Source organism: Urocampus carinirostris, chromosome 8, assembly GCF_059441175.1.
Source record: "Urocampus carinirostris isolate Australia breed hairy pipefish chromosome 8, RoL_Ucar_1.0, whole genome shotgun sequence".
Lineage (NCBI taxonomy): Eukaryota > Metazoa > Chordata > Actinopteri > Syngnathiformes > Syngnathidae > Urocampus > Urocampus carinirostris.
Window position 1 is genome coordinate 15678775 of NC_142356.1, and position 59495 is coordinate 15738269.

At 38.2% G+C, this 59495-nt stretch overlaps 2 protein-coding genes and 2 long non-coding RNA genes across 8 annotated transcripts; 2 read left to right on the forward strand and 2 right to left on the reverse strand.

Annotated features, from left to right (window-relative positions):
* Positions 1 to 520: 520 nt before the first annotated feature.
* Positions 521 to 4674, reverse strand: LOC148360812 (ATP-dependent RNA helicase DDX39A). Its single transcript, XM_088341709.1, has 10 exons — positions 4534 to 4674; positions 3340 to 3547; positions 2859 to 2986; positions 2400 to 2676; positions 2202 to 2320; positions 1646 to 1777; positions 1447 to 1556; positions 1162 to 1306; positions 916 to 1063; positions 521 to 714 (listed from the first exon to the last, which is right to left on the reverse strand). The coding sequence occupies exons 2-10, from the start codon at positions 3545 to 3547 to the stop codon at positions 698 to 700; spliced, it is 1284 nt and encodes a 427-aa protein (XP_088197835.1). The 5' UTR covers positions 4534 to 4674; the 3' UTR covers positions 521 to 697.
* A 3127-nt stretch (positions 4675 to 7801) lies between these two features.
* On the forward strand, positions 7802 to 50199 carry evi5l (ecotropic viral integration site 5 like). 5 transcript variants are annotated; one of them, XM_088341710.1, is made up of 20 exons: positions 7802 to 8111; positions 24170 to 24529; positions 25713 to 25902; positions 29245 to 29469; positions 30283 to 30357; positions 31482 to 31607; positions 31702 to 31845; positions 31925 to 32014; positions 34291 to 34388; positions 34487 to 34547; positions 34810 to 34863; positions 36992 to 37024; positions 38683 to 38823; positions 41476 to 41592; positions 42753 to 42893; positions 42971 to 43147; positions 44342 to 44488; positions 44627 to 44722; positions 46972 to 47067; positions 49214 to 50199. In XM_088341710.1, the coding sequence occupies exons 2-20, from the start codon at positions 24291 to 24293 to the stop codon at positions 49514 to 49516; spliced, it is 2553 nt and encodes an 850-aa protein (XP_088197836.1). In that variant the 5' UTR covers positions 7802 to 8111; positions 24170 to 24290; the 3' UTR covers positions 49517 to 50199. The 5 variants fall into 5 exon arrangements, with proteins under 5 accessions (XP_088197836.1, XP_088197838.1, XP_088197839.1 ...); XM_088341712.1 differs by having other exon boundaries at positions 42974 to 43147; XM_088341713.1 differs by lacking the exon at positions 36992 to 37024.
* Positions 19066 to 26151, reverse strand: LOC148360814 (uncharacterized). Its single transcript, XR_015851102.1, has 3 exons — positions 25700 to 26151; positions 23742 to 24507; positions 19066 to 19732 (listed from the first exon to the last, which is right to left on the reverse strand). It is a non-coding gene; the product is annotated as an uncharacterized LOC148360814 (long non-coding RNA).
* Positions 50200 to 50421: 222 nt separating the features above from the next.
* Positions 50422 to 58957, forward strand: LOC148360815 (uncharacterized). Its single transcript, XR_015851101.1, has 2 exons — positions 50422 to 51124; positions 58437 to 58957. It is a non-coding gene; the product is annotated as an uncharacterized LOC148360815 (long non-coding RNA).
* Positions 58958 to 59495: the final 538 nt, after the last annotated feature.

Here is a 59495-nt window from a genome sequence, read left to right on the forward strand (position 1 = left end):
GGAAAAATGAGACACTGCAGCACATTCCGCATATTAATTTCACTTTTAACACTATATCCTGTACTACATTGATAACCGTTTTGCACTGATATAACATTTAAAATCACATCAACATGACCGCATGATTAGTGTCGCTTGGTGTGTTTGTAATAAAGGTTTTCAAGTCTGATTTGTCTTTAATCCTGACGGAGTCTTACATCTGAATAAACTGATATTTAGCATTATACTGTATTTTACATCTTTAAATGGATGACATAGACCTATGGGATCAGAATCAAAGTGATATAACACCGCCCCCTGTTGGACGAAATGAATTAACACAGGGAAGGCCATCTAAAACTCATGACAGCCTCCTCCCAACTGTCATTATTTAAGGAGGTAAACAATAAACATTAACAGGTAAATTATAGGTTATCAAAAAAGGTCTTAAATATTTGCCATACAAAACTTTCAGACTCCTTTAGTTTTTTTATTGTACAAACAGCAACATGTAATGCAAACATAAATCATTGAAACAAAATAAGGTATAAAAAGTTTATTTCCTCATCCAAGCATCAGAGCTTAAAAAGAAAACACTAAAACAACAACATGATAAAATTAAAAAAAAAAATAAACTTGCCAACATGTATGGCAGTGAGACAACGCTTCTTGTTTTCAATGACAAAAAAGGGGTCACGCATCACTGGAAACTTCGGATTCATCTGGACTGCTCAACTGCAAAAAAAGGGGGAAACCAAGTGTTTACCAACATGGCAATCTTTATTTTGCCAACGAAAAATGACACTTTAAACATTGAGCAGTTGGCCCGTTCGATTTCATGTCCCACAATGGGTAAAAATGAGGCATTCACTTGTACAATGAGATTCAACCCTATGGTCACTAAAATAGATGATGCATTCAAGCAAAATAACTTACTGTAAGTGGAGATATCAATCTCCTCTGGCAACTCAGCCACGTTGACCTCAAAGCGGTCCTGCACCTCGTTCAGGGTCTTGGCGTCAGTCTCGTCAGACACAAAACTGATGGCCAGTCCTTTAGTGCCAAACCGGCCGGCACGAGCAACCTAAAAAAAAAAAATCAAATGAACAATGTCAACAGAAACGTGAGCAGGATTTATGTCGGAGAGCCAATCCTTTGCGGGAAAACTACAACAAAACTGACCCTATGCAGATATGAGTCGGAATCCTCGGGCATATCGTAGTTGAAGACAATGTTGACCCGCTCGATATCCATGCCTCGGCCAAATAGGTTGGTGGCTACCAGGATCCTCCGCTGGAAATCTTTAAACTGCTGGTACCGAGATAGCCTGAAACAGAAGAAGAAAGTGCTTTAGTATTCTGTTTAAGGAAAGCTTGGTTGAGAAACATATCCCTAAAAACAAGTATTTCCCATCATTTGTTATCAAGTAAAAGTAGAGGGATTGGAATTAAAAGGACAGGTTCCCACCTCTGCTCTTGCCCCATGCCGCCGTGGATGGCAATGGCCGGGAAGTTTTGCTCCACCAGAAGCTGGGACAGCGCCACACAGCGATGCACCGACTTCACAAATATCACCACCTGATGGAAACCAGAGCATATCAATGTATCAAGAAACATTATAAAAGTCTATAGCTACCCCATTACATTATATTTTAAAATCTACATACCTGGTTGAACTCCAGCACGTCGAGCAGGTCAAACAGCTTTCGGTTCTTTTCGCTGTCTTTCAACTTGCAGTAGTACTGCTGCAGGCCGTGAAGGGTCAGCTTGGTCTCGTCATCCACAAACACCTCCATGGGCTGCACCGTAAAATAACGTTAGTCTCGCTTACCATACAGATGTTTCGTATGATCTTGACATGTTTGTTGTCTTGTGTGGCTTAAAAGCTATGGAACTACAATCACCAAAGCCTTGCCACTCAAGCACATTGCTTTAGCCCTCTTATATTGTCACATATGGCACTGAAAGCCACATGTGGGCAAAGCTAGAGGGACATCACAGAAGAGCGGACAATACGACTCTTGTGTGAGGTCTGATGTATTCTTATGAAGATAGCACAGGGGGGGATATCTACTGGCCTAGATGGTTGCATTGATGCAAACTGTTGGGATTTATAAGGGTGAAATAAACAACCATGGCAGTTTAGAATGTTAAAAGTGTTACTCAAATATAATGAGTCATTCTTTAAATTCCGTTCTTTAATTGTCTCACACAACAACTTACATCTTGCATGAACTTGCGGCACACCGGGCGGATCTCCTTGCTTAGTGTGGCGCTAAACATCATGACTTGCTTCTCGTGGGGCGTCAGCCGGAAAATCTCTTGGATATCATGTCTCATGTCTGTCAACACACATATTTAATAGATTTGCAGCGTGGTTTGAAATATTTATACTATGAACGCTTCAGCCCTACTACTCACCCAGCTGTTCGAGCATCTTGTCGCACTCATCGAGCACAAAGTGCTTAATGTTTTTCACGCTGAGGTTCTTGTTTCGGATGAGGGCCAGGGTGCGCCCAGGTGTTCCCACCACGATGTGTGGGCAGCTCTGCCGCAAGACGTCTTCATCCTTCTTGATGGCCATGCCACCAAAGAATACTGAGACTTTGACGCTGGACATGTACTTGGAGAAACGCTCGTACTCTTTGCTGATCTGGAAGGCCAGCTCACGAGTGTGGCACATGACCAGGACAGACACCTAGAGTGCACATGGATACATTAGTGATAATATAAATGTCATTTCACTTCTTCAAGTGTTGCTTTATTTATTCCTACTCAACTGAAATAATGCTAAAAAAAATATATTCTGACACAAATTTGATATATGATCTAGCTTTAAATCTCTTTTCCAAATAAAAACGATAAATGTGTTGAACTCACTTGTCCATCCACAGGTTCAATCTGCTGCAAGGTGGCAAGAACAAAAACGGCCGTTTTTCCCATACCAGACTTGGCTTGACACAGAATGTCCATGCCAAGGATGGCTTGAGGAATACACTCGTGCTGGACTGCAAAGACAACCGAAGGTTATTGTGGTATATAGGTATCAGTTTTCCACACAATACGACAATCCGTGCAGAAATCAAAAAAGTATTGACAGTCTTATTTTCAAATACAACAGATAGTGCAGCACAACATGACTTGCTCACTTACTGCCACATATGTGTTTCCAATTTTATACAGATATATGAACATGGAACTTAATCACAATAACTTCTCTACCATTGGGAGAGAAATGGATGTTATGGAAGCCCAAACAGTAATGTTAAATTCAAATTCACAGGAAATGCAATTTTAACGGAATCCCATTTCAGTCGACAACAAAGCTTCCCTTGTGTGTATATGTACTGAAAGCCCTTACCTTCTGATGGATGCTCAAAACCACAGTCAATGATGGCACGGAGGAGCTCAGGCTTGAGAAGGAAATCACGGAACCCAGAACTGTGGATGGATACGTACGACCCTTTCACGGCCTTCTTGTTTGCCGGGGTCGAACTCTCCAAGGCTCCTTGGGGCTCCTCTTCTTCTTCGTAGTCCAAAAGTTCATTGTCAACATCAGTTTCGGCCATCTGTGAGATAATGTAAAATACTAGATGTGACGATTGTTTATGTTATAAGCTCTGCCCACTATACAAGGTCTGGTCAAGGTTTTTAAAAAAAGAAAACACGAGAAAAACAACCCTATTAAAATAGTTCCAAAATCCAAATCTGCTGGAGTGGACACTAATGGATACAATGGAATACCCCGCATACGAGGAAAAAAAACGTGTTCAGCAATAACAAATTGCAAATTTTTTGGAGAGTGTATTTTATGTAGCACTATTTAAATACTCTATACAACACCCTACAGTGGGTATTAGCACGTCACATTGGGTATTTGTATATTATATTCCTTTTGCTTTATTATTGTATTGTTCTCAGCGAAGGGATGCTGGGAATGTGACTTTCCCTGCAGGGATGAATAAAGTATCCATCTATCTATCAAATACAGATTGTGGTGGCGTCTGAAAATACAAAATGTACAGCTCTCTGCACATCTCTGGGGGACGCATTTTTCAAAAATGAATTTGCGTGTACAGTTAATCAATTCATATTTAAGTGTGCATAGACCCCTAGGGTTCCAATTGCGGTGAATAACATGAGCAAATGTTTAATATTTGAGTTAGGCCTTGCCGTTCCGGTACAGCGTGCTCAATGGAGCCGCTTTACCCTTTGACGCAGTACGTTAGCAAGCTAGGAGCTAAACGCGAATAACATTTTAGAATCCTCAACCATTATTTATGTAACAAATGAACGCTTGTATAACTTTGGTGTATTTTAAATAAGAGAAACCCTAACTATTCACTGCAACGTAGTACCGAAAGACCATGGAAAACAACCCAGCGTTTGCGCGGTTAGCTTAGCCTGCTAGCTCGCGTGTTACAGTCAACCGGGGCCTACTTTTGAATGACACGGTATTTGAATGAAAAAGAACGTCACAGAAACTAAATTCGGTGGGTTTTTATTTCCGCGTGATGACTAGTTTGTGTGGAGGTATTAACCGCCTGCTACCTACCTTTCAAAAGCTTTATTCTTTGTTTGTCTCACCGACGTCGATGAAATGACTCTGCACGCTAGCAAGTGTTCACTGCACAGTGAGCGGCACACATCCGCGGTGCGTTCAAGTACCGACCGGATATTGCAAACTGGCCTCAGCTCGCTTGTGTGGAAAAAAAGAGCCAAGGAAAAAATTTAATATCAAAGCACATTTTATTTGATATGTCAATTGTATAGTTGTCTTTTTAGATAAGCATTCTAATCACCATTAGTTCGTCGAATACTCAACCGCATAAATATTTGGGGTAAATATTGTAATGTCCAAAAATACCTGAAGTTATCATTCAGCTGTCGTTCGATTGGAGCAACTGCGCGTTGTTGCCACAAGATGGTGAAACAACACATAATATAGAAAATAAAAAGAATGAAAGTACATAATTATTTTTTAAATAGTTAGGCAAACCTTGGTTTCAACGCTCACAACAAAAAATAAACCACGAGTTAAGAGTTCTGGTTCAGCAGTGTTTTACACTATCTTAAATGTACCTGTTGAGAATAACTTTGATTTTGAATGTCGCACAGGATTTGTGGTTCTCATATCGTTAGAAAATGATATAAGGAAATTGTGAATATGTTTAATTGCTGTCAAAAGTGTCGATAAAAATTGTTCAAACCTCATCTTGTTAGAATATGATATAATGAAATTGTGAATGTGTTTAATTGCTGTTAAAAGCGTCGATAAAAATTGTTCAAACCCCTCTCGTGTGTATTGTACCAAACTTAAACAGTAATATTTCACTAATTCAATATTTTACCTTGCAGTGGAGCAGAGCCTACAATATTTTAATGCACTGTGTCACCACCAGGTCTTGCTTGCTTACACTAAAGTTAAACAGGGACTATTTATAACCTTGTTATTGCATACCTGGGGGCTCTGTAGCAGGTGCACTTTCACTATTCATGTTTGGATCTATCTGTAGACCCAAAAAGGCTGAATTCTAAACGATACAAATGCGCTGAAAATTCCAGAAATATCTCTTGATCTCCAAATGAAGTCATGTTATTAATGTATGGATTTAATGTCAAGTTTTCTCTCATCCGTCTGTCTGTCTATCCGTCTCTCAGTGCACACACGGGGTCAAATCAAAATATTTTTAAGAAATATGACTATTTGTGAGAATTCCATTTACACATTCACATGGAGTTACTTCTGCACAATTGACAATATCTCCGTATTGTTTGTTATTGCAACATCCGTTGCAGCCTGGTCATCCTGGAAGGGGGATTACCTCATGTTGTAGTCCCTTCTCAAGGTTTCTTCATTTTCCTCATGTTGAGGCTTTTTCCTTGCCCTCATGTACGTTTTAGATCAGGGGATGGTGTAATAATAGTCTGTGGTTTGCAATAATCTGTGGTATGTGCAGCCCTTTGAGACTCCTTGTGATTAAGGGCTATACAAATAAACATGACTTGACTTGACAGTTCTCCATCCATCCATTTTCTTCCGATGTCGGGTCGCAGGGAAGCCCAGACCTCCCTATCCACAGTGTAAGGGAAATTATGGTCTAAATGTGCCTTTTATACCATATTCTATCCAATATATACTTTCACGTTTATACTTCTATAGTGCTCAATAAGTGTGTGGTTTTACGATTCCGCAAATGCCTTCAGGGTCAGGAGAGTGGGTTTCCCAGGCCAAAGGACTTTTGTTCCTACAGTCTGGGCTCCCTATCTGTTATCAAACAGGTCCACGGAACTCCTTTTGGCAAAACCGTACAACCCAAGGACGGGAGCATAACTTGCCCAAAGCCGATTGAACTCTGTCTCCACAACTTTGAGGTCACTGGTAATTTTCCCAAGACTCCTATCTATGTACCGGTAAAAACAATAAACTGCTGTGATGTATCATTTGTTATGCTCTCACGCCATCTAGCGACCAACATTATACACTGAATTTGAATATGTGATTCCTGCCTGTACCAAGCAGAATGCGCTTATGTGCCCGTGTTTTGTTCTGTCCGCCAATAAGAAATCTAAGAAACAGTATAAGAGGGAGGCTCACGTTTCAGTCTGTGGGATTATATCATTGCAATCCAAGAATGCAATTTTGCCTTGTTTCAATGTGCTTGCTTTTCTTTAATAATCATGTTTAATTGTAACTGAAAAGTCTTTTTTATTTTATCTGGACATCGTTTTGAACCAGAAACCCAGCCACTTCATCCAGTTCATCCGACGGGTTCTCGAGGCGTTCCCAGGCCAGCCTAGAGATGGAGTCTCTCCAACGTGTCCTTGGTCGTCCCTGAGGCCTCCTGCCTTTGAGAGATGCCTGGAAAACCTCCCGAGGGAGGCTTCCAGGAGGCCACCTTAACAGGCTCCTCTCAATGCGGAGGAGCAGCGGTTCTAGTCAAGTAAAATCATGTTTATTCGTATAGCTCTTTATCACAAGGAGTCTCAAAGGACTGCACGGACCACAGATTCTCAATTTCTTTGAATTGAAACATTGTCTATGGGGCAAGCTTGACATGGAAGGTAGAGACTGTCCTTTTTACTTTTAATGTTTGGTAAAAAACAACAACAACAAAAATACACCTTAAAACTATATATCCAAATGGAAAAGATATGTGTGAGCTGAAAATTACAGAAATATACTGTAAACTCCAATTTAAGTCATGTATTTATGACTAAGTTATGTTTTTACTTGCGAGTTAGGTAGAGTGAGTGTATTTTAACAGTTGAGACAGACAGGCAGACAAATAGATATACAAATAGATAGATAGATATATAGATAGAGTAGGTGCTTATCTAATTATCTATCTCTCTATACATCTAGCTATCGGTTATATGTCGAAGTGTCTTTGGGCAAGACACTGAATCCCTAATGCCCCAATAAGCAGGTAGGCGCCTTGCATGGCTGACTCCCTATTGGTGTGTGAGTGTGTGTGAATGGGTAAGTGTGAAGCACATTGTAAAGCGCTTTGGGAGGTCTTAATTGAATTGAAAGGCGCTTTATAAATGCAGACCATTTCCCATTTACCATTTATCTATCTATCGAAATTCCCCTAGGTGCTTGCATGCAACCTCTGTCCAACACCTGCAAGCCCCGCCTTTCATCAGAATAAATATCGACGGTGGTTGGCTGTTGTCACCCTGCTTCCACGCAACAGCCCGTATCTTCACAAGGCAATTGGCTGACGAGTTGTCAATCATTTCCAGTCCCCTACGCCAATTGGCTCGCTTCCTCTTAGCGAAGGCTGCCGAAGGCCAGCCATCCCGAATGATTTCCTCGTCGTGATTAATGCCGTCGTTTGCCTCGGCGGCTTTGCCGTGTTGCTGCCATGCTTATTTCCACCGGTTCCGAACTAGAAACATTTTAGACTCCAAGCCGTTTATTGTTCCTTTAATTCAGCTTGGTCATTCGGCTGACGAGGTCCTGGAGCGTCGGAGGGGGGTGGCACTGCGTTGGACGCTACCCGAGAGTGTGTTGTCTTCGACGGTCTATTAAGATTTTAATTAGCCGATAACACGCCGATATTAAGACGCTCCAGTCGTGGGGGGGACACAGACATGCTCTTGCCTCAAAATGGAAAAACGCGCTTGGTAAGCAAATCTCTTTTGTATTTGTGTTCATTTTAGCTTAGTGAAAATGTCGCCAGACCGCCTTGGTGGTTCGTGTCAAAATTAACCACAACACAGGCCCAAAGAGAACAAATATCGACGGATGTCGATATGTATTAATATACAAACGCCCCTCTCTTCAGTTTTATCATGAGGAATGCTTCTTGTCCGTGCTACATTCCCTCGCATGTCCTATCCTACAAGACGCCGACATTAACGCCCATCACCATATCTAATGCTTGTACCATTATTGCCTTATTCGCCGGGAAATCCATCATGTCGCATGGCCGTTTTGATGTGTTGTGTCCTGCTCTCGTTTTACGCCGTTACACAATCACGTTGTTGTCGTGGGAAGCCGGGGGATGTAGGCACTCCCTCCCCGGAGGAGATGTTTCATTTAAGACCGCAGCTGTTAATTCCGATTCGGCCCTGGATTGCAAACAACGCGCTGGTCTGATCTTGTATTCTAGTTGCAAAGCAGGGCTGTTGATATTGAAGATGGGCTGTCATGTTGGTGACCAGAAGTATTACGGGAAGCGGAAGCATAAATATAGGTCATTTTTTATCAGTGTATGTTGAGTTACTGAAAAATACTTCTGAATTACAGTTCCTGGTATATTCATTTGAAAAGTAACTCAGTTACCTGTTAGAATACTGATACGAAAAAGTATCGCGTTACACCCAACGTAAACATCAAGTTCCAAATGACCGCATATTCTCATTTAGAATAAAAAAACCCTTAAACTGCTTGAAACCATCCATCCATTATCTGCACCACTTATCCTCAGTAGGGTCTCGGGTGCTTTAAACTATCCATCCATCCATCCATCCATTATCTGCACCACTTATCCTCAGTAGGGTCGCGGGGGTGCTGGAGCCCATCCCAGCTATCCTCAGGCAGTGGGCAGGGGACACCCTGAACTGGTTCCCAGCCAGTCACAGGGCACATAGAGACGGACAACTCACTCGCTCATTCACACCTAGGGGCAATTTGGACCGGCCAATTGACCTGACATGCATGTTTTTGGAATGTGGGAGGGAACCGGAGTGCCCGTAGGAAACTCACGCAAGCATGGGGAGAACATGCAAACTCCACACAGTAGGTTCGATTTTATGACCTCAGAACTGTGCCGCACATGTGCTAACCACTGCACCGCCGTGCTGCCCTTTGCTTTAAACTAGTCACATAATAAAATAGATAAAACATTGTTTACACCAACCTGTGGAAGTAGTGAACCCTTCATATTTCTTTCCTTGTGTTATCTTGAGAACTTGTAAACGAACACTTAACTTAGACACTCCATATCCATTTTGTCTCTGGGCTTCAAACCACTTGATTTTTGTCCAAGAGGTTTTCTTTTATTTCTCCAGGCATGGTGGTTTGCAAACAATCATTCACATTCATTCATTTTCTACACCGCTTATCCTCTGTAGGGTCGCGGGGGATTGCAAACATTATCTTACAAATTAAAAGAACAAAGTTCAGCACACTTTTAATGTAAATTCAGTGATCATACTTGCGTTTTCCCTGTATAAACCACACCCCTTCTGCCCCTAGCCTTCCCTACCGGTGACAAGTCAAGTCATGTTTATTTGTATAGCCCTTAATCACAAGGAGTCTCAAAGGGCTGCACAGACCACAGCTTATTGCAAACTACGGACTACTATTACACCATCCCCTGATCTAAACTTACATGAGGGCAAGGAAAAACTCAAAAAACAAATATGTGCATATAAGCAAACTCCCTGATTTGAGTATTTTATTTTATAGATACAAATTCAGCTTGGATGCGAGTATATACCATGAGGAGACTATCTCCGTGAAACAAAATTTAGCGTTCTTGTAGTCTGTGCTTGAGACTGTGTCAATTTCATTTTATATATAAATACTACACACCCACCTTTTCAAATTTGATTAGATTGAGGGTTCTAAATGACAATGTCAGAGATGCAGTAGTGTTGAGCAGTCAGAGGATTTGGCAGTACATGATCCAAATTTAATAAGCAGCGGAAAAATGCAATAACTCATCATCGAGTAATGACAAGAGCGTTAAATTTGATTTAAAAACGCGTTTCAGTATTCGTTACCGAGAAAAGTAAATGCGTTTCAACACTGTTTTCTATTGACTAGCTCTTAGGTGGCTTTTGAACATTATACTCTATGGAATAAGTTAATCATACATATTTCTTTTTTAATCAAATGTTTAGGACCTTATAAATTATGGTCACGGATAATAAGGGATGTTTTCTCAGCAGAATAGATTTATTTACAAACAAAAAGGGGAAAAACTATATTTTCATGTTTGGCATTGAATGTGTTAACAATTTGTTTATTCTAACAGTTTGGCCAATGCAGCTTTACATCTTAACCAACTCACCAAAAAACATCACAAACGTCAACAAACTCAAAGTGGAAGTTATGAATAAAAATATGCTCATCTCAACTATCGTACTGCTTTGAAATAAATAAAAAAAGAAATAAAAAACAAGAGTTTTATCGGTGGACAGGCAAAAACATCAGATCAATTTACTGTGCTGGGCAGACTTAATCTGAGAAATTACTGCACAATATTGTCTTTAACATAAAACCAGACTGGACGTCAGTTATTTCACATCTTTACTGCCCCTTAGCGACAAGAAGGAGCATTTGGTCTTTAATTATGAATAAAATCATACCTTTTGTTAGAAATGAGCTAGGGACTTCCTTTCTTTTTACATATTCAGAAATTTACAGCAGGCCGGATTATATCATCTATAAACCATGGTTGACATGCCTGGATTAAAAACAGGCTGGACAGCGTTCCCACAGGGAAGTAAAACTTTGGAAAATGTTCATCCATCACATGACTATTATAACCCAAAATCTCCGTTCCAAGCTTTTTGTGATTGTTTGCTTTTGGCTGTAATCTTAGTGGAACCACCCGACTGTTGATGAAATGAATACAATGTGATTATTTAAAGTCAAATTTATAGATGAAATCCTTGCAATGTGCATAAGGCATCACACAAATCAGTCCTGCAGGAAACAAGTTCCTGGGATCTTCAATTTTTTTTTATGTACGTTGTCTTTCTCAGCTGATCCCTTGGGCGCAGACCTAAAGACAATACCCCACTCGTGATTCACCCCATTCAGTATTTGCCTTTTATCTGACCTCATATTATTAGTTTGTGAGAGTTACGAATATATTGGGATAAGCCATAGAATTTTTTACGTTCATGTTAAAGAGACAATTAGTGTGTGTTAACCTCTTTAAAACCCATCTATTTATCCTTGATTTACAATTTGTGGGTGATTAACTTTGTTTCATTCCAACGTATTTCTAAGTACATGTTAGATTTTTCTGAATAGACTTATTTTAACATCTGAGCAAGAAAACACACGAATTAACGGTGGGCATAGCAAAGATGATCTCATCAAAAATTTTCATGTACAATTGTGATGTACGTCTTTCAGTCTGCCCCATTTTTCAAGGTTCCCGTGGATCCTTGTAAAGTCTTTAAAGGCATTCAATTTATTATTCAAAAAATAAAGCCTTAATTGGCATTAAAGTGTCTTAAATCCAATTTTCGAAAGTCTTAAAAATATAAACACCCATATTTATTAATATTAATCAATTGTCCTTATCAAGGAAGTAAAAAGTTTTTGTGTTTTTTTGATGCGACACTGAAAATTGGGCATGAATATAGCCGTGTTGTGTTTTTCAAAAACGGTTTAAGCTGGACCAAAAGGTCATTTTTCATGTATCATGATAAAAATGCTCCATGAATGTAGCAGAAGAGATTTTTGGAATTAGCAGTTATATGCCAGTTTTGATTGAGGATCCATGATCCAAGTACTGTAAACATCTATTTGAACTCTTGTTTTAGTTTTGTTTCACTTGTAGGGTTTTTTTTTGCCGACATGGTCTTAAATTTTATTTCAAAATGAATGTTTAAAATTTTTTTATAAAGTCTTGAATTTTACTTCTTTTAAGCTGTAGGAACACTGTATTTATATTTATCTTCCCAGGGCCTAGGCCAGGGGGGCACCAACGTTTTTAAGCGAGAGCTACTTTTTGGTCACTGATACTATAAAAGTGCTAAGACCTACCTGTTTGATATGTATTTCGAAAAAAAGCATGCTATTACTGTTATTTTTGCTATTACCAAGCTGCGATTATTAGAATTAGGGTTAAAATAGGCTCTGTCAACCACTAAAACCTCACCAGTTCGTCATCAAATTTCCTCGAAAATCACAATGACCCGATGACTGGTTTGCTCTTTTCAGAACCAGTCCGCGGGCTACTCCGTTCCTTTCCCGGGGCCATCACCCTAAACGAACGCACAAAACTGTGAAAACATTTTTTAGGAATAACTTTTAGTTTTTTTCTTTTGTTGTTGCTATTTGAAACTTTGAAAATACATACTACTGCACAAAACTGTGAAAATATATATACCTTGTGAATTATATTGTTTTTTTTTCATTGTTGGTGCTAAATATTATTGCACTCATTTTAATTGCACTATTGCTATGATGCACTTTTTTCATTGCATTATTTTTATAACTTAGGCCAGCCTAAAAGGCTGATAGTATTTTATATTTTTTCTGTTCACAGTATTATTTACATGTTTTACCATGAAGGGCCATGTCTAATATCAATGCAACGTTGATATCAACGACAATAAAGACAAATCAATTATTAGGGGACACCATGTTGGTGAGACCTGGCCTAGGCGCTTAAGACATATTGTCTACTGTATATTCGGGTTAGATGCACAAAGTTGATGTAATTGGCAGTATTTGTCAACAAATTTAAAGCGTAAAGAGCATAATTGTCTAATTACTATGCAATATTTGTAAGGGATCAAAACTTCAAGGTATGGAAAATCAAAAACTAAGGACAGTTCCAAGCAAAATCTTATGTTCCTGTGCATACGAGTATGTTTTCTGGAGCATAGCATACGGGCTATTTGTGCAGCTCGACTACTTCCTGAATTTAATACCACCCCCTTTGTTTCTAGCCTTTTATGAGTAGACAATCTGATTAATCTAGGTGTGTCAATCCCTTGTAGTCATGGTTGCTGAGGTCAGTTCCACCTTGAAAATCGTTTTGTCTCATGAAAGGCTGGAAACAAAAGCGGTGGTACTAAATTCAGGAAGTAGTAGACTTCTGCAAAGAGTCCATTGAAACGATCTGATGTTGATGAGACCTTTGCTAAAGAAATAAATACAACGCTACAATTGAACTACAGTAGACCCCCGGGATACCTCATTATTCCGTTCTGAGGTAGGAGGGATTGCGAGATGAAATTGCTGTGTAGTTGGAGATAGAAATCTACAGTAATTAGCTAATGCCTTCCAATATTAGACATTAAAATTACCAAATAGCGAAAGCAGAATAAAATGAAACTGATTTTAAACAATCAATTTGGGATTGTCATGTCCTTAAAATATTTCTTTAATTGTCTCCTATTAAATAACAGTCCCTAACACCAGATGGTTTTGGCCGCGCAACTTACTTTTTGTATTTTTATATAATCACAGGCTTCGTTTCCATAACAATCAGGTTTGGATTATCCTCCAATAACATATCGACGCTGGTTTACTTGATGCTGTGAAGTAAACCAATGGTTGACCATCATTTTATATGACGTCGATTTATAGTAGTAAGGCATCTTACGGACGTAACTCGTCATACACACAAAATTATCTCATCTCATCTCATCAGCCGTCCCGCTTATCCTCATTAGGGTCGCGGGGGGGCTGGAGCCCATCCCAGCCATCTCCGGGCAGTGGGCAGGGTACACCCTGAACTGGTTGCCAGCCAATCGCAGGGCACACAGGGACAGACAACTCATTCGCTCATTCACACCTAGGGACAATTTGGACCGGCCAATTCACCTGAAATGCATGTTTTTGGAACGTGGGAGGAAACCGGAGTGCCCGGAGGAAACCCACGCTAGCACGGGGAGAACATACAAACTCCGCACAGGAAGTCTGGAGCTGGATTTGAACCCACTACAGGTTCCCATGACATGAACTGTGCCGCACAAGCGCTAACCACTGCGCCACCGTAATGTATTTTTTCTTGGATACACAAAATAATTTGTAGGGGCCGAAAAACTGCTTTTTTCACGCGGTAATGTGAAAATGCCATAAAGCGGGACGCCTTATCCGGGGGGTTGTATTTTAATTGCACAATTACAGTACATGTAAAGGGCAATTTTGGTTGTCATCGGAAAACTAGTCAAGTCCTGGTTTTTGAACTTTTGAAACCAGGAAGCGAGACTTTGATCTAAATGATGCTGCTGCACTTTCTCTTCATTGCTGACAGAGAACAGCTTGCTGAACGGCCCCCTAAAGCAGCAACTCTTTCTGTCCGTATGATTCTTCTTGCACTCCACCTTATTGTTCCTGTAGGCTGCACTTCTGTAACTGGATCTGACGAGGCCCATTGACTACATAGTGACTCAATTGTGCTGTGCTGTCTGCTGCTTTTTGGAGTTGTACCAATTTGTTGTAGCGTGCAGCGGTTTTAGCCAAAGGCAGCTATGGACGACCGAAGCTTTTTATACTTCATATAGGTTCTATGCTTATTCTATCCATTTGCCTTAGAAATTAAAATCGTTTTGCTATGTACAACCGTGTTATTTTGAAAGTAATTGTTGATCCTAAAGAGGACAAACACAATTAAAAATGGACAAATATTCTTCTGTTTAACTAATACAATGGATGTCTCTGCTGCTTTCAATAGTTGTATTTGCTATGTTTACAACCTGACAGCTTAATACTTTGAAGATAAGCAGAGACATTTTAAGGATATTATTCTGCTACTTAAGCACAGTGTACATTAGGGCTTCACTCATTCTATTGTCATATATCTTGAAGTTGCCAATAATCATTCTTGCATCAGTTGTGATTGTGTTATAAATGGATGTGTCAATGTGCTCTGTCCAAGTTTGTTAGTGCAATAAATAACCCTGCCTACATTAGCACTTTATCAGTCCAAACAACAACTGCTTCGTAATTGATGGTTTATTTTCAGACGATTTCCGCTCGCAGTAGCCCTTGAGGGAGTCGATTATCTGGAGGGTGATGCTTTTAACTAAATTCAACACAGGACAACATTGTCTTGATATGCACATTTGTTTATGGTACCAAAATAGAGAAAACCAACTTGTTTGGGTCTGAATAAAGCAGCCTTGCAGTGGTGGGTTGACTCGTTGCGTTTAAATAATTTACCTTTTTGTGACTGTCAAGTTACTAGTGCACAGTCGGCTATTCCATGGGTTAATCAGTAGCCCTTTATTCACAGTGTGAAATCATTAGACATGCTCTTTTTCACAGGAGTTGTCAGATTTAGTATTTAAAAAGTAAGATACATAATGGAAAATTTACCTCCCAATTCATATAAGTTATCCAGGATAAAAACAAAATATCTTACCAATAACCGATAAAATCCTGCCTCTAGAGAACGATACTGATAACTTTTCTGTTAAACAACATGCTAATACATTAAAACATAAACAAAATCGATTTTTTTTTTTAAATGTTTCATTTTTTTGGAGTTTTTTTTTTATCTTTAGAATTCAAATTACATGCAACTCAGGTAAAAATATATATCTTTATAAAGTAGCGCCAGAGAGGCTGAAGCTCAACTCAATCATTCAATCAATACTTATATTGTCAATGTATTATTTAATTTATGCCAGTGATGTGAAGAGTGCAATAAATAAAAAGAATTGCCCTACATATATTTGGAATATATTTACAGATGTTTAGTACCCTAAAAGTACACGTTCACATTAAGTCACAATCAGCTGTCAAGCTTAATCAAGTCGCGCAATCAGAGCTGTCATTCTCAATTAAATTGTTATTCAAGCACAAACACGCATGCTGGAGTGCGACCAAAAATCATTCTATAAACAAAACCACTCACTGTACTGACTAAGGTTCAGAATCCAATGCAATAACAGCATCAAGTTACATATCCTAAGAAAGGGGTCACCAACTTTTTTGAAGCTGAAAGCTTTTTTTTTTTGTTACTGATTAGCGTGGAGGACTACCAGTATTCCTCATTTAAGGGCACTGAGTGATTTACATATATAAGTAATAGGCTAATTTTAATGATAAACATTTAGTTAAAGACGCTGATCAATCATGTCAATGCTTTCTCATGCTAGTTGGAAATCAAATGTCCTAGAAAATCGTGTCCTCTTCTGCAAATGCGGACCATTTGTGGCATGGACACAGAAGAGGAAGTTGCATACAAGCAGTGTTCGGTATAATGCCGTTATAAATAATGCCGTTACGTAACGGTGTTATTTTTGTAAAATTTCATTAACTGGTTAATTATATTTTTCCGCCGTTACAACGACGTTACTGTTACTGACAGTCAAAAGCTGTGCGTTACTTTGTTTAGCAGAAATCAGCATGTTGTCCCATGTTAAGGCTATGTCGGAGTGTGTAGTTTTCTTGTGCAGTAGGAAGATAAGAATGACACCCTCCTTTAGCCTTTTGGCATATTTATTTAACAACACCCCGCGAACTTGACCACGGCTCTCCTTTGACGAACACAGCACCCATCCACAATAACACATAAAAATGTGTGAGTGATGACGTCACTCAATGGAGAAGGTCCTACCGTAATATTAAGGTAGTAAGGGCGCTATTAAATTCACAAGACCTAACATCTATTTTGGGGAAACTAGTGTTGGATTATTTTTTAGTGGTTCCTGCACCATTAAACACTAATTGTTCCAAAACTGCTGATATCTCCTCGCTGAAAGAAGTCTTGCTAGCTATCATAAACACAAACAGACACACAGAGGGATAGAGAGAAGGGGAGGATAGACATGGAGGGAGAAAGTGGTGGGAGTTAGAGAGGTAGAGAGAATGATTGGATTGTCACTTTATAATATTTTACTGTTGACTTTTGTTGTGTACAAAATATTTGGAGTGCAGTTGCCCATTTGTACTTGACCAGTTGTCTCAAGTTTTAGGAGTTTGATTTATTTATTTTACACTGCAGTGTAAAACGCACACAATATTGTTGAACTGTTTACTTGTGTTGTGTGGAAATACTTGAGCAGTTGTCTAACTGGAGATTGTGATTCATTCTATAGAGTGAACCTCTATTTATATTTGTTTACAATTGACTTTTGTTGTTAACAAAATACTTGAAGTACAGTAGGCTATGTCTTCTTGACCAGTTGTCTCAGGTTGCAAGAGATAAATTTACCTTGTTAAACTGACTTTATATTGTTTGCTGTTAATTGTTATTTTGTTACATTATTTATTTGTTAAATCAGTTGCTGGTGAGGTGCAATAACCATGAAAAGGTTCTAGGTTCTAACACAACTCTGTCAGTTCTCCTCTATTTAACTGACTCAAATACTATTCACAACATTACAATTTTTTTGACGTACAACATTTTGAAGTTACTCAGTTACTGTTTAGTAAAATTAGCGAGTCACTATCACGTGTTACTTTTTTAAAGTAAGGTGCCCAACACTGCATACAAGTTACATTTAGTTGGAAATGTAAACAATCTCACACTCTGATTAGATCTGACCAAAAATGGAATTAAGAATTAAGCTGTGCAGTGTGTTTGGAGACACTTGGTCCAATGTTGAACCTGTACAGCTGGCACCAAATTCCGTAGTCCAAGCACGTGTACTGTGTGGAAATGAAACAACGTGTAATCATCGGTTGGAACAGCCACATATTAACAAAGAGGTCAGCCTAGATGAGAGCTCCCTTGAACCTCAAAGGTGGCCGAGGGGGCCACTGGGTCATCATTAAGGTGGAAATCATTTTGCTCAAATGAGAATCAAACTTCAATTGTAACACTTGTTATTTAGCTCCATCTGTAGCTTTCTATTGATTCATTCAACACTGTGATTAGTGCTTCTTCAAGATTTGAAACGAAATAAAAATCTTCATAAAAAGCCAAAGTTGGGACATCCAGGGACTAGGGCTTTCATTTGTTGCAATAATCATGCTGTATAATCAGATTACATATGAAAACCTTTCTTAGTTACTCAAAGATTGATTTCAAATTAACAGTGAGGATTTAGTTTTTGGAGGATAAGGTCATAGAAAAACTGTCAACGAAGATAAAAAGTCCCAGTGCCCCAGGCTGCTTTCCAGATGGCATCTATAGCAGCTTTGTCTTTGCCAGGGGCAAGGATTTAGTAAATCAGACACATTCTGCACTGAAACGGACATGCACAGCACTGGCACAAAGGCAATACAACAAACCACACCTAATACTATACAGACCATTAAACATGGATAGTGAGTCACTATTAATTAACATGTTGAGACGACAGCAATGTAAATCTAAGAAAGGCTTGGTGTTGTTTTACATGAGTCATCATAATACCGTCATACACGGTCATGCTCAGGACAACAGTGCGGCCTCGCTTTGTCAGAGGCCTTCACAGCCTCCTAATGGTGAATTACAGCAGTAGCACATAAATCCTGCTGTAATCATGCATGATGTACACATTTTTTGCTCTGGCCCTGACACTGAACAGTCTTTGTTGTCGCTGTGATGTCCCTGAAAGGTCACTCCGCTTCTCCGACAAAGCAGGCTGTATACTGTACACAGTGTCTTCTTGACTCCTGCTTGATTGTGGCCAATTCCTGAATCATAACATGATTCATTTTCCAAACTATTTTGTCTTCCTTACTCAAACTGTTTTGTCTACAGCAGTCTACTTTGTCTACTTTTTTGTTACTAATTATCACAAAGGTCTACCGACATGATATGCATTTCTATAACAACAATTTATGCTATTATAGGGTTATACTATTGAAGAAGGACAGTGCTTTCTTCCTCCATTTGTTCATTTAACATCTGTGGTGCAGTATAGGACAGATTTAACAGGCTGGAGTGAAAAAGTTCAGTTGAAGTTTTATTACAAAAAAACCCCCATCAGAAACAGAATATTCCAGAGTTCAGAACAAGGTGGTAATGGTTTTACAAGTGTACTTTCAAAGTGGCTGACAATCATTTATATATGAGAGGGGTGAATAACAGCGAGCTATGACAAAAATGGAACATAAGTCATTGGGAAATTTGGAAAATCACAGATTCACACCTGTCCTTTTTTCCAGACTGAAACTTGTATTTAGTTTGATAAGATGCAAGGCTTCCCCTCCAACAGTAAATCAGAACACCACTTATGACGCCAAAACCTAAAACGATGCAGAGACTGTATGACATCTTTATGAATTAATACATTGAGGCGTCAAGTGAATGAATAAAAAGTAAATGAGTTAATAACTATGTTCAAATATGTGCATTATCACAAGGTGCAATAATTACCCCAAAATGATTACCATGATTAAAATATTGACGTGATGATTAAAAAACAGTGCAATGAAAACTGCAAAACCCATACAATTTTGACTGTATAGGCTCAGTTAACAATGAAAACACCTGCCTTTCTAACGGCACTGTGTAAATTTTAAGATAAGGGCAGCATGGCGGAGTAGTGGTTAGCGCGTGTGCAGCACAGTTCTGAGGTCATGGGTTCAAATCCAGCTACCAGTGTAGAGTTTGCATGTTCTCCCAGTGCTTGCGTGGGTTTCCTCCGGGCACTCCGGTTTCCTCCTACATTCCAAAAACATGCATTATCAGGTTGATCGGCCGGTCAAAATTGTCCCTAGGTGTGAATGAGCAAGCGAATTGTCTGTCCCTGTGTGCCCTGCGACTGGCTAGCAACCAGTTCAGGGTGTCCCCTGCCCACTACCCGAAGATAGCTGGGATGGGCTCCAGCACCCCTGCGACCCTACTGAGGATAAGCTGTGCAGATAATGGATGGAGTTTAAAATAATTTTGTAGGAATATTATGTATCGATCATGCCAGTTAGAAACCAAATTTTTTAGAAAATCACAAATTTTAGAACCAGTTTGCAGCCCACTCAAGTGTTATTACTGGGATATCACATTGGCAACCCCTGGTTTACTGAGTAGAAAGCTGAAGTTTTGAAGCTGGTCAGATGGAAATGGATATTCTATGTTCATGTGATTTATAGAAGATGTTTTTTTTTTTTTTTTTTGCTAAATATTCAGTGTCAAGTTTCTTGCTCCAAAACTTATTGGTCTCATTGGTTTGTTAATGGCTCATTTGATTGGGCTGGCCACCACGGATGAATGTATCCCTTGTCTCATCCGAAGCCCTGATTTCTATGTTTACACGGCTTGCCCCCCGTCCTTGCTGTTCTTCTGCCTTGCTTGTTTGATTGGATATTTTTGGGATGTATGCTGGGCTGTGTCCTAATTTTGTCAATCTGTATTGACCCCAAGGCTTTTTTTTTTTTTTAGGGATTTCTAAAAAATTGTGATGCTGCTTTGTCTTGTCATTGTAATATTCTAAAAATTACTGGTCATTATACTGCTTTGCTTTATAAGAAAGTAAGTAGTCCATTTTGTCCTGCATTTTAGGTTTTTACAAGCATTGTCTTTTGAACCCATCCACAACCAGACCAATTACAGTGCCGTGAAAAAGTATTTGCCTCCTTCCTGATTTCTGTGTTTTTGAATATTTATCACTCACAAAAGGTTTCACATCATTAAACTAATTATAATATCACCAAGAGACAAACCAAGGAAATATAAAATGCAATTTTGAAATGTAGATCCCATTTATTAAGGCACAAAAAATCAAAACCTCCAACTCTATGTAAAAAAGTAATTGCCCCCGGAATTTAATAGCAAGTTAGGCCACCTATGGCAGCGATAACAGAAATGATTACGATCATTGGTAATGAGTCTTTCACAATGTTGTGGGGGAATTTTGGCTGACTCTTTTTTGCAAAATTGTTTAAAAACTGCCATTTCAGAGGGTTTTTTCGCGTGAACTGCCCATTTAAGGTCACACTATAGCCTCTTAATTGGATCAAAATCCAGACTTTGACCTGGCAACACAAAACCTTCATTTTGGTTTTCTTGATCAATTCAGACAATTCAGACCGTGTTTTGGACCGCTGTCCTGCTGCATGATCAAAGAGCACTTAAGTTTGAGGTCACGAACCGATGGACGGACATTCTCCTTCAGGATCTTCTGGTAAACACCAGAATTCATAATTCAGTCAACCACAGCAAGTTAATTTGGCCCTGAGGCAGCAAAGCGGTTCTAGACAATCACACTGCCACACTATGCTTTACTGGTGGCATTGTGTTCGTTTTGTCTATTGGTGAACCATATTTACGCCGGCTGTGCATCTTTAAAAACTCTCCCATGGATGCCATTTTTGCCCAATGTCTTTCTTATAGTAGAGTCATGAACACTGACCTTAACTCTTGCCAGCGAAGCCTGAAATCCCTTGGATGTTTTTCAAGGTTCTTTTGTAACCTCCTGGAAGAGCCATCATCACACTCTTGGAGTAATCTTAGTTAGTCTGCCACTCCTGTAAGTGTTTGCCTCTGTTCCTTGTTTTCTCCATTTTTGGATAATGGCTCTGACAGTGGTTCACAAAAGCCCTACAGCCTTGGATATGGCTTTTTGACCTTTTCCTGGACTGATTAATTTCCATCACTTTTTTTCTCATTTCCTCTGGAACTTCTTTGAATCCTGGCATGTCAATTTTGTTCTTGAAATTTTGTATCCTACTTCACTTTGTCTAACAAATTAAATGTACGTGATTTCTTGATTCAAAAGAGGTGGTGGCAATCAAACCTTTGTGAGTGATAAATATGCAGAAACACAGAATTCAGGAAGGGGCAATACTTTTTTACGCCACTGTATACTGGAACTTTGATGCATTTGCAGTTTTCAAAATATAATCTGAGGCACAATATCCTCGAGAAAATGTAAAGATTGATTTTGTTTCAAATGCCACTAACACTTAACAATGAAATTTCAATCATAAACATGATTTAGTCTGGATGCCATGTATAAATGAACTTTACCAACGGCTGTGTTTGTGTCATCGTCACACAAGCAGGCCCGAATGATTGCTTTTGTTTGATATGTGTAAAACGATCACGTGATCATTTTTATAGCCATAACATGGGTGTGGGGAAAACAGAATCAAATGACTTGATTGAGGAAGGTTCGGTAAATTGCTAAATTCGGATAAGAAAGCTGATTGATGCACCTAAAGTACAAATTCCTTAAATAGCCTCAACGATTGGATAACTGGTGAACAGTGGAGCGTGTAAACTCTCCTGATGTTTTACCATTCAATAAACAACCCTTGGAAACAATGACGTAATCACTTTAAAGTCAAACAGTACTTCAGTCCATCACATTGAAGTGGTTTGTTTTGGTTCGAAATACTTTTCTGTTAGTTCCTTCACTTCACTCAAATAATCTCAACTCAAAATAAGTGGCAGTTTTTATTTATTTTTTCTTGTTTAGGTTTTTGCAAACAATATTTTCCAGGCAGTTTGTTTTGACTGCAGTGTGATGACTCCTGAAAGTCCCGTGTATGTACTTAGTCACTAAAACATCAGTACTACTTCATCAATGTCTTTTGGAGCCATTTCTATTAACAATTCTAACACAGTCTGTTGAAAATGTTCAAAAATTCATTCTCGGCACATGTTTCATATTTTTGTTGTTTTTTCGTAAAGGTTAACTCATGTTGCCCTAATTGACAATATAGCATTTTTGCAAGTTTCTATATTTGGTACGTGTGTTCATTCATCCATCCATCCATTATCTGCACCGCTTATCATCAGTAGGGTCGCGGGGTGCTGGAGCACATCCCAACCATCTTCAGGCAGTGGGCAGGGGACACCCTGAACTGGTTGCCAGCCAGTTGCAGGGCACACAGAGACGGAATTCACCTGACATGCATGTTTTTGGGATGTGGAAGGAAACCGGAGTGCCCGGAGGAAACCCACTCAAGCACAGGGAGAAAGCATACTCCACACGGGGACGGTTGCGATAGCTGGACTTGAACCCTGAACCTCCACACCGTGGAGCTTCTCATTTTTTCACAGACTTTTTGATATCTATGGGCACACATTGCAAAAAGATCGCAGACAATTATGTCAGCTCCCTGAGGCTTATGGTATGTAAACTTATTGCTAATTTCTCTTCAATTTTTTTATGTACTTTTATTTAATAGTGTATATTTACTTATCCAAATCAATATGGGTTTTTATTGGAATTAAATACGTTTTTACCGCTAGGAGGCACTTAATATTAATCACTGTCTCTTCAAAATGAGAAAAAATATGTGCCAGTGGAACAAAAAATGTCCTGTGTCCTATTATTTGTCTTTTTTTTCGTAAAACAAGAAAATGATAAATATATTCAGCAAAAATATTTGCAACATTTTATTTTCATTTATTTGTTATTATATTTGATGAGGTGCATTCCTAATCAGCTTCATCAAACTATATAAGTCAGGAAATATATTCCTGATATATAAATATATACCTCATTAACAGATTAGAACATTTTATTTATATATATATATATATATATATATATATATATATATATATATATATATATATTAAATGTATATGCACACTGGTATAAAGTAGAGGTAATATCTTAAGTCTGAGCCAGACCTGACCAGAATTTTGGGCCTGGAATGTCAATCATTAGGTTCGGGCCAGGCTGCTCTTTTGCTCCCTTCTCTTGTATTTTTTTATTACTCACCCGTCATTTTTCTTCTAAGTCTCACCACCTCTTTCTTTGTTCTGAAGCACCTTAAGGACGTACTGCTGCTGTGGTTTATCGCCTCATATTCAACCTGTCAAAATGACAGACAGCCCTTACATTTTCCTGTGATTGAAAATCGTCTATTAATGTATTCATTGCAGACGCAGTTACAGTTTTGTAGAACTATCATTTTGCTACAGAAGACACGCTTTTTTTTATTATGAATTGCCTCTCATCCTCCTCTGAGTCCTCACAAATTTAATATCGAATCTGGGGTTTACTTTAGGGCAAATCCAGTTGATTGGTCGGGCTTGGGCTCAGTCGGGCTTTAACACCGGCGGGCCTGGATAGGTCCTGCTATTTTTTTTACACGCGATCCAAATACTCTGAAAAATCAATAAAATATATTTATTCCCCGACACCAGGTTTGAAGACCTCTGATCCTTTCGGTGACCCGGCCAGTCAGCTGATGTCTTGAGGAAGGAGGCCCCAAAAAGAAACAAGGAGAGTTTCCATTTGCACTCCTACGCACTTTGCAATAACATCATGTCTACAGCCAGTGGAAGCCCTGAGCGAGACTGCTCTGACCTGACACCGACACATCTAGACTGCCCTTCTTCTCCCGGTTTGGATCCAGATCCCCTTTCCACCGGCAGTCCAGTCCTCAGCCCGGATTCCTCTTCCCATGATGCCGTGCTGTCGGCGCCCGCTGTTTCCCCGGCGGACTCAGAGAATCTCAGCCCGGATGAACTGGAGCTGCTGGCTAAATTGGAGGAACAAAACAGGTGAAAAGAAATATTGTGGTTAAATATTTACAAAACAAAAATGAATTCAGCAGAAAAGATTACAAAACGGAGGTGTCATCTGTCGATTTTCACGGAAAAATAGCATCACGAGAAGCCGATTGCTTGCCAAGGATGAGCAAAACCAATTAAAATCAGCTGTTGGATTTTCCTGAGTTTTCTCATTAAAGTTCCTGCATTATTCATGGATAAATGCAAATGAAATTCAGGCAAGGTTACCAAATTTGAACTACAGCTTTAATATCTGCAGGGGTTTTTTTGGGGTCCCGATTTTACCTCTAATATAACTTATGGTAATGCAAAGCTTATGTTTTCCACACCCTTAAAACATTAAAATGACCAAATTGTATGTAGTAAGTACTACCATGATACATGTCAATGATCAAATAACATCATAAATAAATATACATGAGAAGAGTTAATTAAATGTTATATACCTTTGATGTAATGTGACTTGAGCTAGTGCAGTGAAGTTAGCGGGTGGATGCAGAGGGGTATTAAAAGTAAAAAACGATTTTAAAACTTCCACCTGCAAAGATTGTCATGTCAATAGATAACTTAAGACTTTATTTGCTTTATTATGCTTAATAAAGTATCTATCTATCTAATTCTCTCAATCATCATTGGTTATGACAATGTAGAGTACATTATTTTTATCTCTTGGTAAACTCCAGTTTTGTTTCTATGGTTTTCAAGATTTTGCTTCCCCCTTTAGCATTATAGCAAGTCTTGGGACCCGTCACCTATAATTGCAGTACAAAAATTACAGTATTGTATTGCTTACTTTTATCATGTTCATGGGATTTTAAACTAAATTAATTGAATTACATTGTGGGAAGGTGTTCAACAGGCATTTAGCATTGCATATTGGCTTTGTCATGAATAAGTAGCAGACTGACATTTAATGTGTTGTCAACCCATTGTAGACAGGCATTTTTGAAATGTAACTAGCAAAGTCCTATTCTCAAATGCAGCAAAGTTTTAACTATGTACATTTTTGGGTTTGCAAAATAATGGTTAAGATGGAAAACCATTTTATTCCAGACTTTCAAGTGAAAACGTCATAAAATCGGGTCGCTGTCTCCTGGGTGTCTACTGTACATATAAATGCTTGTGATTGGTCCATACTATGCTTCATTATGCTGTACTTACCTTTTCCTGCAAGGTTATTGGAGGCTGACTCCAAATCCATGCGCTCCATGACGGGCTCGCGGCGCAACAGCGGATCTTCGCTGGTGTCAAGCTCATCCGCGTCCTCCAATCTGTCTCACCTAGAGGAAGACACCTGGATCCTTTGGGGACGCATTGTCAACGAGTGGGAGGAGTGGAGGCGCAAGAAGGACAAGCTCCTCAAGGTGACATGTTAATACCTGCTGACCGTTTCTGTTTACATTCAGACACGTATTTTACGTCTCCTTTAAAAAAAGCAATTTAAGTTGCAACTGAAGCATGAAGCCAAATGAAATGGTGACCTTTCTGTGAGAGGCTGTTTTAGAAGTAAATAAGACTTGCTCACTCATATAACATCATACTTTCACACATGCATAACTACACTCTCCTACAGACACAGTCATACCCATGCACACACACTACTATAGTCTCTCATTCTTACTACTATACTCACGCTACTAAACCGTCTCACAATACTACTATTCTTGTATACACACACTACTATACTCTCACACACATCACTATTTTCTCATACACAAACTACTGTACCTTTACACATATTACTATACTCTCATAAACACAATACTATACTCTCTCACACGTATTACTATACTCTCATAAACACACTCTACTGTACTCCCATGCATACTACACTTTCTCACATTGCTTTACTCTCATACACACACACACCCATACTCTACCACATATTACTATACTCTTACAAATACTACTATACTCCTAAACACACACTACTATACTCTCGCACACATACTACTATACTCTCACACATAGTACTGTACTCTTTGGGTACATACCACTATAGTGTACCCTGACAAATTCTGCTATACTCTCATACAGACACTATTCTGCTGTCACACACATAGTACTATACTTTCTCACATATACTATTATATTCTCACAAACACTACTACACTATCATACAAACAGTATAGTCTCCTACACACACACTACTATACTCTCACACATACTATTATACCCACATACAGGCACTACTCTCCAATCTCACACATTAGTATAAACTCATACATGGACCGTTAAAATGTGCAGTATTAAACAGGAAGTTAGTTCGGTCTTATACGAAAATTTAGTGATTGGCCTACAGACAGTCAGTTTGAATCGCCATGGTTACCAAAAGTACCCAAAGTCAAACAACACTGAGAGGTGAGGTGATTATTACACTAGATGTGGAAAAAACTGCACTAATAGCAATTTTAACAATGTGTAAGAAAGAATAATAGTGTGTGGGAGAAAGTATAACAGTGTGTGTGTGAGAGTCTATACTAGTGTTTGTGTTGGGTGGGTGGGGTGTTATAGTAAAATATGTGTGAGAGAATATGCCATTGTGTGTGAGAATAAGAAAGCTTAGCAGTGTGTGTATTGGAGTATAGAAGTTTGTGTGAGAGAGTATGTTAGTGTCCGTGCATAGGTATGACTGTGTCTAAGAGAGTATCGTTGTGCATGTGTGACAGTATGATGTTAAACATGAGAGCAAGTACGATTTACTTCTAAAACGGCCTCTCATACCTTTGATTAGGAGTACACCATTTTTGAGGGCATCTTACTGTTATTTCAAATATACTGCCACAAAGCAGCTGCTTCTTGTAGCAAGCTTCACAAAATATTAATCATTTGCATCGCCATGGTAACATGATAATAATCTCGAGACACGCATCAGGGGAACAAAAGCTGCCATGCTAGATGATGATTTACGGTATGAATGCACCAAAGTCGCCTCTTTGTCGCATTGGCCTTTATATGTGCTGCTCTGCAAAAGTGAAAAACCTCAGGGACGGTAAGACAAATGAGAGAAGGGACAGCCAAGTAAGTCAGGAGGGAATGACAGTGTAAAAAGACAAGATATATTCAAGCACATGGATCAAGGACAAAACATTACACAGACCGTGACACTTATCACATAAATGTGGACCCTTTAATCAGATACAGTGGCCCCTCTACACTCAAGGTTAATTCATTCCCAGATGAAGCCCGTATCTTTGGTATCTACAACCAATTTTCTTCATAAGAAATTTGTGATAATTAATTAATGTGTCCCTGTCCTCCCAAAATGATGCAATTTAAGCTTAAATAGCCGTAAAGCACATTTGATCACTAAAAAACAGGGTTAACAATATTATCTAATACAGTTACTAATTACCTGTTGAAAAATCTAATTAGTAACGTAATCTGAATACTATAATAATGAGGGAATGTGACTTGATTACTTTCTATTACTTATGGATTTCTCCAATAACAAATATGCAAATAAAAAATAAAATTAACTAAATATAAATAACATTACTAAATTTGGTTTAAGATAAATGAATATTGTAATCTTGAAAAAGGTGGAGAAATCAAAGGTCTGTCATGGTTCCTGATGCGAGGCACCTGAGTCTGCTCCTTTGGCGCAAACTGCCTCGGACGATGATTGGCTGCTTGTCTCTTTTTAAACCACCGTCTTCCTGTCACCCGTTCTCAGTCTGTCTGCGAACCTCAGCAACGCTAGGCAAGCCTTTCGACCCTGACTCTCTCCTGTTCTGATTCCTGTTTTATTCCCGGCTCCGACCCCTTTTCTGAACTTGACTACGTTTTTGCTCCTCTCTGCAGGCATGTGACTGCAAGAGAATGAAACATTTATATCTCTGTGCGTTCCAACTCAGATGACTCAATGTTAGTAGTACTTGCAGTGATTATTTCAATTTGGGACAAAACTTGAGTGTGTTTTATTTCAAAAGAGACTAAAACCGTCCATATTCGCCAAACGGTTGAAGACTTTTGGGACGCCTTGAATTGAGATTTTATGTCAAATCTTACAGGGGTTAAATTTAAGTAAACAGCCCTTTTCTGGGGAGCTTTGTTAGAGTTGTTGTGTATAAATTATTAAAAAAAACGAGGTTTCTTGCAATTACACAATCACAATACGTCACATCGCAAGTCGATTAGATTTTGGTTAATCGTGAAGTCCTGTTGTGTGTAAGGGACTGTATTGACTAAATCGGGGGTAAGGAACCTATGGCTCTTTTCATGATTTCATATGGCTCTGAGTTAAAATGCTACTTTAGCAAATTTCTTATGAATCGTTCCAAATTTGACAAGGACAACACTGGTAACACAATTGTTTCGGTCCAGAATATAAAGGGCACAGTCTCAAGTACAGTTTACAGTCAAGGCGTCACACCAACAGACCCCGTTTTGGCTGTTTGTCGCTAAGGAATCCTTTATATGGAAGTTCATCAAATATTGTATGTTCACTGTTGAGACACTGCTTGATTAAAACCCACGGAACAAACTAAACACCAAAAATCTCCAGCTAAGCACACAGAGCATTTTGATTGGTTAAGCCGCAGGGGTGGACGGATCACTGCACACATCTGTGAAATTTTTATTTGCAGTTTTTTGTGACATTATTACAAAAGAACTCATTTTGAAACTATTAAATGATAACTGTGATATGGCCAAAATACTTTGATAATGACTTTAATTGATTTTGAATGTGCTGCCTTCTCAAGGAGCTTATCCGGAAGGGAATTCCTCACCACTTCCGAGCAATCGTGTGGCAACTGCTGGGCAATGCCACGGACATGCCGGTGAAGAATCAGTACTCGGAACTTCTCAAGATGTCGTCCCCCTGCGAGAAACTCATCCGGAGAGACATCGCCCGCACTTACCCCGAGCACGAGTTTTTCAAAGGTCAGGACAGCCTGGGCCAGGAGGTCCTCTTCAATGTCATGAAGGTAAAAGAACAACAGAGCTTTCCTTTTTTTATTTGATTATTGTGCTGTCATGCTGGCATTCAGGAAAGAAGGGGACATTTTTTTACATCAATGAATTTGTCATACATGTCATTCCAGGTTTTTATACCATTGAATGGGGAAATAATCTAGCCAATCACCAATCATACAACACATGGGTTTTTCCCGCACAGCATGTGTCATTAACTCATTTGATGCCAGACGTTTCTCTCAAACGAGAAGTGCTGACGCTAGCCAATTTTTTTCCATTTTGACTCATTTTTGAAGACTTACAGAAAATTTAGTTCTGTAGCTATATATGCATAGAACATGTCAAAAGAAAGCTTGAACCCTCAACATGCACAAAACATCACCTCTCTGCCCCGATGTTGACGAGGGGACTTTGTCATCTTTTCTTAGAAAGGATTGAGCTTTGAAGCGTTGACTGTCTGTACATATATCTTCGCTTTTCTCACCACACTTCGCATACTCTGCAAAGGGGCTGCCTACACATTGCCATATGGTGTCATACGGTGGATAAAGGAAGACAAACTGGGCACTAAGAGTGTTGACAAAGATCTTATCAAAGCCATTCCTGCCATCTATTGGGGTTTTTTTTATACTAAAATAATTCCCACAGGCATTATACCTACTGATTAGCAGTGCCAAAGCCTTGATAACATTTCCTTAAAAAACAAACAGACAAAAACAAACATCTTATTTTTCTGTTTCGGCAATCAAGGACAATGCTTTTGTAAACGTAGTTGTACGTCTTGACACTGAATGAGTTAATGTCCTTGTTTACCTGTCTCTCAGGCTTACTCTCTTGTGGATCGAGAGGTGGGCTATTGCCAAGGCAGTGCGTTCATTGTTGGTTTGCTGCTCATGCAGGTATGTCACCGTCGTCATTTTTTCCCCATTTCTAGGGCTGCAACAACGAATCAATTATATTGACCAAAAACAATAAAAGCTTGGGAACTAGTATACACATCGAATTGTTTTGTTATGAGCCACTAAGCACGTTATATTGATGCAAATAAAATTTATTTTGTTGTGACGATATAGAGTTGTAGTACCACTTTAGTCCGACAGAGAGCACCATGAAAACGATCCTTAAGCAAATTTTATATCATTTGAACCTTGGGAATGTTTATCATATTCAAAGATTAAACCAAAAAAACTAACATGTTGACAACATTTTGAAAGGAGGATTTACACTTTTTTATATTTTTTGGCGGATACAAATTTTGCTACACATAAAATGAAATGTATTGCTCTTTCTTTGTTTTTGTCTGTATGGTAAGTTCAAATGAAATAAAAAATAAGATAGTATTAAGAACTACTTATTTGTAATGTATATTATTATTAATGCATGTTAAATAACATTATAAATGAATATACATATGAAGGAAAAATTACCTAAAGTTACCTTTGGTGTGACGCAACTTGAACTGGTACAGTGAAGTTGGTGGGTATATGCTTTTGCCTTCTTCGTATTCATTAACTGAAGCTTATGCAGATACGGCACTGTTGTAATTTGTCCCACTTGATCAAACTGTTATCTACAAAAGAAAAAAAAAATGCCATAAATAGACAACCAAAAAGATAAACATTGCTATCATCATTTTTGTTCCTCCTTTTATCATCACTGCAAGTCTTGGAACCTAAGGCTGTGCAAATAAACGCGTGTTACATGGGATTTTGAACAGAATGAAGTGAGAGAAAGCGAGCATTGTGGGAGGAATTTCAGCCTATAGCATGCCTGCATCTGTATGAAGTCATGACGCAATACAGTAACTGGTCAGCATCTTATATGACATTGACCAATAACAGACAGGCATCTTAGAGACGTTAGTCACACAAAAGCCATAAAGTTTGACAAAAAATGTCGTATTCCACATTATTATTATTATTATTATTATTGTAACGTGAAAATATTATAAACTAGGCATGCTGTAACCCACGGGTCCACTACAGTTGCTGATGACAAAATTCTCCCCTCACTTTTGTGGCAGATGCCTGAAGAAGAGGCCTTCTGCGTCTTTGTGCGTCTGATGCAAGAATACCGCCTACGCGAGCTCTTCAAACCCAGCATGGCTGAACTGGGACTCTGCATTTACCAGTTTGAATATCTGCTACAGGTAAAGTAGAAGTTGAATCCACTGGAGGGCAGTGGCGTTATAAATTTAATTTTGACGTCTGCTTTGAAGCAACTGAGACGTTCTGTTGTTTCAGGAACAACTCCCAGAGCTGAACGTCCATTTCCGATCCCAGAGTTTTCACACGTCCATGTACGCTTCGTCCTGGTTTCTCACGCTCTTCCTCACTTTTCTTCCTTTGCCTGTTGCCACACGCATATTTGATATTTTTATGTATGAGGTAGGAAGTTTTCATCGTATTGTTTTTTTTTATTGTGGGAGTGAGCATTTGAAAACCATGATGTGTTACTTTTCCAAAGGGCCTCGAGATCATATTCCGGGTGGGCATGGCCATTCTTCAGTACAACCAGACGGACCTCATTCAGCTGGACATGGAGGGCATGTCACAGGTAAGCGTTCCCAATTACGATCTTAAATAAAGATAAATATCTTCATAAATAAAATTAACATATAGTCAGCTATTTGAATTTTGGCCATTAGCAATACCTAATAATGCTTCATGAAAATATTAGTAGGTAATACTAGTACCTACTATTATTCAGTATTCATATATTTACTCTTCTTGCTGTTTTAAATACATATAACCCTAAAGAAATTTTGCGGGGAACCCGTTAATCTATATTTTTCATAATAATGAGCGGATGTTAATGCTGAAATATTGAGAAAAGTAAATGTAATAAATCATTAGGCAAGGCTATTTCTGCCACATAGAAATCCTGGAAGGGTCATAAATATTCATCATAGGTGCATGTCTACTATGAGAGGGATAAAAAAAAAAATCAAAAAATCACAATGCATGATTTTTTTAACAATTGGTTGGTTGGATCCTTTACGACTATAGCCGTAAGGGCACCATTTCCTGTGTTGTGTCTTGGGCAAGTACAGCCTGGTGGCGCCCATCCTTTACCAGGCCAACATATGTCTTCATCTGGTCTCGAACCGGGGTGTTTTCGCATGTAAGGCGATTAGTGACACAGTGAACTAAGAAGATGCAAAAATACATATTTTTTTTCCAAGGTAATCACATAGAACTATGATAAGAGAAATTAGTGTATTTGAAGAGTCAATTATGCACAACTAAAGAGTTAAAACAGAGTATGAAACATACTGTCACTTTCAGATTCAGATTCAGATCTACTTTATTGTCATTCTAGTACACGTGTATACAGAACGAAATGTCGATGCATCTGACCCCCACAGTTTCCTTGAATGTACAGATATAAATAAAGTTGTATTGTATTTTGGCTACGTATAGTATTTTACCATAGTGCCGATAGTGCAAGAAGAGTAGCTAACCAGATGTGCAAAATGGGCAGTCAGGTTAACAAGTCAGGTACACAGTAACATTAACACTGTAACAATAACGCTGTAATTACAATAGTGCAGAGAGCAATGTGCAAGGAGTGGCAAGCTATAAAAAACTGCCAGTAGTGCAAAAAGTCAGATTAGCAGCCGTTTAGATTTAAGTTAACTATATGTTAGATTGACCATTTAACAGTCTAATGGCCAGGGGGACTAGACTATTGCGGAGCCTGGTGGTCCTGCACCGCACACTGCAGTACCTCTTCCCAGAGGCTAGCAGAGTGAACAGTCCATGATGGGGGTGAGAGGGGTCCCCGGTAATGTTCTTAGCATGGGATAGGCAGCGCTTCTGGCCAATGTCCTGAATGGAGGGAAGTGTAGTCCCGATTATTTTCTCTGCTGTCCTCGTTACCCTCCTCACACTACCCCAGTCGGTAGCGCTGCAGCCTCCACACCACACAGAGATACAGCTGGTCAGGATACTCTCTATGGTGCCCCTGTAGAATGTGATGAGGGAGGGTGGGGGCAGGTGGGCTCTCCTCATCCTCCGCAGGAAGTACAGGCGCTGCTGTGCCCTCTTAACCAGTGATGCAGTGTTAACGGACCAGGTGAGTTTGTTTGTAATGTGCACCCCTAGGAACTTGATACTGCTGACAACCTCCACAGCCTTGTTGTTGATGCAAAGTGGGGCACCACTTGCGTCACGACTCCCACAAGACTCAAGAAACATGTTCAATTGAAACAGTATTAATTCATGTATTTGTTCCTTATGACATTTTTAGCAACAAATTGTATAAAATATGATAAAAGTGTATACGTTAACAGCTATAAGTATGCAATAGCTGATTATAATTAAAAAAGGGAAAAAAGAGATACTACTGCTTCAAACTTATGCATTTCAGGTTGGACGATTTATACCTTGAATAAACGTCATGTGAATGCTTTGGAGATTTCAAGTCAAGATGTGCTGGGCAAACAGTTTGAATCTCGGCTAACCAAAATATTTCTCGGTGGTGCGAGAAACATCCGTTGTTTTTATTATTCGATTTATTTTTTGATGTTTTTGTTTTTGCCTGCGAAAGAGTGAACCAGTGATAACAGAAGCTCAAAGTAGCGAGAGGTCTTGACATCAGGATTTGACCACTGTTCTCAAAACTATAACGCCAGTGAGCTAGATTTTTTTCATTTTATTTTATATTGTATTTTTCTTGTCGATTGAATAGTAATACATTGCACATTTATTTAGGTTTTATTAAATGTTTGCATGAAGATGGCATTTAATAAAGTTGTTTTGTCTTAATACATAAATGAGGAAGCATCTTTACGGCTCCCTTCCTCACACTGTTCACTATGTATCTTCCAGCATTTTCAGAAGGTGATCCCCCACCAGTTTGACAGTTGCCCGGATAAGCTGATCCTCAGGGCCTACCAGATCAAATACAACCCCAAGAGAATGAAGAAGTGAGGTCCCATTGTTACTTCGTAGCCTAGAGAGGAGGTTTTTCCACAAAGTCCCTGGAGCAATTTGATTCTTATGATCATGTATCTGTTTTAATCAGGCTGGAGAAAGAATATACAACCATCAAGAACAAAGAAATGGAGGAGCAAATTGAGATTAAGGTGTTTTTAATGGCTTGTCTCTATGATACAAAAATTCCTTCAGCAATATTTTGAACTATTTTAGGAAAGAAAAACGGTTTTTTTGGTTGTTGTTTTTTTTAACAATTTTGTTTAGAAATTTTAGGAAAATTATTTAAAATAAGTATTATATCTATAGCAATAAAACACTACACTGTAACAATGTTTTTTTCCTTATTCGAATTGTTTTCAAACATTTTTATCATAAAATATCTTTGTAACCGTCGGGATTGCTTGTTTTCAGAGGTTGCGCACAGAAAACAGACTGCTGAAACAGCGGATCGAAACCCTAGAGAAGGTAAGAAGTAGATTTAGAGTGTGTTTTATAAGAGTGTCCTGAAACTACCTTGTTACTTCAGATCTAATACAGATTCTGCATTTCACAGGATTATCTGATACTGATAAAATCCAATCCTTATTGGTTATACAAGATGATGTTTATAGGGTTTTTTCCCCTCCAATCCATTTTATACACAACATAGACGATACTTGATCTTTAAGTCAATTCTGGTTAACATTATTCACATAATTTAAGGCCTGCTTATCTATATTATCGGTTTTGCATTTCCCATACAGACGCTGCCAGTCTTACGAACGAGATATGCGTTTGTCAGTTAAATTTGTTCGTAAGTTGCTTCAGTGCTATATTTTGTATGTTTAGGGTTTATAAAAGTATGTTTAAGGCTTGTATACGTCACCTGTATTGTTTTGTATTTTAAAAAAAATCTATATTTTATAAAATAATATGCTCTATAAAGATAAAGTTGAGTTTAACTTACTTTTGGAAGATGCGCTTCAAGAGATCCTCCTCTATGGAAAAAGTGGCTGAAAAAAAGTGTTCTGACCATTTTCTCAACCGCATCAAGCTTTCTTATTTCACTTTCATTTCAAAAGAAACAGCTAACCTCTTCTTTACACTTTACACCCACCATATTGAATGGATGCACGAGATATTAAACAATACAAACGTAAAAGTTTTTAGCACGCTGGAGATTATAGAAATAGACGGTATAGAATGTTTACACACGAACTAGGAAAATGAAGAGGATTTTTTTACTTCCGGGTGGATGCTGGGTGAGCTCTCACAGCGCCACACGCCGGTCACTGCGGAAAGAAGCACTACAGGAATGTCCTGTACTCGGAAAAAGGTGCACACAATACAAAATCTAACTTACCGCAATATTCTTCGACATCTCGAAAAAAATGTTCGTATCTACTGTTTTATGTAAGTGGAATGGTCGTAAGTAGGGGAGCGTCTGTATCATTGAATCTACTGGATAGAAGAGTAGTGGGAACTGTAATCCACTTTGTTATTGAGAGCCAATATCAGAGATATGGATTAAATTTATCATGTTTGTGGGTTGATATTGGACTTTATCCAATATCACTATTGGGACACTTCTTGTGTATAATACTTATTATATAGTAGTATAGTATAGTTTTCCTTCTCTCTAAAATACTGTATTCTTACTGAACTTCATGCTGTCTCTACCTTTCCTCACTTTTTCATTCTTTTCCAAATACAGTAGACCCCTGGGATATGTAATTCATCTGTTCTGAGGGGGTGATCACAAAGTGAAATTGCCCTATATCAAGTGATAGAAACCCATGGTAATCGGCTAATGCATTCCGAACCCCCAGTACTCTAGATTAAAAGCATTTAAATGGTTTATAGTAAATACAACTTATGTTTAACGTATGTGAGTGTGATTAAATACCATTATAAATATATATACATGTTAAGTAAAATATAAATTTCCTTTCGTGTGACGTGACATAAGATGGTTGAATGGAGTAGCGGGTGGATGCAGATGGGAGAAAACGGTGACGGTGAATTAAAAATGAAACAATTTTTTTAACTTCCACTTGCAAGGATTGTCATTCCCTTAGAAAATATACTTGTTTCATGTTTCTTGACTATTGCAAGTTTCGTTTCCATGTTTACTCTTCCACCCTTTAGCATCATAGCAAGTCTCAGGATCCATAGAGTACTAAAAATACTGTATTAATTAGTCGACTCACAAAGTCTTTATGGAGCAAGCGAAATTCAAAATTGAATTAAGAAAGGGAAAGGCCTTGCGGGAGGTAGTTCAGTCAATATCATATTGCCATTTTCATGATGCCGTGACGCAAATCATTAGCAAACCAGCATTTTACATGATTTCAACCTTTAGCAGGCAGTCATATACACAAACACCCCAAAGTTTGACGTTTTGGGGCATGCGAAACAATGTGTTGTTGACATCATATAGCGGGGATAATAGCGGGGTCGAAAAAAAACACTTCTTCTATACTGCAAAGTAAAAATTTTATAAGGTGAGGACACTGTATCCCAGGGGACTATTGTATCGGATCAACTTCTATTTTCTACTATCTTTGTGGTCTCTTGTTACAACATCTTTTTGCGTCCCTTGATTGCACTGTAGGAGAGCGCTGCTCTGGCAGATAGACTCATCCAGGTAGAGTATTCAATCAACCACTTTCCTGCTTACTTCACTGTCCTTTCCTCTACTATAAACTAACGTCTTGCCTTTCTTACCCTTGCTAATAAAACTGCATGAAATGTATTTTTTAATGTGAGTGTATACTCAGTCTTCAAAGTTGTTATGTGGTCCTTGAGTGCATGTTGATTTATTTCATACAAACATAATTTGTATTTTTGTACGAGGCCTCTGCATGTAGCATGAAAACATCATGACCATTTTATGTAAGAAATACGATTTCAGCAGAGTCAATGTTTGCTTCATGGGGGAGAAAATTACCTTTAAGAAAGGTAGTTTTGTGTTAACCAGGGATGAAACATGTCTATTATATGCTCGATTTCCAAGAAATATAAAATGTTTTTAAAAGTGCCACTTGAAGAACAGAATTAGTAAATTTCCAAATGTGTCTAGTCGAAAAGGTAATTTCACTTAACAAGACTCCCAGAAAATTTTAAATCTGGGATAAGGTTCCTTATTTTCTGTAATACAATTAAAAACTAAAAATGGTATACATTTTTGATTCATTACAAATAAACTGCAATATTCTATCCCCTTTTTTCTGGTTGTGGCTTAAGCCTACTACTATACTTTTTTTGATATTCTAACATTTTTCGAACGGATATTTGAGTTTTTGCAGCAATCAGCATCCATCCATCCATTATCTGCACCGCTTATCCTCAGTAGGGTCGCGGGGGTGCTAGATCCCATCCCAGCTATCCTGGGGCAGTCAGCAGGGGACACCCCTGAACTGGTTGCCAGCCAGCCACTCGCTCATTCACACCTAGGAACAATTTGAACTGGCCAATTAACTTGATATGCATGTTTTTTGGAATGTGGGAGGAAACCGGCGTGCCCGGAGGAAACCCACGCAAGCACGGGTAGAACATGCAAACTCCACACAGGAAGGTTTGATCTCACAACCTCAGAACTGTGTCGCACACGCGCTAACCACTTTCCGCCGTGCTGCCCCAGCAATCAGGTATATGAATAAAATACCCTATTGTAGAACAATGATAGTAAATCACCCCAGTCTTCTGACAAATTTCTACTCTTGTGTAGCTCATTTGTGCATTCGAATAAACTTATCTTGAGAGGCATGTCGTCTCACTTAGGTATAAAAATAAATACTTAGTCTTGGTCTTCAGATATTAAATGATTTTAAAAACCTTAAGTTTGGTGTGGAATATTATTCGGCTCCTTTGCTCTCGGTGCAGCAAATTCACTGCAGACATTTAGTGAGGAACTTTCTCAATGTTGAAAAATCCAATGAAAATAATTCCACTTCACAAATTGTCCCGAATGGTTGTTGATTTTTTACCCCATATAATCAAATTTATTCATGTTTGAAGCCCAAAATGTAGTTAAAGAGTGAAAAGCTCAAGGACGGGGTGGGCAAATAATTTTGCAAGGCCTTATATATTTTTTTCTTTTTGTTACAACTATATATTCAATCACACATTTGTCTGCTCTGGCTGCCCATCTAACCCTCTTGTAAAAGCAAACGCCCCTCATCCCAAATACAATAACTAGACCAAATAAACATGTGTCATGCAACCAACCCCTGCCTACTTTGATACTTGAATTCTGCCCCAAGAATATTCCATTTCTAATTCTGTTCTCTTGTGTCATTTTAGGGCCAGGTGACCCGGGCACAAGAAGCGGAGGAAAACTACGTTATCAAGCGCGAGTTGGCAGTGGTCAGGCAGCAGTGCAATGCAGCCAGCGAAGGTCTCGAGAAGGCGCAGGACACCATCCGAGAACTGCAGCAGCAAAAGGTAAGCAAGGCTGTGTCCATGTGAATCCCATTTCCTTGTACCTTAAGCTAAGGTAACTATTGCCATTTTTAAGAACAATATTAAGAAATATGGATATAGAGTAGAATTGTTTTTATTGTCATTGATCACAACGTAGTGTAGATCATTTACAATGAGATTTGAAATGGCACCCCACCATTGACATAGTATGAAGACTTAAATGATGCTCTGGTAGCAAAATCCAGCAAAGAAATCCAGACTGGGCAGAGAGTAGCCAAAGATTTTATGGGATGTGTTGATGACTCTCTGCAAGTATCTCTTGTCTAGTGCTGTTTAACCTGCATACCACATTTTGATGTTATGTACTTTTCTGTGGATGGACACCAGTACCTTCTGTTCCAGATTTTTTCTGAGCACTCAAATCTGCTTTTGCTTCGGTTCTGTTAAACTATCAAAACTTAACAAAGCCATTCAGCTCTGATTGTGCCCAACACCCACGACTAGCATTCAATCACCTCTGGAACCAACTGTCATCTCTTATAAACAAAATCGGAGATGGTCGGAATGACACATTCGCCCTTTCAGTCACGCACGGCTTTTGTAAACAGCCTCAAACAAAAACATTCGCTATACAGCTTGCCATGTTAGACTGGCATGGAAAAGTAGCTCTCTACTGACATTCGCTGACATTTTGTCAGAAATACAGGCCTGAAGCAACCTAAGTAAGTCTGAAATGCTTCCTTAATGATTGTAACCTAGACCCTCTGGATTGTTTTGGTATCTTGCCAAAAAATATGAGATATAGGACAGTTTTTTTGGGATGATATTCTTCTCCCCTACCTACTATGCTTAAAAGTAATCTTTCCTTCAGTTTTTCAGGGGTAGTGTTTGTCAAATATAGGTAAGATCGGGCCTAAAAAAACCCTGCCAGATCGGACCTCACCCACAAGTGTTGAAGCCTGACCGAAACCCGACTAACTTGATTTAACGTCGGACCATTTAACTTGATTTTGCAGTACCACCCCAACAAAACACATAATTTCATGTTTTTCAAGTTTCAAAACTTTTCCTTATTGAAATTTAATGGACGGCAATTTTTTAGTATCACTTCATCCTGAAGTATTTTGGGCTGGGAAAACATAAGATTTCTTAAGGGGAAAATAATATACAGATTTTTCTTAACATACTAAATGCAATACAGCAACAAAATAAGGCTAAAAAGGGAGCTCTTGATGCCCACTTGCCTTATTACGCAGGGAAATATTGCAACCCACTAGGCTTTGAAAAGAATAATGCAGCTCAAATAAATAAGAAAAGATATATGAAAGTGTTATTCCTTTCGTCTGAAAATGGAAAATCCAAAGAAATGATCAAAGTGCGAAAGCAAAAGCTATGTAATAAATAAAGAATAACATTCTTAATTTTAATTATTTGCATGAAACACAAAAACAACATGCTTAAACAAGTATTGTATCAAAATAAATAGGAACTCTTTCAGGAACACGTTTTTATAAATAAATGGAAAAAACACTATCTAAGAACAGACCTGCTGTAAAGAGTAATTTAACATAATGAATAAACAAACAGGCAGCATGGCGGCGCAGTGGTTAGCGCGTTTGCGGCACAGTTCTGAGGTCATGAGATAATACCTCCTGTGCGGAGTTTGCATGTTCTCCCCATGCTTGCGTGGGTTTCCAACGGGCACTCTGGTTTCCTCCCACATTCCAAAAACATGCATGTCAGGTTAATTGGCCTGTCCAAATTGTCCCTGGGTGTGAATGAGCGAGCGAATTGTCCGTCCCTGTGTGCCCTGCGATTGACTGGCAACCAGTTCAGGGTGTCCCGAAGATAGCTGGGATGGGCTCCAGCACTCCCGCGACCCTACTGAGGACCATCGGTGCAGATATAGATGGATGGATGGATAATAAACAAAAAGCTTGATAGAGTACAACAGTAATAATTTAAATAAATAAAAACAAAAATAACGTGTGAAAACCACTATTAAAAAATAAATAGCCAAACAAAGTTAAACATGCGTAAAAATACGCCTACTAATAATTAAATATGACTCAAATAAGAAAACAACAAGAATAAAAAACACTAATGTGTTTGAATAAAAAGCAATAGTTCAGTGTAATAAGATACATTTCAAACATGAACAAACAACTAAATGTTACAAATTCTGCAAAACATAAATAGAATAAAAGCTTTGACTCCGCTGCCTGGCCTTGCCGATCGAGGTTTGCAAATTGTGACCTTGTTTGTTGGTCTTTATTTCAGTGAAATAAAGGAAATAATTAAAGCGACTTTCTTCACTGCGCTGCGCTGGTTGCTGGTTTGTACAGCACGAATGGTACTAACTTGGCAAGTTTGGGGTGTTAGCTGGAGTTTATTGTCCTGTGTGGATTAAAAAAAAAAAACTAATGATCGACATTTCAGGCCCGATCTGGCCTGAAATTCGGGCCAGGGTAGGGTTCAAGTTCGGGTTGAAGATCTTACCTTTATTGTCAAATGCATCAAAAGGTCTTCCAAAAAAATGATAATTATTCTATATGTACAGTATATTTAGCAGGTAGAATCTCTGTAGCAACTTGTTATAACCTATATAACTACTTTTTGTATGTATTATGCCATTTAACAGACAATGTTTATTTTGTTGTTGTTGTTTTTTAGCACACGGAACATTTTGTAAGCAGTTTGCAGACAGAGTTGGAGCAGTCCAAGTTGCGTGAGGCAGAATTGTTAGGGGCGATGAAGGAAATGCAGGACAAGGTGCTTGATTTGGAGAAGGTGAGGATCACTAAATTATTTTTCTACCTTTGCATACTTTTCCATACAGAAGTTAATACAAGATGGATTGCAATACAGTAGACCCTCAGGTTACGGCTCCTTACAACAAGTCTTTATAGAATTTTCCCCACTATACAACATCAAGAACAAATTTTATGACTTGCTCAAAAGCTTACAAAATTTAAACATTGCAATGTTAATGTTTATGACTGTGGGAGTCAAGTGCTTCATCTCTCTCAAAGACACCTGTCTGCCATTGGTTGACATCATCTAAGATGCTGATGTGCTATTGGTTTGTGTCACAAATGCCAATATGTTATAGGCTGAACTACCATCCACAATGGTTTATCTTTCTCTCTTTGTTCAGTTCAGAATCTTGTGTAACAAACTGTGATGTAAAGGGTGAAGCAAGAACATGATAACAATGGTACTAAAACACAAGGTAATAAAGAAATTCGAAGAAGGCACAGGCATTGTTACCCACGCTAAAGAGTATGTCCGCAACCAATCAACGATTGGGACGATGATTAAATTATTGGGAGGCGATTAAAGCAACAAAGTCTTCTAAGGGCATGCAAATCCTCGCAAGTGGATGTTTTCAAATCAGTTTTCATTGTATTGCACTCCTCCGTGTGTAAAAGGGTAAAGTGTGAAGCACATTGTAAAGCGCTTTGGGAGGTCTTCATTGACTTGAAAAGCGCTATATAAATGCAGACCATTTACTAAATCCAGCGCACCAGCTTAAGTCATGTCAGACCAAAGGTAAATAAAACGTAATTTACCCTTTGCCTGTACATTTATTTGTTTATATTTATTTTAATCTTATGTAATTATGTTACATACAGGTTGTACTTAATTTTTTTTGTTACTAATGTTAAATATGTAAATACAAGGTAATGTCTCAACCTAGGGTTTGGAATGCTTTAGCTCATTACCCTAGGTTTCTATACCCCGCTATACGGCAATTTCACCTTACAACCCCTTCCTCAGAACGGGTATCACAGGTGTAGAGATAATGTCGTATCCCAGAGCTTCTGTACTGAGCTTGTTTTCAAACTGAAAAGTGCCAAATATTTGCAGCTCTGAGTATTATGTAAACATTGTAGTCTCCCTAATATATGTTTTGTATCTGTTTTTGTTTTTGTATTCTCACATTTCAGAAGAGCAGCTGTTTGCCAGATGAAAACAACATGGCAGCTCTCCAGGAGGAGGTGAAGCAGATGAAGTTGAGGGAGCTGGAGACGCTTCGCTCCTTCAGAGAGATGCAAGACTCGGTTACTGAACTCAATCAGCGTTGGCAGGTGAAAGAGCAACTCACATTTGTCTTGTGGTGTGATCCAGAAGAGATTCTTTTCATATTTTCATGCATGTGTATTAGCAGCATCACATGTCCCGTAGCGGTGGCGTGGGCAGCGGCAGCAATTGGAAGGAATCGCCAAAAAAGAACGCCATGAACGAGTTGCAAGACAAGCTGATGAGCATCCGCCTCAGGGAGGCGCAGGCCCAGGCTGAGCTTCGGGAGGTGAAACTCAAAGCTGTGCAGCTGGAAAGCCAGGTCAGACACCTTTATCCATGCATTTGCATTTATGGAATGTTTCCATTGTCAAGAAGCCTATTTTCACCCTACTTCTGATAATTACAACCAGGTAATAACATCATAATATCATAGTAATTACATGATTAGTTGTTATTTTAGAAATGTTTATCAAATTGTAGGCCCTCTTCCTAATCAGTGACAGAAAAGTCTCAGTTTCTAAAAGGTTGGCGACCCTTGAGCTAATAAGATATGACAAATAAAGTAATCCCTCGGTTATCGCAGTAAATAGGGACCAGAATCCCCCGTGGAAAGTGAAAATCCAAGAATTAGCCTTGCATCTTCAAGGTTACGTCATTACCAACTGAGAGAATACGACTGTAACAAAATCACCATAGATCTACAAATAAAAACACAGAACTCAGAATTGCAGTTTAATGAATGGTCTATGTTGTCATTATAGACCTTAGGCCTTCTCCTATCAGTATAACAAAGTTATTTAGAGAGTGGCTGGCTAGTGACACGCTAGCATTGGGTAACCTCAAATTGAGCCAGGTCTCCGCGTTGATTGGAATATAACTGTCCCGAATGTAGTGGTTTCACACGAGTTGTAGCTTCATGTCACCCGTTTCATGGATAATGGATCTAGCTTTGATGAGATACAGGCTCGGCAGGGGTGGCTTAAGAGAATTGTTGGCCTAGCCGTAACAGTAGGCCTTTTATTGCCTTTCCTCCCGACACCGCCTCTGTCGCTTTCCAGACCCAATGACAATCCGAAGAGCACCTGTTAGTAATCCTTTCTTTGTGGTCTTCTGTATTTAATCAGAGTCTGATTTAATTGATGAACTTTGTTTTAATGTGATGAGCGGCAAAGCTACTCTACTTAATATGGGTGATTGCAGAACAGATTGGAGGTAAGATCGGGCCTAAAAAATACAGCCCCTGGCCCGCGGGTATTAAACCCAAGACCGTACCTCTAGAACCTATTAACCACACAAATCAAGGGAATACTGTACGTAGTTCAAACTATTTTTTCCATTATGTTTTTACCCAAACTATTTATGCCAAATGTTTATTTGCAAAAAGCCTATTGGCTTCCCAATTGAAAGGTCCCATTTTAACCACCATTGTTGCAAAAAAGAATACACAGCTGACCAGAAACCAAACCTAATACAAAAACCATCAAAGACACGACAATCCTCTCTTCTTTTGTAGAACACAATCCACGGCAAACTGATCGGGCGCCACGAGCAGGAGCGCTCGGCTCTCCAGGATCGTCTCCAGATGTCATCTAACCAGAACAAAGCTCTTCAGGCCCAGCTCAACGAGATGAAACGCAAACAGGCCGAGTGGGACTGCAAGGTGTGATGGAAAAAGAGTCAGCAGGGGAGGGTGATACACAACCTGCCGTGATTCAAAACAGAAAAGAATACCTCAATGAGAATGATCCGCTGAGGGCCAAATAGGATTTAAACCCTTTCGCTTTATTCTTGTGCTCAGAATAAAGAGGATGTAATGGCCGTCCGACTGAGGGAAGCTGATAGCATGGCAGCCATAGCTGAGCTCCGGCAGAAGATAGCGGAGCTGGAAATACAGGTCAGGATGGATTGCTTTGAAAACACTCGTTTGTGGTTGGGCGGGATATTCGATATATGAATATATAAATGAATATCAGCAGAACCTACACAGCAAACTCCAAATTATTTAGCCAACCAACAGCCATATTGTAATATATGATATAATGCCACACCCATACATTTATGATGTATATGCACTTAAACCAATAGTTGAAAATAGCACACTTTAACCGTCAACTATTCCCAATGACGAACAGAAAATCTTAAGCATTCTAATACCTTGACACTTTGACCATACCTGTTACATCAGGTCTGTCAAAAGTCTGTCCCAGGGGCCAGTTAACGGCGCGTGATCAAAGTTTTACTGGCCCGCAGCTTCTCTCATAAAATTAAGAGTATGTTGCTCTCCAGTAATGTTGATCGCAATATAAAATAAATTTGTATTGAAAAAAAAAATCACCATTTCACTTTGGCCACCTTGCCCTTGGCTTTCTGTCAGAATTTTAGCCCACCCCATTTTTTGACATGGGTACTGTAAATAAAAAAAGGAAGCAGACTGTAAGGAAATTGGGAGAATTTTTTTTTCATTGAATTCCGAGCAACTGCGTCCGCCTAATCTGCCAAGACACTGGCTGTTTTTTAAAGAATATAATATCAAGAGGCACTGCCAGATGAAACATGCTGGCTATGACAAGCTAACTAGAAACAAACGTTGTGAAAAGGTGAAGCAACTGGAAGCTGTTTTAACGGCACAGCTACAAGTCAAATGAAAATGCTACAAAGGCGAGCTACGAGGCCACAACGCTGATCGCCAGTCACTGAAAACCTTTCACGGAGGGTGAATTTATTGAGACTGTTCAAAAAATGCCAGGCTGAATAGTTGGCCCTCACACAATTCCAGTTTACCAAATCTGGCCCGCTTTCTGAAAAGTTTGGACCCCTGTGTTAGATCAAAACATTATTTGACTATAGTGTTTATAAATAAAGCTATAACCTTTTGCCTCATCGGCTTTTTGTTTATCTTACAAGTATCTCATCTATCAAAATGTGTTCATGTATACAATTTCTCTAGAGAAACACAAAGTAGCTTACAAGTTGATTTCCTTTTTTTCCCGCATTTGTTGCAGTGGTGTCCAACATACGGCATATTTCAGCAGCCTGCTACATGTACTGAAAAATACACGTCTGGCAAAAAAAAGAGACAGATTTAATGGATTTAAGGCTCATCATTAGTATTCAATTATTAAATCAAATCATTTAAACTATTTAATCCAGCAAAATTAAATATTTGTTCAATTCATTTGAATTAATTTAATGAATCCTAATTGAATTAATGAATATACCCCATTAATATTTTTTTACTTGATTTTTTTTACAATAATTATTGTTATTATTACTAATTTTATATCAAATCTGCCGCCGTGGTGTCCAATCTATGGCTTCTTGGCAATTTTTTAGTGGCCCGCGACTGATACTGAAAATTTTACCTCCAACTGAAAAAATATTTGATACCTTATTGTTTTTTATTTTAACTATTCAAATATATGAAATATAAATATGATCTAATCATTAAGTCAAATGTTTTTTAATTATTTTAATTTTAAGCATAATTCACTTGTTTTGTAAACTAAATATATTGAAGGATCAAAACTATATTTTATTAATTTGCTCTTTAGTATGTTTTAAGGTGATTTCGTATTCTTATTTTTTAATGATTAATTAAGCCCTTGAATTATTTTAAATAGTTTTTAATAAATTATTATTTAATTACCCCATGACCCTGGCGAAGATAAGCGTTGCAGATAATTAATGGATGAATAATATTTATTTTAATTTAATTTCTAAATGATATTTATGTCTTTTTGGGGAAAAATGTAGCGTATCTCTGTGAGTCCCTGTTTACTGATAAAGGAAAACAAAAAGCATGGTTGGTTGGATCCCTTAACCACTATGGTCGTAGGGCCACCATTTCCTGTGGTGTGTCTTGGCCAAGTACAGCCTGGTGGCACCTGTCCTACTCTAGTCCAACATATGTTTGCACCCGTTCTCAAAACCTGGGACCTTTTGCGTGTTACGCAAACGTGCTAACCACTGCACTACGAAAACATTGCCTGGTAAAAAAGAATAAATACATATCCAAACAACCCTTTTATGCTTCATTACCTTGATATGTTAGAGGAAAAAGTTATGACACTTTGATTTAAGAAAATATTTTGGTTCTCAATTGCCTCAAGTGACCCCACCCCACCTTAACTGTGGCCCCTGCAGAAGGAAGAAGGTCTGATCCAGGGCCAGCTGAACCACTCAGACTCCAAGCAGTACATCAACCGGCTCCGGGACCAGATCACTGAGCTAAAAAATGAGGTCAGACAACCTTTAGAATCACTTATATATTGGTATAGGTAAGGCAAGTTTATTTGTATATATAGCACAATTCATACACAAGGCAATTCAAAGTGCTTTACAGAAATGGCAAAGAGACAGGTTAAAAACACACAATTACAGTTAAAACAGAAGAAAAGACATTAAAAATTTAAAATGTGTTTTTTAAAATGCATTAAAGCCACAGATAAAAATAATAAAAGTTTCAACCATTATTTGAGACAAGGCAGGTGGAAAATGGAATTCTAAATGTGGCACAAATCTGTGCAATGTGTAGGTGTTAAACAGGAAGCAGGTTCACGATTTCGTGTCGCTTCCGCTTGTGTTTTTACTTCTGTAAGAAAAATGTGTCAATGTCTTCTACTCTAGAAATCCAGATGGCTGATTTTTTTCCATTTCCAGTCCTTAAATTTAAATAAGTTCAAGATCTTGTAATAAATACCCAACTTTTTTTTACCAACCCATCACGGCTTAATTATCCACATTTTTCATACGCTTTGTATGAAATTATAATAAAGAGTTTTTTCTTTTGACCTCCTCATCTACACTTTTCAACACCACACATTGGTTTCCTGCCACAAGTGTTTCCACGTTTGTCATTATTGAAACCCCTTTACCTCTTCTATTCTGTCCTTTCTTTTGTCTCTTTATCATGTAAGCCCGGTTCCACTTCCGCATTCTCTGTGCATAGACTATGTTAGCGTCATTTCAGGAGCGCAAGTAAACTCAGACTAATCGGAGCACCGCCTTCCCTGTTACTGTTTGGAATAATCCAAATAAACATTTTACATGTTAAAATGTACACCGCTAAAATAGGCTTTGCAAGCAACAATAAAATAAGTAATTGAGCATATTCTTTTTTATCTTCTAGCCAGATGTACTCATGAAAAAAGCCATGTATGGCTCGTGAGTCATAGATTCCCGAACCCTGCATTATATCCTTGTTGTGTACTCATGGTTACAAGCACAAGCGACGTTACTATGCATAGACATTGCTTCCCATATTTAACCTTTGATGTTAATTATATGGTTATGTTATTCATGTCACTCACCTAAATAAACATAGTAGCATGCTTTTTTTCTCTTATTCTAAATGTGGATCTCCATTGATGCATCCCATCTGTTAACAAGGTGTGCTGTATGTTGCTGGCCAAAAGCATAGACTAACACTGCAAATGGACAGATACAACTGTTGCATCACTATGTTTGAACGGTACCATTTTGCCGTGGGGGCAGAAAACGAAGCAGAATTTTTTTTAGAGATATCAACCCATAGACATCAGGCTTTCTTATTGAGTAGTTTGCTTGTGTTCATTCATGTCCGGATTAGTCCTAGAGTGCTTTGCAACACATATTCTTTATGTACTGTACATACGTTTTCAAGTAATACGGGTTGTTAAAGAACAAATGAACCGCAAAGGTGAAGTCTGACTTCCTTGCTTTTTAGCATGTAACATCCACTGCCCCGCCCCCTTACTTTTCTACCGAAACTGTGGTTTCATGAAGAAAAGTGAAACTCGCACAAGGTTGAAAAAATCTCTGACAAATGGGCTTTTTATGGTTGACTCAAATTGAGAGTATTAATGCGGTGAAGAAGAAAAAAATCTCGAAGTGCACTTGGTATAAACAGGATACATGTTCTCATAACAACAATTTTCTTTCATCTATAACTGATGGTGATGTTTGATTATAATTCATCTTCACAATTTCATTATTTTTCTTGGTTTGGCCTTAATTGCCATACAAGTATAATGTGATTGGAGTGCTTCTCCTTTCAGTGCTAATTAAACAAATTAAAAAGGTAAACATGTGTTGTTCAGTACAATGTGCTCATGGACGTTGTAGATGGGAGTTCAGGGTGGTAATAGCACTTGGGAAGAATCTTTTTCTCATTTTCTTTGTTCTTGTTTTGATGCACCTGTAACACTTTCCCGAAGGTTCAGGTCAAACAGCAGGGCACCTGGATATAACCTGTTCTTGATGATGTTTTGTGCTCTGCCGAGGCACCGAGTGGAGTAGATGCTCATAGTGGAGGCAAGAGGGCAGGCAATGATGCGCTGTGCTGCTTTTACTGTGCTCTGTAGCCATCCAATGTCCTCCTCAGTGCATCTGATCTCTGCGTTTCCAGATCCGGCTTTTGCGAGGTCAGAAGGTGGGCCCCCCCTCTTCCAGACTACCCACTGTCGGCGCCAACTACCAGGATCTGTGCCTGGCCAGCCCTGCCTCGGGAGAGGGTGACTACCTGAGCTCTGACGAGGACCTCCTCCACAGCCCGCTGCCCCCCAACGCGCTCTACCCGGCCATACCGGGCCCGTGCCACCCCTCCGCCCGCCTGGACAGTGAAGGCAGCACGGACAGCGAGGCCGAGGAGCATCCCGACCCCCAAAAACTTTACGGTGGCATGGTGTGTGCCGAGGCCCTGGAAAACTAAGAGCTGGTCGGTTGCTATAGCAACACAGACAGTATCTCAGCAAAGTGAGTCCATCCCTCACAATTTTTGGTTAATAATTTATACATGTCCTTTCGGGGAACAAAACTGAATAAATGAATTTACCCAACTATATTAAATACTTAAACTGGAAAAAATGGTCTTGCCCAATTGACAGAAAATATAGCTCATTTTAACTATTGTTTATCTTATATTGAAATATTTAAACATAAAAGTACTGTTAAAATAGGAAAACATAATCGATAAAATGAACTTGATTGGCAGATGGAATAATGAAGATCGCTAACAAATCTACCCATAGTATACATTTTCCTTATTTTAATATATTCTATCCCTACCGAAAAATCCTTCAATTATCCTATAGAAGATAGTGGTTAATTTTACTTTTGATTACAGAATTTTATGAAAATATTATTTTTCGTTTTGTTATTGTCTACCATGTGCCATAGCAAATATTTAGCTAATTTTCACTCTTTGTCTTATTTAACTGCTTCAATTAGTTATGAAAAATAAATACAATGTACTGCACTGTAACTATTGATAAATAAATATACGCGTATATAAAAATATTAGTAATTAGTTATGAATTATTACAAATTGTTAATATTTTCGTGTGTCGTTTTAAATATTTTGCTAACTTAAGGGAATTTTTGTCTTATTTTACTGGTTACATACTATTTATGAAAAATATTAAATTATATAATGCTGTATTGTAATTATTCCTATTTTATATATATCTATATATTTATAAATAATTTTACTCATAAATATAAATATATAGATGTATAGAATAGGAATAATTAGTTATGAATAATGACAATACAGCATTATATATAATGTCAAATTTAAAAAAAGGAAAATATACTATTTCTACTAAATAATTTTAGAAAAATTATGAAAGTATTACAGAAGTTACTGTTATTCATAACCTATTTTATATTTATTTATAAATTTATTTTATTTATATATAAATATTTCAAAATTTTTCTAAAATTATTTAGTAAAAATAGTATATTTTCATTATTTAATATTCGCCATTAATAGATAAAAGCAAGATGGCGGACAATTATGTCAGCTACCTCTAGGTGAGCCTCAGGTTTTGTAAAATAAATTTCACAGCCGACTAGTAATTAAAAAAAATAATTAAGGTTTAATATGGGGTCTACTGTTACTAAGTTGTGTTACTAAGAGGTGTTAAGTGATATACGGTACACTGTCCCTTTAAATAGATAGAATTAAATAATAATAATAATGTGTATTAATTGAGAAAAATGTTCCTTCAAATATCCAACCAAAGGACCAAGCTAGTTTTTTTTCAGTGTTGTGCAGTAAAAACGAATTACTTTCAAAAAATGTGAGGGATCTCCTTGTTTTGTGCGATACGTGGACCTTAATAACTACCCTCAGCTCCGGTACATATCCCGATACACAACACAGACTGAAGTGGACCTACAAGGCCGATGCTGCTACCGCTCTCAAATATATCGACGGCTTGAGACGAGCCGGCGTCCCGTATCGAACTCTCCTTCCCGATCGAGATGCGACGTCCGATTCCGTCATTGGCACTTTGCCGCCTTCACACCAGAAAAGGTTTGAACCCCTTTGAGCAGCAGGGGAACATACTCACACCACGAATCCATAAAACCATCTCTGACATTTTTATCATATTTAACAACGTTCAGAATGAAAAAGAGGAGAAAGAAAAAGAAGAAAGAAACTTAACATTGCCAAATCGTTTTTCATTTTGTATTTTACAATAATTTATGTAATTTATTTTGATATCATTTTTACTCTCGAGTGTCAAACCATAGGAATATGTACTGTATGAGGTAAGGAACCCTTCCCTCGCTCCATCCCCTCGCCTCCCGTACCCTTGTGTGCCAACCGTGTGTCTTCACGACTGACAAAAAGGAGAGATGCTTCTTGTGCTGCTATCATGATTCATTTCTGCATCCAGTGATGTCCTCATTGCTAAACAAACTCCCTTGCTAACACATGCTAACATAAGCGTTGTTTTCACATCAAATGGCATGAATTGGTAAATCCTTATACAAGCTTAATATGCTCTCGGGTCATGCTCTTAGCTTGAATTGCTCGTGTAACAAGCACATTTTCCAGATCCAAAATAATTAACAGGGGTTCAGTACCATAACGTGTTGACCTTTTGCACACACATAACAACGTGACGACACCATGACTGACGGCAGTACAGTAAACCGTAGTAAACAGTGGGTGAGACCAGTAAACAGTAGACAACAACAAAAAAGCTATACTATATAATCAGCATTGGTAATTACTAGTCAAACCAATATGCTGCTGTTAGATGAGGTGGCTCACCTTGTCAGAAATCACGGTATATAGAGGAACTGCGGATAGCATTAGCAGGGCTAGCTACCGACCCATACCTTTTTCCTCCTGACATATTCACAGATCGAACAAAATAGTCCAGTCTGCCTGACTCCAGTCCACACGATCCGTACAACTGTATTGTGAATGGAGTATCCCCATAAACCGGTGCTGATCCAAAACCTTATAAAAGTCTGGATGCTTACCCGTTCTTCGTAGCTGGTTGGATTACCGGTAGCCTACCGGTACGACACTAACGTTAGCTGTGTATGATAATATGTTTTATCCAGGGTTTCATCAAACCTCAAATCAACTGTAACCGAAAGCTGCTCAAATTGTTTATCATTTTTATTTTAGCTACTGTACCACTAGCTAACTTATTGGTAGCTACATTGAGTGTTGAGCTGCGTTGTTTGTAAGGTTTATTATCGCTTAATAAGGGGAAGAGCAACCAATGATACAGGGAGTTCTCGGCTTGGGTTGACAGTAGGAGACCGAGAGACTGTTGATGATCCATAAGCACTTACTGTACACTTAATATTGAAGTCACTCAACTTAAAACGAAATTACACACAAAACAAATACACGAAGATTTTTCTTTTGCGTGTAGAAGTTTGCATGTGCAAACTAGAACCAGCTGATCCGGGCGGTGAGCAGTCACAAGCGGTCTCAAGTCTAGCCTGCGACTGCCTGTCAACTGGATTTTCCTTCATATAGCGAGTAAGATTACAAAAAAAGCTCGTATACCAAAATTCTAGTGTTTACAAGTGCTAGTATAAAGAGGTACCACTGTATTCAACTAAAATATCTACAAAAATGAACTCTGTCACTGCCAGACCAGTAAAAATCTTTAACGTTCCAAGCCTCAGTGGCACTCAACGAGTTAAAAGTATGTCATTGAGACTTAAAGGGACACTGTGTAATATTTGGCCACTATATGTCATTGTATTGTGTTGTGCATAGGTGGATAAACTACAGCCCGCAGGCCACATACGGCCCATCAGGCATTTGAATTTAGCCCATCAAACGAAAATGGGGAAAAACATCACAACATTATATATAATAGCGAATTAATTACTATTTTTAAGAAAGATTTGTGGGGTAACACCTTTGCCCTACTTTAACCCTTTGTGTGTCTACTACAAACATTCTACTAGAAAAATAGTGAGAAATTACTACAAAACTTAATATCAAATTTTGTGCCTAAAAACAGGGACCTGATATATTGCTTAAATTTTGAAAAGGAAGATTGCAGAAATACTATTCAAATATTATAATACAAAATAAGACTACAGAAATACTATAGAAATAAAACAGCAATACTACCTTAGAAATACTACAAAATAGAACTAAAATTATACAACAGAATTATACTTTGGAACGACTACAAAACACTATTATGGGAAAAACTACAAAAATACAGCTACAAAAAATACTACAGAAGTAAAACTACAAATATATAAAGCAGAAATATTACTACAGAAGTACTAACAAAATCCTACAGAAATACAAAAGAAATATTTTTACAGAAATACCACTACACAAATTCTACAAAATAGTACAGAAAAAGTACGGCGGAAATACTGCAAAAATAACCACTACAAGAAATACCTCAAAACTACTACAGAAATACCACTAGTAAATAGCACTATAGAAATACTACATAAATATAAAACAGAAATACTAGTATAGAAATACTATGATATAAATATGTCAAGTCAAGTCACATTTATTTGTAAAGCCCTTAATCACAAAATATCTCAAAAGACTGCAGAGGCCACAATTACACTGTCTTCATCTACAAAAATACTACGACAGTAATTTGAAAGAAATACTCGGAAAATATTACAAAACTACTTGTTTTTTTAAGGGGTATCCTTAGCAGCAAGACGGCTAATTGACTGACAAATATGTCAGGTCCCTCCTGTTGAGCTTCATGCTATGTAAAATACAGTCAATGTAAAAAAAAAAATCGACGTACTTATGATAGTCCATGTATGTTTGTTTATCATTCAGATCAATAGTATGTTTTACTGAAGTTTTTTAACCCACTAGTAGGCGCTATATTAGGGGTCTCCAACTTTGTTCAAGTGAATAGCTATTTTCTCATGTTACTTATTAGCGCAAAGGGCACCGAGTTAACATATGCATCTTGTTATTACGATGCTCTTACTATGTTATCCCAGGGTAATTATTGGAAGTGGGGTTAAACAGACTCTGTCAACCACTACAAAAATCATAAGCCTAAACCTTAGTTTCCAACTTTAAATCCAGCCCCAACCTTATTTCAGAACCCTAAAATCATTTTAAAACCCTAACCCAAACCTTCATTCCTAACCCTAGCCCAACACCTAACTCTACCTCGCCCTAACCCTGTTTCAACCATAACCCTAGCTTTAAACCTATTTTAGAACTCTACTTACAGTTTGGAAACCTAATTTGGAGCTACAACCCTAGTTCCTAAACCTACACCTAACTCACTTTAACCCTAGCCCCAACCCCATATCAGGACCCTAAATTCAGTTTGATGCCCCAATAAGGAGCCTAAACTTTAGTTTCTAACCTTGGCCCCAATCCTATTTTGGAATGATAAAACAAGTTTAACACTCTTATTTGAAGCCCAAACTCTAGCTTCTAACCCTAGCCCAACACCTAACTATAGCTGCTACCCTCACCTTAACCCTGTTTTAAACCGTAACTCTAGCTCTAAACCTATTTTAGGACTCTACTTTTATTTTGGAACCGTAATATAGAGCTAAAACCCTAGTTCCGAACCCTAAACCTTCACCTAACTCTAGCTTTAACCCTAGCCCCAACCCCATATCAAACCACTAAATTCAGTATGATGCCCTAGTAAGGAGCCTAAACCTTAGTTTCTAACCCTAGCCCCAATCCTATTTGGAACCATAAAACAAGTTCAAAACCTTTATTTGAAGCCCAAACCCTAGCTCATAACTCCAGCCCTACAGCTAACTCTAGCTTTAACCCTAGCCCCAACCTTATTTCAGATTCCCAAATATAGTGTAATACCCAAATAAGAAGCCTAAACCTTAGTTTCTAAGCCTCAATCCTGTTTTGGACCCATGAAACAAGTTTAAACCCTTATTTGAATCCCAAACCCAAGCTTCTCACCCTAGCCCAACACCTAACCTAAGAAACATTGCAACAATTCCAAGCATTTACAGACACGTCACCTGAAATGTTTCAAACCCAGCACTGGTGAGCTACTTTCAGAACAGTTCTGCGGGCACCTCAGCTGTCCTCAGGGTGCACCCTTGTGCCCACCGGTACCCCGTTGGACACCCCTGCTACATAATACACAATGTCCCTTTAAATCGCAGTGTCTCTTTTGAGCCAGGACTGAAGAGAAACAGGGTGTCATGCGTTCTACTTTTTGCACAAGTATCAAGATCTTAGAATTAAATGAAGTATTTTAGTTTCCTTTATAAATGGTCGTTTACTTACAAAAAACAAAGAAATTGCATCATTCTAGTATAAGAATTCAAGAGGATGTTTGCCAAGTGTAGTGTTGCACATATCAGGCGCCGAAATCAGTGTTAGCCGCGTTGTAAAACTTCCTTCTTCTTTCCTGAGCTTGAAACGACTTAACTGAGATTTGGCGTCTACGGATTTTGGCTTCATTTCATTGAAGTTGCTCATTGTCTGCGCCAGGTTTAATATGTGGTCTATTATTTTCCTTTTTATTTTATTTTTAAAGGAAACTTATAGTTTTGTTTTTGTGCAATTCGTAATTTTGATACAAACAAAGGGCTGTTTTTGTTAAGTAAGGAGCTGCAATCGTCTTCTTTTTTTTTTCTATTTTTCACAACGAAAGGGGTCACGGCCTCGAAATATTGTTCAACTGAAAGATTGACAGGATTAGTCTTACTGCTTTTGAGAATTTGAAAAACCTGGGGGGGGCACATTAAGTATTAACAGCACCCACAAATGCGAAATGAACATTTGTATTTTTGATATCTTATGGCCCACTTGCACTGTAAAAGAATGCTTTTTTTTTTTTTACTCCACTGGCGGAACATTTTTCTCATGTGAAGTTAGTTTATCTTGTATTCCGCATACAGTAAGAAAAATCATAATTAAAAAGAGAAAAATTAATGTACAGTCGCTGCCCTACTTACGAATAAGTTCCGGACGATCGTTCGTAAGTTGAATTTGTTCGTAAGTTGCTTCAGTGCTTTATTTTGTATGTTTAAGGTTTATATAAGTATGTTTAATGCTTGTATAAGTAAACCTGCATTGTTTTCTATTAAAAACATTTCATAAAACAATATGCTCTATAAAGATAAATAAAGTTAAGTTTAACTTACTTGTGGAAGATGGGCTTCAAGAGTTGGGCGACTTCCTCCTCTGTGGTAGAAAGTGGGTGAAAAAAAGCGATCCAACCATTTTCTCAACCGCATCGAGCTTTCTTATTCCACTTTCATTTCAAATGAAACGGCTTGCCTCTTCTTTACACTTTACACCAACCATATTAAATGGATGCATGAGATAATAAACAATAAAAACGTCAAAGTTCTTAGCGTGCTAGAGATACGGTGCAGTATGTTACACACGAACTAGGAAGTAGAAGCCGTATTTCTTCTTCAGGGTGGATGCTTGTTGAGCTCTCACAGCGCCACACGCTGGTAGCGGCGGAAAGAAACCATACAGTGCTGTCCTGTATTCGGAAAAAGGTGCACACAGTACAAAATCTAACTTACAGCAATGTCCGGATATTGTTCGACATACCGAAAAATGTTTGTATCTACCGTTTTTCGTAAGTCGAATGGTCGTAAGTAGGGGAGCGTCTGTATATAGAAAATGATAGATACATTTACTCATTTAAGAACGATTTTCCAACAAATTACTTTTTCTTATTTCAGATTAGAAACAAGATAAAATAGCTTAAAACTGAAAAAGAAATCATACTAAAGTTTAGCACAATTATGTAGTTTATGGTAGACAGTTACAGTGCACCCATTCCAACAAGATTGCTGAAAACTACAAATCTTGCTTATTTTAAAGTACATTTTAAATGTCAAGATATTCTATCATGTTTTTCAAAAAAAATAGGAGGCTCCTTAAAATGAGCAAAATTATTTTGAAAATGTAGGGTGAGTTTGCTCATTTTAAGAAAGATTTTCTAACACGATGAGTGAATACTTAAGTTTCTGCTCACTTTAAATACATTTAAAAACATTTGATCGTGTTTTTTGTATTAAATAAGAAGAAAATCATCCTTAAAATAAGCAAAATGATCTGGGGACACAGACTTCTTGACGATCATGCTTGTCGGGGCACCACTTCCTGTGGTGTGTCTTGGGCAACTACAGCCTGTCGGTGCCCATCTCTAGATATTGGATAGTTTTGCTGATTTTAAGAAATATTTCCTAACGTAATTAGTAAATACAAAGAAATATGCCAATTTTAAGTAACATTTTTCTTGTTTTAAGATATGTTATCGTGGAATGAGATAAATTGTACTTAAAATGATCAAAATTATATAGATGCTGGAATATTTTGCAACGAAATTTCTGAATACTAAAATTGTACCTCTTTTAAATACATCATTTCTTCAAAAATATTTTATCTTTTTTCTCAAAATGAGGAATAGCATCCTTTTAAATGGGCGAACTGATCTTATCTTAAAGATAATTTTACTCATTTTATTATTTTGTAAGAAAATTGATAAATACCAAAACAGTTGTTCATTATGTTTTTTTTAATGAATAAAGAAGTTTCTTTATTTTTCAAAAGATAAGAAAAATCCTTAAAATGAGCAAAATTACATATATGCTAGTAGAGAATATCATTTCAGGAAATACATTTTAACAACAAGCCTGGAATAATGAGATGAAATATCTTAAAGGGACAGTGATGTGTCTAAGTAGCAGACCATTGACGTGTGGGAGCGCTATAAAAATTGGCTAACGGTAAAAGAAACTTCAGGCAGTGACTTGTTTAGTTTTTAAAAAACTGCCGCTGGAGGGGATCGGGGGGAGGAGCGGACAATTTATTCTCTCCCGGCTCTCCAGTCACACTCCCTCTGACTCTCTCCCTGTGTTCCTCTGTGTTTTATTGAAATCACAATACATGGAAAAGTACTGGTATGTTAAGACAAAAGACCACCCCCAAATGAAAAGTACCAACACCTTTACACAAAAACAGGAAGACTACGAGACAGCCAAAAGGAACTTCAACTAGTTAGAAATACACACCTTGAGCAAATGCGTTTAAGCCTACTTTACAGACATTGTGTCATATTTTTGTGCCTCTTACTGGTTCAAAAAACTCACTCATAAATAAGAAAAAATATTTTAATAGTAGGCAAAAATACATGAACTATCAGACCAATGGTAATTTCAAAAACAAAAAATCTTCGATCGAGAAATTTATATTTATTTTCAATGTGGAATCCACACTGGCCCTTGCTCGCACCAGACAACACAGTGCCTTCTAGTGGTCAAATATTACCCATTGTGGCTTTGAAACAAGAGAAATTATTCTCATAAGGATCCTTTCTGCCAAAGGTGTAAAAATGTCTCTGTTTTTACAGTGTGCATCCAGGGAAAGAAAACATCAAGCACAAATCAAATGAAATGTGGACTCATTGCTTTCAAACATTTCCTTCATTTTCCCAAACTGACCGAAATCCTCCAAATCCTGACACGACGGCTTTAAAGTGACGGTGCTTTCGTGTGACTATAACTACTGTGATATTTTTTTTTTTGTTTAAATACTGGGAGATACTTGCTTTTATTACATTGTTTTGACCACTGCCATCCATCTGTTTCCCATCATGCATCAGTCATGTGCCATAAATGTAAAATACTGAGTATGTATTCCTGACAACACCTTGTGGTATTCTTACACTTTGTGTAGCTAAATTTGGGCTAATAAGGCAACTGGACACGATGTCATCCATCCTGTGTCGGGAAATTTTCATCCTTCCCTCTCTTTTCCTGTTTCGACCGATGTATTTGTCGTTGAATACAACTAAAGCTTCTCTCGAGTCTAGTAAGATAAGACATTTCCGTGTTCTGTATCTCATGAATAAAACTTTGACATTGCACCTTTGCTGGGATTCGCTTGTATCTTATGTAGGCGGTATGCAGAAATGTGAGCACAAAAATCAATGTTTAGAACAGGGTTTCTCAACTGGTGGGTCAGGACCTAAAAGTGGGTCGCGGACCCATTTTCAGTGGGTCGTGAGTCTTTGCCAACGGCGTTCCTCCGACCTATTCTCGTCTTGTTATTTACATATTCTTTCTTTTTAAACTATTCTATATAATTACCTTGTATTTTACACTACAATATATTTTTTACTCTATTCTTTTAAATCTATTATTTTATCATTATTTAGTGTTTGCGTGTCAAATGATATCTTGTATATATCATGTTTATGGTTTATATTGCAGCACGGCGGCACAGTGGTTCTTGCGAACCTCCTGTGTGGGTTCAAATCCAGCTACTGGACTTACTGTGCGGAGTTTGTATGTTCTCTCTGTGCTTGCGTGGGTTTCCTCCGGGCACTCCGGTTTCCTCCCACATTCCAAAGACATGCATTTCAGGTGGATTGGCCGGTCCAAACTGTCCCTAGGTGTGAATGGGCGAG

Excerpts from the sequence above, each read along its gene's own strand:
- evi5l (XM_088341710.1), top strand. The coding sequence starts at position 24,291 with ATGTCTACAGCCAGTGGAAGCCCTGAGCGAGACTGCTCTGACCTGACA. Across the intron at positions 34,548-34,809 it reads AGGAGCAAATTGAGATTAAG|AGGTTGCGCACAGAAAACAG; the intron begins GTGTTTTTAATG and ends GCTTGTTTTCAG. Across the intron at positions 43,148-44,341 it reads CTGTGCAGCTGGAAAGCCAG|AACACAATCCACGGCAAACT; the intron begins GTCAGACACCTT and ends CTTCTTTTGTAG.
- LOC148360812 (XM_088341709.1), bottom strand. The coding sequence starts at position 3,547 with ATGGCCGAAACTGATGTTGACAATGAACTTTTGGACTACGAAGAAGAA. Across the intron at positions 2,987-3,339 it reads TTTTGAGCATCCATCAGAAG|TCCAGCACGAGTGTATTCCT; the intron begins GTAAGGGCTTTC and ends TTGTCTTTGCAG. Across the intron at positions 1,557-1,645 it reads ACGTGCTGGAGTTCAACCAG|GTGGTGATATTTGTGAAGTC; the intron begins GTATGTAGATTT and ends GGTTTCCATCAG.